Raw genomic sequence first — 72,089 nt, forward strand, 5'->3', positions numbered from 1 at the left:
GCTGAAATTTTAAATTGATTATCAACAAAAGAAAAAATACAGGCCACTGAAGTTTATGCTCTCAAAAGAGACTCAAGTTTAAAGATGAGAAAGAAAACAGATTACACTTGCATTTCTAATAGGCCCTTTCGAGCCATCGCTGCATCATGTCGCCGTAGAAGCCTGGCTTTCGCTTCCGCAAAGAGTTAATTATGTTCTTGATGGTCTTGTCGATGTACCGAACCAGTTGGCTCGAGCCAAGGGGAGAGCCCTGATGGCGCCTGCTATTCCGTTCACGCGTGGATAGTAGCTTGGAGTGCAAGTTTCAAGAGACATGTATCGATCTCCTTTCTTCGAGAGGATAGGAGAGAAGCAATGGTGGCAGTCCAGTCGGGATTTACACGAGATCCCAATAAGAACCCCACTAAGTCGGTCCATACTGTAAAAGAGTAAGGGCACGCGAAGAAGAGATGATCACGCGTTTCGTCCGGCTCACCGCAGAGGAGGCACGGCTGTACGCAACCCCATGCTCTGCTTCTTGCTCCCGTCGAGAGCCTGTCCTGAAATTCCAACCATGTAATGAAAGCGAAACGTGGTACACTCTGTGGGAACCATACTACTTTGCACCAAGCCAGCCGTGGGCTATGAGCCCGAAGCTGCTCCCATGTTGCTTTGCTCGAGAAGACTGGTTTGTAATCCTCATCACCATGACGCCAGAGACGACGATCGTCAGCTGCATCCTCCGTCGGAGCTGGAACAGAGTTGATGCAGGCTATCATCGCCCGTAGGTGATAGCCACGACATTGCCGTATGTTCCATTGTCCACCAGAGGCTGCTTCCGAGACCGTCGGGTAGCGATGTATACCCAAAACTTGTGTACCGGAAGACCCTGAAATGTTGAGAAGCCTTCCCATACAGAGCCAGTTATCGAACCAGAATAATGTAGCCTTACCATTCCCTACCTCAGACCAAAGAAACGATGCAGCTTGGTCCCTTAGCTTCAGCAACTTACGCCAAATCCAGGACCCCGCAGACGTGTCGTTGACGTCCCAAAAACTGTGAAATAGCTTTATAAATATTTAAATATATGATTAAAATTAAAATTGTATACTATTAATGATCTAAATAAATATATATACATATAAAAATGAAAATAAAACCCGCACGGTTGTGCGGGTCGAGATCTAGTAGTTACTATATATAAAGAATTTTTGTACAGTGCTTAAAAAATGTATAAATACGTCGTTCTTAGTCCAAACAAAAAAATTGGGCTTGTAGTTAAGATACAGTTATATATTATAAAAATCATTAAATTTTTAAAATTCAAAAAATAGATTAGCAGTAATTTATTTTTAAAATTATGACATATTTAAAAATATCTAAATCATTTGATTAGTTTTAAATATTTTTGTCATTAACATATACAAACTCTGTGAACCAAACTGATAACTCTACATTCATGTGAATGACGAACGACGATTGTTGTCTGATACATTGTGCTAGATTATCCGCCTTTGTATTCTCCGTCTGAGGTATATAAATGATCTGTGAATTGAAGAAACTTTCTCTCAAGATCTTGATATCTTCCAAATAACTTGTAAACGATAGTCATTCTTTTGGTTTTAAAATCATCTTTACCAATTGAGAATAATTTATTGTAAACATGACTTGAAACTGACGTAAGTTTCTCATACACTCCATCAATACTATTAATTTTGGAACATGACCAGTTGATATATGTTAGATCCAATTTAAAATATAACCACCTTCTAAATATTAATAATAACTGATAATTATGTATTTTATACAAATATTGTAACCACTAATTCAATTTTAAATTCGGGATTCACTTCTCTCTCCCTGGAACTGTCAACTAACTATAATTTCAGAGAGTACTCATATGACTAACAATTTGTGTGAGTATTGATGCAGATAAATATTTAGAATATTTCCAAATATTCCAAATATTTTATTATTTATTTATTTATTATTTAGATATTTATTTTTACTATTTTAGGGTTTTATGGCTTTCTTATATATAGCCGTCTAGGCTTAACTTTGTATTCAATTTATGATGATTTAATAAAAGGAGTTTTCCAGAAGAGGTTTTGATAAACCACTGAGAAGAGTATCCTCAAACCCTAAAGAGGTTTTTATAAACCACTGTGAAGAGTATTCACAAACCCTAAGAGCTTTTAATTAAGCACTGTGAAGAGTATTCACAAACCCTAGATTCGTGTATTCTTGGAATAAACGGATCTAGTTCTATCCCTAGAAGCTTCCGCTACATCAGTTGGTATCGGATAGAAACAAAATGTAGGGATAGAAGCTTCCGCTGCATATTCTAGCTTCCGCTATCCCTAGAAATATTCTAAATATTTATCTGCATCAAGTATAATACAAACAAAAAATTGTATAAGTTTAATCACAAAAACATACATATATGTAGGTTCCGAAACGCGAACGTGGTGATCGATTGCTCAGCGGAGGTTACAGTTGCGAATTTACCAAATTTGGTTAATAAATTGGTTTTCTAAACATAATCCATTTTTCTGGGTTTTGAATATTTGGAATGGAATTTATATACTAGATCTACAAAATTGATGAAGGATCTGAAAGAAAAACGCAATATTGCAGCCTATAATGATAAACTTTTCTATGATGGTCATGGAAATGTTTTTGCAGAAACCTAAAGCTGTCATAAGGAAGACGACTATATATTTACAATAGTGCCATTCATTAAATAAATTATTTAGAAAAACAAAAAAAAAGGTGTTGTAGCAGGTTTTAACACGTCACATGCTGTGAAAATAACAACGCCTCAATGCACTAAGCCAATGTAAATAATCAGTTCTCGCACTGTCAACTGCATTATATATTAGAAAAAATCGGCAAATTTGGGCAAATCGCAAGTTTGAAATTAGGGAGTTGGGCGACCTCAAATTTAAATTAGTGAATTGGGCAAATCGCCTTTCCCAGACTTGTGAATTGTCGGAAGAGGGCGCGCGTGGTTCTTGATATTACGACCGTGCCATTACGCATTTTTGATTTTTTAAATCACAAAAAAGCTACTAAAATAATTAAACAATTAGAAAAACATAAAAATGGGAGAAGATTTTGAAATTTTTATGGATTGGCGATTTTGATCGTCTTGTGATTTGACCAGAATTAACTCTAACCTCTAAACAACTGCAATTGAAAAGCAAACATAAGAATCAGCCTCGACTGTACCCAGATTTGAGACACAATTGAAAACCAAACTTCCGAGACACGAATTGGAGACTGCGACCATATACGACACAAGACGGCCACCTTCGCGAGCAGACTGCAGTAGAGATGGTATCCCCCTCCAGCGTAACGCCGTCGAGGAGGGTGACTCGTAGTCAATCTGCCGGTGATAGAGAACCAAATCCCAAGAAAACTCACCGGGTAAGCAAAACTGCGCCTCGTTATGCAGGTATCTCCTTTCGCTAAGCTTGTCTCTCAAATTCTTAGGGAGAAGTTCTTAAAATTAAAGCGTTGGGCATTCGGCTAGATTTGGTTATTGTATTTCAGAGATGAGCACGGAGTCCGAACAAGAGGAACCTGCATCCACCAAACAAGACGAAGTTGCATCAACCGAACAAGATCCAGCTGCATCCAACGCGCCTGAATTTATTGGGACCACGCAGGATTTCCCGGAAAGACTGTTCGCACGTAATTGCTATCCTGGCAAACCTCGACTGAACATCTATTCAAAGGCGAATATCATTGAATCGTTAGTGAAGTTGCTTAGAGGCTCCCCTGAATTGAAAATATTGCTAGATAGTCAGTTTGGAGCTCTGTTCCACTTACCTGTATCGCGCTGCGAAACTTGTACATTCTCTCCTCAGCCGTCAACTGGTTACGTACCGGTTATATGAGCTCTGGTTCTTGTTTGCAGACAAGCCACTGCGTTTTTCTCTGCATGAGTTCGGAGACATCACGGGTCTTAAATGCGAGCCTGAAAGGGAAAAAATTGTAAACGTTTCAGAATCCAGCGATGCCACACCTGGCCGTATGTGGAAAGAGTTGTTTGGAACTGACGATGAAGACGTGACTGTGGCAGATGTTCTTCGGATGCTTGAACAGCCGAGTCTTCCTGAGTGGAAGCGGTTGCCACTAGCTCTCATTGCGCTTGTAGATGGTCTCCTGGTTTGTGGTCACAAACTACTTCGTTTGACGCCTGCTTACGTCGAGATGCTGGAAGACACATAATCATTTCTTCAATATCCATGGGGGAGAGAGGCATTCGTCAGCACTCTGTCTAGATTAACACCACCTCAACCTTCTGATCCTTCTAAAATGGATAAATCCCTTTCTGTCATGCGCCTTCGTTTGAAACAGCAGTCAACAACGTGTTATGGGTTCCCTCTGGCGCTGCAACTTTTTGCTTTTAAAGTTATCCCCTCATTGCTTGAGAAAATTCATGAACCTAATAAAACGACTACTTTCTTTGAAGAACCTGAAGGATGCGACTCAACAAATCCACTTCTGAATTTTGAAGACATACTTCTCGTGGAAACCCAAACTGAGGTACAATTATGTTGTCTATCGTATTTGCATAACAGGAGTGATGACGCTCAAACTTTGTGTACTTATGAATGTTTATGTTCTTTGTTTGAGGTTATTGTTATGTATTCAATCCCAGATGAAGGTGGGGATCCAGAGTGGAAGAAACAAGTAATCGATCCCCAAATAGATAACTTAGTTCATAAGATGCGGGAAGGGCACGAGTTCAAAGCAACAGACTTTAGAGGAGGTGATTCATCCCTTACACCTCTGAAGCCAGCAGAAAAGTGTGAAGGTGTTGGTGTCCAAAAAAAGTGTCCCAAACCGTCTAGGCGGTTTGGGAAAGCCTCTGATGAACCTGGATGTTCGACTCAGGCGTCTCAGCGTCCTATTCGACCTCGTCGTGGTATTCATAAACAGGCTGAACCGGGAAACTTATCAGATAAGGAGCAAGAGCTGAAAGAGTGGATTCGAGTTGAACTGGAAACCCAGTTGGGTAAATTGCGGAACGAGATTTTTGATTGGTTGCATCCTGTTAGGGGAGGCTCGTTAACGGTTCCGCAAAACACAGCAGACAACAGAGACAACAGTAATGCTGACCCCTACGGGATAGAAGTTCCAAAGAAGCGACGTTCGTACAGTGGTGATGGCAATGTTGAAGCTGAAATATGTGGGTCTTATAGTAAGAAACACAAGAAGAACAACGGCGATGGGTTAAGCGAGAATGAGACGATGAGAATACATGATAATCATAGTGGTGGTCGTACGCCAAATGATCGCTTCTGGGAAAAGGTAATCAATCTGCTCGTACAACTTCTAATGATAAACAATGTAAGGAACCCGGTCAAACTTTGTTGCTTTTAAAATCAACGTGTAGGTAGATTCAATGGCGGGCGAATGCCCCTCTTTCTCGAAGTCGGCAAACATTCCAGAAGTCAATGTGTCAACGCCGATTGGACCAGAAACTGTATCAAAGCCAGCAAAACCGACTTCGATTACTGTTTTGTTTGGTCAGGTATTCAGGTTACTAGTTCAGGTATTCAGGTTATTTTATGAGGTGTACAGGTATACAAATTTATTGGTCACGTATTCAGTTTAGTTAAGGTATTCAAGTTAATTTATGAGGTGTTCAGCTTCAGTAATCAGGTATTCAAATCTGTTTGGTCAGGTATTCAGGTCAGGTATACAGATTTGCTTAGGTGTTCAGCTTAGGTGTTCAGTTTATTTTGGCAGGTGTACATATTAGGTTGATTAGGTGTTCAGGTTCAGGTGTTCAGGTGTTCAGTCTAGTTTGTCAGGTGTACACCCAAGTTGTTAGGTGTACATATTTACATTTAAACTATATCAGATTCTAAATATTTGAATGAGCTATATCTGAATGTTGTCAGGGCGAGGGGGAAGATGAGTCTCCAATTTTAGAGCTAAATTTGTTAGCAGAAGAGGTGGAAAAGGGGACACGGTGTGATAATGTCTATAAAGATCCACAGGAGAACACTTGTAGAATTCTGTCCATTTGGCCTCATCCTAAATCTTACGTCCTTCCGCCGGAGGTGCGATTGTAATGTTCTTTATAGCATATGTCCTTCCATGCGTTTGAACTCGTTTAAATCATGACATTGCAGGATGTTACCGAGGAACAAACTGGTAAAGCGTCACCGACAAATTCTGAAGATTACAAGACACTACCAGAGGATGATCCGATTACTGAATCTCGCACACCAGACGTTGGGATGACGAAGCGGAGTCGATATCTTACTAGGTCATCCAAAAAAACAGAGCTAGAAGGGAAATGTATTCGAATTAGCTCAAAAAAAGATGACCTCCAGACGAAGCGTATTCCGAGACGTTCTATAAAGATTGGAGGAGTGTACACCCCAGACAAGAGATTGAAGACCCTTTTCCAAAGCTGCAAGAAACCCAAATATACTCCCTTAGCAGAGTTGGAGAAAGCGAAAATTCAAGAGTTTCAAAATATTCTCCGCGAAAAACCGGAACAGTAAGTTGTTTGGATTTCTAAATTTCTTGGACGGACTGCAAATGTTTAATAATGAGTTTTTATTTGTTTTCAAATCGCAGAGAACTCGAAATTGTTATTGGGATCCATGTCTCAAATCAGTTCTTCCTGTCGTTGGCGAGGCCAACAAATTGGGTCACTACCGAGGTAATACATTTGAACTTAATCCCTTTTATTCAAGTTACAATACGAATTTCCACCGAATTAATGTTCTAATGGTTTGTAAATATTGTGTCAGCATATTTCTGTGCTAATTAGTATGCTAGTAAGGCGACATGGAAGCAATTATCTGATTGGGAGGTGCAGATTTGTAGACTACTTCAGTATTGCGGGCATCATATCAAAGTTCACAGAGTTCGAGAAGGCCTCAGATAAATTGGGATTCAAGAGGGGAGGGCTAGTGAGTCTCTATTTCACCAGAAAACGCCGCGTCGGAATGACAAGATGGTGTTGTTGGTTAATGTGGACAGGGTGTACGCCCCAATGATGTGGGGAAAAGATCATTGGGTTGGTCTTGTGATCAACTTGACATCCAGACAAGTTGAGATTTTGGACTGCAACATTCCCCATAATCCGTCCGATAATGAGGTGAACAAGCACATGGCTTATCTCCTACGCGCATTGCCTCATGTCGTAGCTGTGTTTTCGCCTCCTACCGATAGTAGTCATCCTGAAGAATACCAAGCATTTTCATGGGTGCGTCCAGACAATATTTACTTCAACGAAAGATCTGGAGACTGTGGACCATGGGCGGTTAAATTTCTGGAAATGCATGCAGCGGGATACTCCTATGAGGATATGGGGCAGATCGATGACAATAAGGTGGACAAATTCCGTCAGAAATACGCGTTGGACACGTATGAAGAATTTATTGGAAACGCAAAAGTTCAAAACGATGGTTAAACATTGTTTTTCTTCTATCTTTTGTTCAAACCTGTTTCTTATGTAACTTGTGCCAGACCTGTTACACTTGTTTCTTAGCTTGCAACTTGAAAATTTCAGACTTGAAAATGCACTTGTTTCTCTGATAATTATTATTTTTTGCATGAGTTTAGGGTTTAGGGTTTAGAGTTTAGGGTTTACGGGTTTAGGGTTTAGGATTTACGCAAGATATATTGGTGTATAATATCAATGCAAGATTTCACCATAGTGTGTTAGTTATTTGTTTTCAATGAAAACAATTTTAGAAGTAGTTGGTGTTTTTACTGTTTCATTTAATAAGTATTAGTGTAAAATTTCAAAATTGGTTCCAATAACTATTTTTCTGAGTGTGTTTGGTACAAATGTGGGAGAGACAATAACTTTCCTATTAACTCATAAGCCTCCTTCGTTGATTTTTTTATATATATATTGGTATACGCGGTCTTAGACCTATTCAATGCTTCTGATAAACATATCCAACAAAAACTCAATAGTATGGCATCTCTAAACATCCTCAATCTTCCAAACGAAATTCTGATAAAAATAATCGAGATGGTTGGAGAGGATTCATTTTACTATCTTGGTGGTTTTTTGCGGGCTGGAAAACGCGGTTATGCACTTTTCCACGAACCCTCCGTCTTAAGGATGTGTGATGTTCAGCCAATGGTGACCTTTGCAACATGTCAAATCTGCACTGGTGGTCAGTTTCGGGAGTTTTTCATCAAGTGCGTAAGAGCTGGCAACACAAACGCCATCTACTATGAAAGGCTTTATGCAGCTCTGATCATAGAAGTTGAGGAGAGTATTAGAATATTGCAACCAAATGTCCCAAATCATGGTTTATCAACCTTAGCAGTCGACATTTTCAACGTATGTATTGGCAATGATAAGGAAGCCAGTAAACTGTTTCAGCTGTTCGCAGCTAATCACTATGAGCTTCGCTCGGATGCGATAGTTGAAATGGGAACTGATCTAGAGTGGCGTTTGATATCATTTGGAGCGCCATACATGAACATATATGGTGCAACTTTCAAATTTCCGGATGATAAGGTAATCAAATCACCAAGGTGCCTTTATGGCCATGATTACACAGTCGATTTTGAAGGTGATTGTAAAAACTGCAGGTTATTTTGGATATGCTGCAACATTTCTCACATTCTGTAGGAGTTTATTATGGTTTCCTTAATGTTATCAATTTCTATGATTCAATGTTATCAATTTCTATGATTCAATGTTATCTATTTTTATCTTTTACTAGTTGAACCGTATTATGTTAGACCGGATTATGTTTAACCGGATTATGTTTAACCGGATTATTTATTTCTATGTCAATGTGGTTTGTTTTCTATCTCAATGTGGTTTGTTATCTATTTCTATGTCAATGTGGTTTGTTTAATTTATTTTACTAGTATTCGTATACAGTAAGTATTCGTATACGTCAAGTATTTGTATACCACAAGTATTCGTATACCGTTAGTATTCGTATACCGTAATTATTCGTAAACCGTAAGTATTCGTATACCTCAAGTATTTGTATACTGATGGTATTCGTATACTGACGGTATTCGTATAACTTAAGTATTCGTATACCTTAAGAGTTCGTATACCGTAGTATTCGTATATAGTTTGTATACCTTAAGTATTCGTATATAGTTCGTATAACTTCGCATTCGTATACTGACGGTATTCATATATCTTCACATTCGTATACTAACGGTATTCGTATATCTTCGAATTCCGGAAGTAATTAGGTTTTCATAATTAGTACACTAATGTTGTTCAGTTTAAAATTAGGAGTTAACCGGAAACAATTTTAAATAAACCGTAAGCAATAATATTTAACATTAATAATAATTAAAAAGTCTTATAATATTACATAAATTAAAGAAAAAAAGAAAAATAACAGAAATAAAAAAAGAAAACATGCATAATATTAGATTGATAAAAGCGGTGGTTCCTAGCTGGAGGCGGAGGAGGAGCTGGAGCCACAGCCGGAGGTCGTGGAGTCAGAGCCGTCTGGGTAGTTGTCCATACGGAACTGCCCTGAACCGAGTGTAGAGTCGCTCGGTTCCGAAGCTTCCTCATCGACGTCCTCATCCTCATCGACGTCGTCTTCGCGGGCAGGTCCTTCACCCTCATCCGCCGCGAACTCCTCGCGGTCATAGCCATAACCCTCATCCTCAGGGTCATGGTTCGCCTCCTTGCGAGCACGTTTGCTCGCGCGGTGAGCGTCGCTCCTGCGGTGGCGTTTGGAAGGAGGTGTTTCCTCTTCCTTCAAGGCCTCCTCCACTTCCTCTGCCTCATCGAAGAGGGCATCCAGTGTGGGGAACACCTCCGTTTCGAGACCATCTCTGATCTCCTCCTTTAAGCCATCCTTGGCGATCTGTATCAACTGCTCCTCGGTCAGTTGACGGATGATAAGGAGTGTAAAGAAGAACCGACGGTATTTTTTAACAGACAAATTTCCTTGGGTTGTATCTTGAACCAATTCTGGAAACGGGAAAGTAAAAGGAATTAAAAGTTGTTTACAGAGAAATGAAGAAGAAAGATATTAAATGTAACAGAGGTGAAGAGTAGTATATATATTACCAAAATAATTAATTATTGGGTAACAGACGCGGGTTCCATTGCAACTCTTCGGTTGAAACAAGGTTACAGGCGAAATAAATTTAATTAATTAAATTTTATTAAATCTCTCGAGAATCTTTATAATCTCACTGATTAGACCATGCGAATTAAAGTAGGAAACTTTCCTGTCGTAGGCAGAGTTTATTTAAATTTATTTTCGTATTAAATCCATAAGTGTACGCGTGCTCGTACACCAACGAAGAGAGAGAGATAAGAATACCTTAAGTTCATACATTAATTAGTATAAATATAGATAAAGATGATGTCTTCTCCGTGTCACAAGGTAGTAATTTCAAACTACAACATTATGAAGCTTACGTAACCGAGGGGGTATAATGATGACTTTCGTACATTTCAAAAGAGGGATGAGTAAATACATTACATTTACACCAATATAGTTGTTTGGGCATTTAATACATTTTAGTAGTGTAATTCATATTGCTGTTTTAGAAAATTCAATTTATGTTTGGGAATGTATTAATTCAAGGGTTTCTTAATTCAAAGATAAACAGTTCAAATTTGATAGGGCCATTATTGGAAATGGATAGGCCCATTATGAGTTAAACAGCCCAAATTTGATAGATAAGTACGAGTTAAACAGCCCAAATTTGATAGATAAGTACATCAAAGATACCACATCAAAATAACATAATAGAAGGCTACTTCGGATTACATAGTAGAAGAGTACTTCAAAGAAATCCATAAAATTACATAACAGAAGGCTACTTAAGATTAAAGCACATGACAATTTCGAGATCCGAGAAATGCTAAGATCAGCGACCCACCATAATTAATTGCTTAAGCTCTTTGATCTCCTCACGCATTTGCTCAAGTTCAAATTGCAGCTCACGACGGAGCGACACCTCCTGAGCATACTGACTTCTCAAGCAATCCAGCTCTTCCTCGAAGGCGGTAAGGCAGTTATGTCGGATGTGCAAACCATCGTTCTACAAGGGAATATATAAATTAGATTACGGGGCTTAAAAGAAAGCATCGTTGTAGAAGGGAACTCCAAAATTACCTTCAAATCTTTGCATACGTAGTAGTTTCTTCCTCTCTCATCAGTTTCCACTGTGATAGCTCCACCGCAGAAACACTTCGTTGGAATTTTGAACGTGGCATCCACAGAATTGAAAAGATAGTCTTACTCCCTTTTATTATGCTTCATATATTCATAGTAAGGATCCGTCATTTTTTGTGGTACGGGTGAGTGTTGTGAAGAGAGATTGTTGAGTGTTGTGAAGATAGATTGTTGAGTGTTGTCAATTGTACTTAAATAGAGTGAGATAGTAACGGCTATATTTTATTTCAAAAGCATTTCTAACGGTAAGTTGTTCCAACGGCTATATTTATTGAACAACGGCCATATTGAGTTTTAAATTAGAAACGTGTTTATTGGTGCATAGAATTTTATTACAAATCCGTAACAAAATAAACATTGCAAATAACCACATCAAGAGTTCATTACACATTACACATCAAACATAACTCATCCGATTTATTACATTATAAAATAAAGATCTACTTGAATATGATCACCAAACCAAGTAAAACTAATATAATAAATATTCCACCAACAAAGTATTCAAAGCCATTGGTAAACCTTGATCTCTGTTCAGCTAACTCACACACTATCTTCTCTAGCCTAACCAGCTTCTGCTCAGTCTCATTCTGGCTCTCCTTAAACTGGTTAAGTTGTGGGTCATAGTCATTCAAGAAGGTTAGATAATCTATCTTTTCAGCCAATTGAAGTGTGTGAGTATCCCTAGCTCTCATCTCCTCCATTACTGCCTCATCCCACCATTTATGAACATGACAGTCTCCATCATTAACGTTATCACACGTATAGTATCTTCTACCTGGATCATTTACAGTGCGAGATGCTGCTAGCTTAGACCGACCACCACAGTAGCATGTATGCGGGAATCCAAATTCAACATCGGGTTGCGGAGGGTACTGAACCATCGCAGCATAATTGTAATCTAGCTCAGCCTGGTCCCGACGAATAAGATCTTCAACCTCACGATCATCTGTATCGCTGGAGTAATTCCCACCAAAGTCCTCTAATTCCGAAGGTTGTGTATAGCTATAATGTCCCATGTTCAGTGTAAAAATGAGAGAAAAGAGAGAATAAAAAAAAGTGAAATATAGGCGAGTGGATGGAGAACAAGCAGTCATACTTAAATAGACTTAGATTGTAATGGCTATATTATTATTGAACCACATTACAACGGCTACAACGGCTACATTGTATTTAAATGTCTTTCTAACGGCTAGATTCGCTTCACAGAAATCGTACACCTCAACGTATAAACAATTAACATCAGATTATGTAAGGTATACGATGTAGTGACGTTGTACACTTCAAGCTACAACGGCTATATTGTATTTAAATGTCTTTTTAACGGCTAGATTGGCTACACAGAACTCGTACACCTCAACGTATAAACAATTAACATCAAATCATGTTAGGTATACGATGTAGAAGAGTTGTACACCTCAAGTTATAAACATGAACACCATATTAAGGATTGACAATAAAACCATACATATCGAATAAATTCAAGAAGAAGCACTGCGTAATCAAGATCTCATAAGGAAACACCTAAACACCATAACATTATGGATGTGTTATGAGGAAACACCTTGTATTTCCAAAAAACAAGAACTCCCTTGTCAACAATACATAAAATTTCCTCAAGATATAACCCATCATGGTAGCGGTTCTTTACAAGACTTTTTGTTGTGACCTGAGGTATGACATCGGCTACATGTGTTTTGTTTCTTCTTCTTCGGCCCCTCCTGTAAAAAACATAACATATTAATTCAGAAAATATCCATTACTACACTCAGAGGAGATTAGGACTCACTGGTATTTCTCCAGCACCTCGTGTACGCTTGGTCGGTGGACGTCCTGGTGGTCTCTTCGTCTTTGGTGGTAACATGATTAGTTCACTAACCTCCGGAGGTATGAAAATATCTTTCGGATCTGGAACCGGGAGTGTAACACCCTTTGTTGTTTCATTCCATGTCTTTTTTAGATAGGCGTCCGCAACAAACTCTGAGTGCTGCAAGTCCCGAAACATAGCCGCAGCAATGGCATGTCGACATGGTATTCCAACTTTCTGGAATTCAAGACATGTGCAAGACCTGGTTTCCAAATTAACAGAACTCCCGAAGCCGTTTGTTTTTAGAGTTACCTCAAATTCAAAAGCAGACAGAGGCATCACAGCGTACGCTCTTGCGTCTTCTAGATTGTTCTCCATCCACTCGTGAACAGCCGGGGGGATCTCACCACTAATTTTCGATATCTTTCGCTGTCTACTCACAAACCAACGACTAACCATGCATCTGATGAACTCAAATAGCGCCATTATCGGGGAATCGCGCGCATGAACTAGTGCTTTGTTGAGAGACTCAGCTATATTCGAGCTCATTAGATTGTACCGCTCACCCTCAAAGTGTGACCTTGTCCAATGTCTTGGATCGATCTTCTCAAGATAATCCCAACAACGCTTTGTCGGTAAGTTTGATCTCCTCGTAAAGTCTGTTAAAGTGGGATACCTTGAATACCTCAGCCGCTTTACCAACCATTTGCTTTTGATTCCTTTTCTTGAATTTTGCGTCCACGTTTCTCTGTAGGTGTACGAGGCAGCACCCATGGTGTGAAAGAGGATACCACTGATCTTTAGCAACACATATTTGAGATGCTCTATCAGACACAATAGATAAATCGGAGCCATCTTCTACAATCTGTGTCAACTTCTCAAAAAACCAACTCCAAGACTCATTTGTTTCATTGTCTACAACAGCAAGTGCTATAGGAAATACCTGAAAATTGGCATCTTGCCACTTGCAGTTAGTAAACACCCTTTGTACTTCCCAAACATATGAGTACCATCCACCACAAGAACCTTCCGTATATGCTTCCACCCGTCAATGCAAGTTTTCAGCGCCATGAACGCGTACTTAAACCTTGTCTTTCCCTTATCATTTATTTCAGTTTCGATATCAGTAATGGACCCAGGATTTGCATACTTTATAACATAGAAATATTTCGGCAGGAGCTTGTAAGAGCTCTCTTATGTTCCTTGTGCAGCAACAGTAGCTAACTCTTTTGCTTTCCAACATTTCCAATATGTGGCCCTAAACAAGAACTCTGTCCGGAGCATCTCTGGTAATTCAGATGCGTGCGGTCCAGCTTGGAGCCTTTCATACTTCGATCTCATTAGTGCAGCTATTACTTTCGATGTCGCATGTTTCTTGTACTGCGCTTTAACATCAGATGTGCAGACATGCTTCAGTTGCGCCTTCCTCACTTGATATGTCGAAGATTCCCTCAATTGCTTAGCCATAACATAAAATTTGCAGTTTTTATCAATGCATTTCGCTACGACGTAGTTAAACGCATGTTTGTGGAACTTGAACCTGAACACCTGCTTTAAGGCATAAATGTGCAAACTGATCTTGGATTCTTGCTTGGATCTAAACAGCTTTCCAACGTACATGTCAGCATCTGCTAGAGTGAAGACAAAAATCCTTATTAAGGGTAAGGTCGGTTTAGCATTCTACAGAGTTTTGATGGACTGCTGAATGCAAGGAATGTTGGGCTAAGTCTATCACCTTTTCACTAAGAGGTGAAAGTATTAATCTGGGCAACTAGATTTTGATCCGCCCTTCGAAGGGCGGGTATATTTTTTGTTTTTAATTTTTTTTAGAAATTTAGTTTTATATTTGTGTTTTTTATTCATATTTTTGTATACATTTAAAAAAATTATTAGTAAGAGGTTTTGATAATTGAATTGAATTTATGATTTTACGTAACCATAGACTTTTTTCCAGTATTTTGAAACTCGATTCGGACCCGCGGTTGAACCGGTAAACCCTGTGTTCCAGTTTGAGTTTTCATCAAAATTATTATTTAATAATCCGATAAAACCATGAAAACCCGTTAAAACCTAGAATCCAACTACCAGTTGAATCACTGGTAGAATCAATATATAATTTTTATTATTTTTTAATTTTTAGTTATATTATTAGAATTTATTTTTATTCTAATTAGGAAGTTAGATTTTTAATTTTTATAATAAAAAAAGATGATATAATTTATGGATTATGAATATATTCACAAAACTAATTGTTTTGATTTAGATTAGTGTATTTTGTTATCGATGATCTATTACAATTTTATGATGGTCCACATTATATATATATATATATATATGTATTTTTGTTATTACAATTTAGTTTTATATTATATATATATATATATATATGTTGTAAAATATAATAAAAAATCCACAAGAAATCTTGCATGCCTGATTGGTATGGAAAAATAATTTACATTATTTTATAGTAAATAAATTTAAGAAATATATTTCCATCAGGCTATATATATATATTTTGTTTTAATAGAATATATATATTCCAAAATATTTAAAATTCATTACGATATATTTTTAAGTTTCCGAAAAATGTAGCTATTATTAAATTACGAAAGAAATTTATTAATATACATTTATTTTAGCCTGTTGGAATATTGGTCCATTTTACACACTTTTATTCGACATATAATCATGTATTGTGTATTGTTTCTTTTATTTTTTGAGTGGCATTCTTGTAATTGTTTCCATTTTCCGAGAGAATATTTTTGATTTCTCTGCCACATTTCAATGCCACCGTATTTTTCTAACTGATCAACTTTTACGTTTTGCGTGTTTCAAAACATTGAGCGATAGAGAATCACTTTCAATATGAAATATTTGAATAACATTTCTTTACACATCAGTTTGATTAATTTAACGCTTAGACAAAAAAAAATTAAAACTGCCATAATATATAACGCAGTTGACAGTGCGAGAACTGATTATTTACATTGGCTTAGTGCATTGAGGCGTTGTTATTTTCACAGCATGTGACGTGTTAAAACCTGCTACAACACTTTTTTTTGTTTTCCTAAATAATTTATTTAATGAATGGCACTATTGTAAATATATAGTCGTCTTCCTTATGACAGCTTTAGGTTTCTGCAAAAATATTTCCATGACCGTCATAGAAAAGTTTATCATTATAGACTGCAATATTGCGTTTTTCTTTCAAATCCTTCATCAATTTTGTAGATCTAGTATATAAATTCCATTCCAAATATTCAAAATCCAGAAAAATGGATTATGTTTAGAAAACCAATTTATTAACCAAATTTGGTAAATTCGCAACTGTAACCTCCGCTGAGCAATCGATCACCACGTTCGCGTTTCGGAACCTACATATATGTATGTTTTTGTGATTAAACAATTTTTTGTTTGTATTATACTCACACAAATTGTTAGTCATATGAGTACTCTCTGAAATTATAGTTAGTTGACAGTTCCAGGGAGAGAGAAGTGAATCCCGAATTTAAAATTGAATTAGTGGTTACAATATTTGTATAAAATACATAATTAGCAGTTATTATTAATATTTAGAAGGTGGTTATATTTTAAACTGGATCTAACCCATATCAACTGGTCATGTTTCAAAATTAATAGTATTGATTTTATAAATAAATAAAAAGTTCAAAAATCCGAAATAGAGTAATGAATAGGATTCTATTTATTATTCTATTTGGAGTTGAAAATAAAGTAGGATTAGAAAATATTTTTTTCTAAAATGATGTTTGATTAGAAAATGAAATAAAGTTGGAAATACAAACATATTAGTATTTTGTAAAATGGCATAAACTCTATAAACTTGACTATATTAAAAACCTTAATTACCAATACATATGATATGATTGGATAATCATATTAGAATAACTTCTTACTCTAGTTTTAGGCTTTGAATGAGAAGTGATTTAAAAGTGGTTCTCAAGTCAAGCGGATCGTCCACTAGTGGTGGGTACGGAGCGGATATCCAGAATTTTAAAGATATCCGTGATCCAATTCGCCATATACGAATAATCAATTTTTTGATCCGATCCAATATGTAATCTTACGGATATCTAGTATTACAGATATCCAGAAAAATCAGTATATTTTACCGGATATCTGATTCAATCTGGTAAAAATAATAAAAATATAATAAAAATATTTTTTTGAAAAGTATTAAAAGAACAGGAAAAATTTAATATAAAATAATAATATTTCATTACAAATTATTTAAAAACTACATAGTTTAAAAAAATTAATGACAAAATAATTAATTTAGTGGATAAATAACTAAAAATATATATAGAGATATACATTATATTAAATTTTATATATACATATATATTCATATGTACATTACGGTTTGGATATCCGTTTATTTAAATGAGTATCTATGATTTGTTTCTTATTTGACGGATATTAAATTCTAGTATTGCGTCGATTTTCTACTATTGCTTCTATTTCTAAATTTACAGATATTCAATTTTTTTGATCGAATCAGAATAAATAACGGATTAAATCAAATTTCACGGATATTTTATCCACCCATATCGTCCACCCCCACAATCTTCCATTCATGATAACTGCAAAATTTCTGGCAGTTCAAAAATTATAATAATAATAAAAGAAATGAACAGCTTGTGTTTCTTTTCTGTACATGAGAATTAAGAACTGCTAGTGGAGGGAGAGACGCTTGGCATTTGGAGTGTTCCAAAAAGCAGTTCTTTTCTTTTTACACTGTTTTGTTTTAAATTTAATTATTCATTTACTTCTATATCTGCGTAATGTTAACATGTGTTCACTCATTTACTTATTTCATTTTATTATATTTTTAATAGTTTAAAGATTTCGACTTAAATGTTCACATACATATAATATAATTGGTACATGTATATTTTAGTTCACAGTATGTTTTATTAATAATTTTTATTTGTATAATAATAGTATATTTTGAATTTTTATCAGAAATAATTGTACTTGAATCTATGTTATGTATATTTTTGAGTAATTGTCTACATATATTAATTTATTTATTTTACTAAGCTTAATAATATAAAGATAAATATTAATAAAATATAAAAGTATATATTTTTAAAGAACTTTTAAAAAATACTAGTTTAATTATGAAATAAATAGTGATATAAGTTTATATAAATATTTTAAATTTGTACAGTAATTTCGACCACTTTTATCCATTTTTAACATTCAAACGTATGTTTTAGACAGCTGGACCCACTTGATCTACTTTCGTACCGCTCAATCCGTTTGATTAACTCCAGATCCGTTCGATCTGTTTGATACACTAGATTCGCAATACTCAATCCACTTTTCTCATTCGAAGCCTTAAAATTACTCTGAATTTCACCTATTATTTACCAATCAGGTGAAATACAACATTTTCATTTTTACTCCATCTACTACTCCTTCGTTCTAAAATAGATGATGTTTTGATACTTTATATTAATTTTAGTTTTATTGAAGAAGGATTGATGAATGATGCTGAATGATGCTTTCATAAATCTTTCGATAATTGGTTGAATTAGTTTATATTTATATTTTTTAATGATTCTTTTTTGCTAAAAGTGTATGTCTTAATTCTTGTGCACTGAGCCAAAATATCAAGTATTTTTAAACAGACGGAGTCTTTCTTTAAATAGTAAAACACATACACTCAGTTTTTCTAGAGTAACATTAGGTGTAACTGTAATACACATATAGTGTTAATATTTTCGCTAGAAGTCTATTACTCTAGTTTCAACTCATAAATTCACCATTCAGGTGGAGAAATAATCATTATTTTATTTCTCTATTTTAATCCCTTATACATATTTTCCAAGTGATTTTGACACATATCATTTTTATAATCATATTGACCAAATAAATGTGACATGGCATGTTAAAATAATGATACAGTTTAAGATTAAATGTGACATGAACGATCACATTTAATGATTATTTACATTTTTGGTAAACTTTTTATAATATAGAAGTAAATTATAATTCATCACTAAAGTAAAATTTTCAAATTTCTTTACAGTTTTTTTAAAAAATGTAATGTTTAACTGTAATATTATTAACTTCTTTTATATAGGGCAAATCTCTAAAATAGCACTTTTTAAGTTTTTGTCACAAAAATAGCACTCAAAAAATAAAATGACCAAAATAGCACATTTCTGTTTTGAAAATTTTAATATTATTTTTTATTTTTAAAAATTTGAACACATTCCTAAAGCCACACCCCTTAACTCTAAACCCTAAGTTTTAGATAAATTAACCCAAGGGTTATAAATGCATATTTACCCTTTAATAAAACTTATTTTAGTCATTTTTCTCCTTGTGATGCTATTTTTGTGACAAAAACTTGATTTGGTGCTATTTTTGTCTTTTTCTCTTTTATATATCTAAAGATTCTAAAAATACTATTTATTTTTACTTTTTGATCATTATAAATATTTATATCAATTTTAATTAATTTTATACAAATTAATTTAATATATTTTATCCAAAATAAATAGATAAAAAGATATATAAGCTTATAATTTATATATATACATATCTATTCTTAAGTATAATTTAAAATTTAAACAAAATTTATTATTATATTTTAATTTATGTTCAATTAAATCCAATGTTTAACCGTAATATTATCAGATTCTTTTACATATATAAATATCCTAAAATAATGTTCATTTGTACTTTTTGATAATTATACAGATTTATATCAATTTTTATTATTTTATACAAATTAATTTAATATATTTTATCCAAAATAAATAGATAAAATGTTTAAAATTATAGTTTCAATATATACATATCTATTCTTAATTATAATTTTAAATATTTTTTATCTTAGTTTATATTCAGTTAAAGTAAAATTTATATTAAAATATAAGTAAAAATAATAAAATAATTCTATTTTTAAATATGTTTTAAATTTAAAATTCTTATTACTGCACATGGTACAAGAAAACAGCTAGTTACTATTTAAATGTAGGTAGAATACCATTTCCATAGTTTATTTTAGAGAAATTCAGTTACTATATTTATTATTCCACTATTACACTATAGCTTTTACTCTAAATTACTCTATTTAGTTACTCTATTTGTTTCAAATGTTATATGTTTTGTTTTTTTCCACACAGATTAATAAAACATATTAAATTTAAGTATTAAATGCATAATTGTCTTGATTATATATTTTCCATGATTTTAAACTCATAAGAATTCATTAAATGCAATTAATTTTCTTGAAATTTACAATTAATCATTATTCGTTGATAACAATGTATTGGAAATATATAAAAATAATAATTTTTGAAACAAATTTTTTTCCTAGAATATGTGTTTTTATGAAACGGAGGGAATATTGTTTTTCTATCTCTCGTCTGTGTTTCCACCATTTTGTTTGCCAATCTTTCCCACTGTTATTTCTACTCTCGTTTACTCTCATTCTACCAATCACAATCTTAGAGCATCTCCAAAAGTACTCTCTATTTTAAAGTTTCTCAAACTCTATATTTGAATTTTTTAGCTAGTCTTCTCCAAATGTAAAACTTCAAAACTAACTTAAGAAAACCATATGGTGGTGGGGTAGTGGTCTTGAGGGAGTAACGACCCCAATACGGACCCGGTTTCAAAATCCTGTGTGGCCACCCGGACTAGCATTAAATTGCAAGAATACGTGGAGCGTCGTGGGTTTCGTGGGACTAGTCGGTTGACTTCGCCGGATCCCTATGGTTATAAAAAAAAACTAACTATAAAACTATTTTTATTTTACACTATGGTCTTTATATTCATGATACTTAATTTAAATTCATTAAATTTTATAATTAAATAGCACATATATAAATATATTGTAGAAATATTAATTAACAAAATGGTACAGTAAAATATATAATTTTACATAGAAATACACAATTAAATATTAAATTACAATTAAAATACTACATTATTCTATTAGACTATTTACGTAATGTTGTTGTTATCTAAATCTAATTTTGAAAAAAAACTTATTTTGAAGTTTTTATTTAATTTTAGCTGTAAAAAATTAAAATTATAAAAACAAATTTGAAATATGTATGAGTTATAAAATTTTGAAGGATTAAAAAGATTAAATGACAACATATTTATATTTAAGAATCATATATATGAAAAATATGAAACTTCAAATTTGAAGTTTTGAGTTGTGATACTATATATTTGAAGTTTTACTTTGAAGTTTCATTTGGAGTTTCATATTTGAAGTTATAGAATATATTTTGGAGATGCTCTTAGTCTAAGTCCGAAAAAACAAAATCTTATATATTTTTTTGACGAACTTCTTAAAATCGTATATTGTTCTCCATTTTCTTTTATAAATTATTATTTTATTCTTATGCTATGTGGACTCTAATTATTTTGAAATTTTAATACGTGAAAACGTCAGGTCACTATCACTCTTCACCAGACGACATGTGTTTCGTTTCCATATGGGAAATGTTAATACTTAATATACATATGTTTATAGATGCGTTCCCCAAAAAAATCGCTTAAAGATATCCGAATATAGACATTTACAACATGTTGAAAAAGAAAAAAAATATTTCACTAACAAATAGTGCAACCAAAAAGAAAAATCGTATTAGTGAATAACGAAACAAAAATATAAATTCAGTCAGTATATATATATAAACTAAGAAATGAAATGATTAGGAAAAAAGAAGTAATGATATGAACAGAAAAAATAATGATATGAACATGTTTATACAAAACAAAGAGACAAAAGATGATGGGGACCAGACGTCGAAAAGTGGGGGCGTAAAATTGACCTTTATTGAGCCACATTTGGATAATGCTCCTTTAATCTCATTTTTCCCGTCTCATTCAATCTACATGTTTGATTAATTACTGTTGGGATACCTAAGAGGTTGACTTGAATGAGAAGAAGCAAGTGAGAGCCCAGCACAATCAGCACCAACTGTATGTCGAAGACATCCTAAATCTCACCGAAGAGTCCCACCTTGAATTTAGTATTCTCAAAATACCAAGGATTGTTTTTACAAAAAAAAAATACCAAGGATTGCCAATGATGTATCTGATAAATTTGCTAAGAAAGGTAGAATGGAAAACGCAAGCTATGTTGTAAAATGGAACTTACCTATGTACTAGCTTTGAAATGAAATAAATAAAATGTTTTCTTTTTGAGAAAAAAATAAGTAAAATGTTGACAAAAAAAAAATTGAAACCGAACCAAATTGCTATTGAACTGATTTATTTTTCCTTTTAAGTCTATGAAGTTTTAAAGAATCTTTACAAGACATGTTTACGAGACTTTGTTATAGAAATTTGTATAACATACTATAAAAATTAGTGGAGGATATATATTGTTCTATCTTTAATACAAACTAGAACTTGATCCGCACATCCGTGCGGATATTTGATTTAACTTATCCTCAACGTAAATTCATAAACCGTTGATTTTATAAAACAATTTCATATATATTTTTATATTTTTAATTTACATATAGAGTAAAATATATTATTTTACAGTATAAATGTTTAATAATATTTTTTTTATTTGTACATAATATTATATTTAAAATTTTGTAACTTGATGCAATTTGATGTATTGTACTATTCATATATTAACCGATTTTTTTATTAATTTATTTAAAAAAGAAGCAACAAACTAAAATTTTAAATTGTTTGCATTAGTTTTCATGAATTATTATTCATTTATGATATTTCATTTTCTTGAAAATTGAATTCTCGAAATTTCTATATTTGACTAAACAAAATAAGGTACTAAATTTAAAATTTATTTTATATAATATATACTATGTATTTTAGTTTGTGTTTTCAATTTCACCACAAAGAAACAACAATTTTTTTAATTAATTAGTTTAAATTTATTTTAAATGCATTGGTAGAATCAGTAAATTAAAAGAAATATAAAATGAATTATTTGATTTATTGTAAATACAATGGCTAAACTTATAAATAAAAAAGTATTTAATCTGGTATCCATGTTTCCAAATAGTTTTCATTTATTCTGCTATTCATGTTTCCAAACTATATCAAAAAGAACTTCAGTTTTAATAATAAAGATTACATTGAGAACATGTGAGTTATGGTATTCTAGTATTGTATACATCGATAATATTTGTAAGGTGTAGACAGTGGCGGAGGCAGAAAATATTTTTATTGGGGTCATAAATATTAAGTGAGTTTAAACTGGGGGCAAAAAAATATTTTAGATTGGGGGCATATGGATTGGACCTTTGTATTTACACTGATTTAAATTTTTTTGTTGGGTTCAACACCCCTACCCTGTTGTACGTGGCTCCGCCACTGCTTCTAGAGCTTCAAATAATTTAGATACTACAAGACATTGTACTCACAATAAATTTCTTTTATCTTTAGATGATTGAATCATATCATTTCTTTATTATCATCTTTATTCTCAACTTCAAATGAGAATATGAGTTTTAACCGGAACTTTTTAGTATTGACCTTACATCAATAGCTCATTGTTTTTCCGAGTCTCAAGGAGACAAGATACGAGTATAAACTCCTTTAATCTCTTTTGTCTGTGGAATATGTATTTTGATTTTTTAAGGTTTTGCTCAACGGCTAGAGTTTCATGCTGATAACATGTTGTGAATCAAAAAAAAAAAGAGAATTGGTTAATTTTATTATTCGATAGTTTTTTTTTCTGAACGAAATTATTCGATAGATAAAAATACACATATATATACTAATATAAGTCAGAGTTTTGGAACTTTCTGGAACATGGGCTTTTGACCTTATGATTGACATCCATATAATTATCTATAACAAATTGAAAGATTTATAGCTGATATAGAGGATTATATAACTACCGTTGAAAAACATGCAGCGTCAAAATTCATAATTCTTCAGCATGCATGGAACATCATTTAAATGCTTAATCAATTCGGAAAATGTCAATTAGATGTTTTGAGGCTTTCTGAGAAGTCTATCAATTTGGAACATCGTTTAACTAAATAAAACAAGTCTATCAAAACTTTTTGAGAAGGAGACCAAGTTTATACATCCAAAAAAGGTAGACCAAGTGTTCGACTTGAAAACATAATAGAAAAGTAAACATGAATTTCTTTTCTTACGACTCATTGATGTAATAATGATGAGAATTATAGAGTACAAATAATTTAATGCGGTTTAATAGCCCATCAAATCAAATAATATTGAAGCGTAATAGTGAGCGACATGAATTGTACAATTTTGGCATTTAGTTTTTTTTGTAAAACGATTTGGCATTTAGTTTTATGGGACAGTAAAGTTTGATATCATTTTCTTGAGTGACATTTCACAGACGTGTATAAGTTGTCGCACGTGTGTTTCTGGAAATTCGAAAGGTAACTATAATATGTCAACCTTACTGATATTTTTAACTCTAAAACCCTTTAATTTCTTTTTTTTTTCCTTTAAATTTCCATTAGATATATAATAACCGAGTACAATTCCGAAGAGACATCATCTCCATTGTCCTTGGAAGGGAAATTTAAATCACTTAGAGCATCCTTATTGGAGTCCTTCCATCAAGTCCCCAATCTTCTTTTTTTTTTTTGGTCATGAAACTGCAAAGGTTGTCCCTTATATAAAGGCTTTTCCTCCATTTTCTTCCTTGGTCCCCTCCCCTTCTCCCTTAAGGGATGTCTTTTAAGACATCCCAATAATGATAGTCTTATATCCCTTACTAATCTTCATATCTTTCATATTCATTAAACCACATACAATTACGAAATTAGCCTCAGAGTAAAAAAAATAAACAAAACAAAATTAATCAAAATTATAAAAAAAACCGACGAGATGTCTATACCGACTGTACATACAACGATTAGTTTGAGGAGATTGCGTTTTGGAAAAAGGAATCCGATCTCGATTGATTGCTACTCCGGCGAACTCCGGCCTCACTCCGATTCAGTCCTTCGTCGTCTTCCGGCGCTGTTTAAGAGTCAATTGTATCCTCCATCCACCATAGGAGGTCAAAGAGGTAAGTTTTAGAGGCTCTCGGTTTTAGGGTTCCAAAGCTCCTCTCTTGAATGAGCTTAGAAATCAGATTGGAATAGATTTAGATGTTGCATCCTGGTATCCGAATCCATTATTAGTTGAATTGAGTAGGAGAATGGCTGTATTGTTCGATTCTAGTGCGCTGAATGTAGATTCAACCTCAAATCAAAACGTGTACAAAAATAGAACTAGAAAAACTAGTATTACTGATGATTATTGTAGAACTAGTAAAACAAGTATAACTTCGAATGTATAATGGGTGGTATTGGCAGGCTACAATGAACCACAACGTCATCATACACTTCAGATGCGAAGGTCGCATGTATTGTTTAGTGTTGAAGCATGCTGCGGAGGAGATAGATCTTTCAATGGTAGAAGCACGCATATGCAAAAAGGTGGGGCTTGATGAATATGTAATGTGAAGTTGAGATTGAGTTACATTCCACTGCTGGTTGGGAGTGACGAGAAATTCGTCATTTGTGATGAGGAGGATCTTCGTGGTTATCTTTTGTCCCTTGATAAAAACAACCGTAGGTGCATTTTGTTGGTGGAGGTCATCAAAAGGTTAGAACTCTCAGAGCAACTATCAAGAGCGGCAAACCAAGTTCAAAACGAAGTTCAAAAGCGGGAAAACGAAATTCTGTAGGTATGAACTATGAGGTGTGCCATTCGAATGATGATGAAACCGGAGATAAAACCATAACTCGATATGGTGGCCACAATCAAGTTGATAAACAACATGAGTAGAGGATTGTGGCGACTGAAGATGGAACCTCCTGTTTTATTGAAAAATTTTACTTTGTTTTATTTGGCTTTGCTTTATTTGTCCTTTAATACCATATAATTTTTTTTGATCAAAAGGCTTAAAATAGATACATTGAAAAATTTTACTTTGTTTTATTTGAACTCCTTTGCTTTATTTGTCATTTAGTACCATATAAATACTAGTTTCTAGAATAAAAAGTACATAAAATAAATACAAATACTAGTTTCTAAAAAAATTAAAATACTAGTTTCTAGAATAAAAAATAAATACATAAAAATAAATACAAATACTAGTTTCAAAAAAAATTAAATACTAGTTTCTAGAATAAAAAATAAATACATAGAAATAAATACAAATACTAAATCCATATTTACTTCGGTTCGATTTGGTTTCTAAAATCAAACAAATAAAAAGAAAAAAAAAGTACAAATACTACTATGGATAACTGTTTTCTGTTTTTGTATTACTAGTATGACTTTCTCTAATCGAATTTTGAAATCAAAATTTTTGAAATTGGAAATCAGAATAGGAAATATTATTTTTAGTAGTCGAAAAATGTTATATTCAACAGGAAAAAAATATATTATACTCTGCAATAAAAAAAACAACCCATCACTCTACATACACTTTCATAGTCATTTTGTGAAATATGTGATCACTCAATATTAGATTCCATTATAAAATATGTTTTCACACTTTTATTATGTAAAACACCAATATTCATCTTTTTAATCTTATATTTTATTGTACAACTAAAAAAGTGCCTTACAATTACATGTAATACTAAAATTATTGAAAATCACCGAAAGTACAACTATTTGGTAATTTTGTACAACTACTATCTTGAGGAGAACTACTTGTATATATTAGGCGGGATTTTGAAAAAAAATCGAAATTTTGGCGGACTTTTATGAGTCAAGGCAGGATTTTCGAGGGGAAATAGATTCCCACTTCCCACTTCCCACTTCTCTCTCTCCTCTCTTCTCTCTCCCTCCTCTCTCCTCTCTCTCTCTTTTCCTCGATTCCTTCCTTCTCCTATCACGAGATCTCCTCCTATCACCTTTCGCAAATGGATCCATGGGTTGAGAATCAGGAAAGGAAGAAGATGAAGAAGATGAAGAAACATTTTGACATGCTTCAGTTTATTTACGATGCTGAACACGGGATTCCACCTTCGTGCCCATGTGGGGGACGAATCGTCGACGAGGTTTCTACTAATCCAACAGATAAGGATTTTCTACCAGGCCGAAGGTACTTCACTTGCAATGAGTACAAGGTAATTTACATTTTCTCTACTTCCTTAACTTATGCAAAATGTCAAACTGAGTGCAACCATGTGAAACTTGCAGAATGATGGGTTTCACTTCCGTCAACCATGGGTTCTCGGAGTTGAGGAAGAGGTTCGCTCCTTAAGGCAGGAGGTGGACAAAATGGCTGAAGAGATGCACAAAATGGCTGAAGAAATTGCTCAGCTTAAGGACCTTCTTACCCGTAATGAGAAGCCTTATGTTGTTTGGATTTGTGTCTTTAGTTTCTGCAATAAGCCTTATGTTTGGATTTGTGGAATTGTGTGATGTTGTGTTAAAGACTATCTCCTAATTAATGTGATGTTGTGTTAAGATTACTGGTTTTCCGTAATAATACCAAAGTTTTCCGTAGTAATATCAAAGTTTTCCGTAGTAATACCAAAGTTTTCCGTAGTAATACCAAAGATTTCCGTAGTAATACCAAAGTTTTCCGTAGTAATACCAAAGATTTCCGTAGTAATACCAAAGTTTTCCGTAGTAATACTAATGTATGTTTCATAATACATAGTTCTCGAACAAAACACTTAAACTTAAAGTACAACACAATAAAGTTTTCCGAAGCATACTTACACAATAAAGTAGCTAAACGCATTAATCCAAATTCATCACTTCAAATTCATCCAACTCTTTTCCTTCCCTTCCCCCTGATGCGATCCGGAGGCATGATCTTCACCTCCTTGATCTGATCCGGTACATTCCAAGAAGACATGTCGGGCACAACACAAAGTGTCCTGTCATACGCCAAAGCCCACAATCCCGTCCAGTAGTATTTTGAGCACAGCTCATGGATATTAAGGCCGTTGCCATCAACATTCGTAGTGAAATAGATGTAAGCTGCTAGTCCGTGCAGGCAAGGAAACTTTTCATAATCCCACACCTTGCAAGTACAAGATTTTTCAACCAAGCTCGCCCAAAACATCTTTCCAGCAGTGTCAGTGATCTCGTACTTAAGCTCATAACTATTAAGCTCCCGTACAGATAGCTTTTGTGCAACAGCCCATAGACCGTGCAAGTAGTTCTCAACCAGAGGCACTAGGCTTGTATCGATTGATCTAGAAACAGCTTCCTTCCGTTGAGTGAACCAATCAGAGAATTTCCTGACGATACAATCCAACATTGGTATTAAGGCCCACGTCGTTGCCTCTTTAAACACGCTCTTCATTGATTCCACACTGTTGATTGTATCGAAGTTGTACCTGTCACGTGAGAAAAAAACCCTTGCCCATTTGTCATTTTCAGTATGTTCCTGCACATACTTGTACACAGCAGGATATCTTTTTTCAAATGAGTGGTAAGCAGAGTTGAAGTCATCCACCGTGTAATATCTGCCCAACTCCATAAATCTATGCCCGACTATAACCTTGTTGACGTTACCAGCATGCCATTTCACCTTTTCCTTCAAATGCCATAAACAATGTCCATAGTGAGCCTCTGGAAACACGCTTCCTATAGCGAAGATCAGGCTCTGATTTCTTTCACTCATGAAAACCAGTTCAGAAGAGTCTTGTATAACACTTTTAAGCATCTCGAAAAACCAAGTCCAACTAGTAAGATTCTCACTATCTAGTACTGCAAACGCAAGTGGATAACTTTGACCATTAGGATTTTGAGCTTCCGCGAAAACTAGAACACCACCATATCTGTTCTTCAGCGATGTCGCATCCACAGCTATCACTTTCCTCATAAATGCAAACCCTTCAATGCAAGCTCCCAAAGCTATGAAGAGGTACTTGAATTTACTTGCATCATCCAATTTCACACAAGTTTTTGTTCCTGGATTCACTTGCTTTAACATGTACAAATAGCTATACATCATCTTGTAGCTCTCTTCCGGACTACCAGGTATACCACTTACGTGATTGCTCATTGTATCCTGCCTAAACAAGAACAAACAAAAGAAACTGACAACAATTATCCCAAGTTATCTACAGTTCTATTAGTTGTCCCGAGTTATACAGTTATACTACAATTATATGAACAAGGTCGATATAAGTCAAATGTTAATCTGCCTATATATTCTCCAATTCTACTGCCTATACATTCTCATCCAACCATTGAAATGCATATACCAATGCATTTCAATTGCAAATCCATTAGAACCTACTTCCAAAAGAAAGCTCAAAGCGGAGACTACAACTTACGGATACGTCAGGTGATTGGTCTAAGCAGACAACAGCGGCGGCGATAGAGAAGCGGCGGAAGAGAAGAGTGAAGGTCGAGCTGAGCTGGGGGAGAGGCGAAGAAGGAGGAATCGTCTTAGCCTCTTATCATAATTTCGCGAGAGAGATAAGGAAGGAGAGGAAGAGAAGAAAAGAGAGAGAAAAGAAGTTGGAAGTTTCAAGCGATTAGAAATCGCATTTAATTTTGAGATTTTAGGTTTTAGTTGGTTTCTCTGATTCATCTCGGTTTACCCATTTAAATCGGATGGGTTATTGAATAGGTGGGTTTCACCCAGGTATTATATGTAAATACCAAGACATTGCTCGGTTTCTTCGTAAATCACTCAATTTTTGATTTTAAAATAAATGTTTAATGAAATAAGATTATAACAAGAATATTGTGGTTTTAAAAAGTTGATTCAAAGGCGTTACAGACGTTTTCTCAATTCCGAAGGATGCAAAAAAAAAATGGGCTTACAGCACAACCACGCCACAAAAGATTAGATACTCCTACTCCTATTACAGAAACTACCACGTTAGAAAAAAGAAAACCTTGTTGCCCTTTAATTTCTTTAATTTGAAAGGTACATTTTCATCCAAAAAAAAAGGAAAGCACACCTAAATATCTTAGATTAGAAATTAAAATTTTGTAAAACTAGCATCTAACTCGAGATAAATATAAACAAAAAAATCTCGAGATAAAATAAAATTTTGAGAAAATAGATCTTTGAAGTGTATCTAATGCTATCGAGAGATAGTGCTCACATCCGGTCACTATTGTTATCAAATGATCTCGAAGGAAAGTCAACAATAGTCGATTCTTTACAACACGATTATTCTTTTTTTTCAGATTCATAAATAGCGATGCGCATTGCTCTTCTCACTTTTTATTTTATCTTTGTTTTGATACTGTTATTTGCCATTCAAATACTATCTGCAATATATGAAAAATAACATTTTCGTAGACTTACTTAACATTTTCGGAGATGCAACAATATACGCCAGATTTGTTCAACAAATTGGTATATTCCCTCTTAATAATATCAAATACGAAATTAGAACATGTTAGATAACATTATTCTGAAATTGTCCATTTCTGGTACTTGTTTTTTGAACTATTCTGATCGATTATACAAGTTACAACCATTTCAAATACATTGTACCCAGGCAATTCTTCACATTTACTATCAATGAATGTATATACTGAAATATATTAAGAAACTAGACTGACTACTTTTTTTTTTTTTTTTGAAACACTACTGACTACTTTTCTATAAATTCTAATTTACTTATAAAAGATTGACTTATTCTTGGGTTCACCCCCTAGAGTGAACCCTAGGTTCACCAACCAATAGGATTGTGTCATTTAAGATTCAAAATTTTTTAAAAAAGGAAACAAAATATTATCGAATTATATTATACTTTCAAAATAAAAATTATACTAATCACAAAAACAAAACTTTTTAATCTTAAAAAAAATATTTTCAAAAAAAAAATTTAACGCTCTCAACAAACATTAAATCTTAGACTTTTGGATAAATCTTAAATTTTAAGATTTATCCAAGAATTTTGGATTTACCCAAGGGTTTAGGGTTTACCCAAGGGTTTAGGGTTTACCCAAGGGTTTAGGGTTTAGGATTAAGATTTAGGGTATAGTTTTTTGTTGATTGTGTTATATATAATTTTTTTAAATCAAAGGTTTACTAAAGGATTTAGGGTTTAACATTTAGAGATTAATGTTTTTTGTGGTATTAATTTTTAAAAAAAAAACAAAAATTTATTTTTTTGTATTTAGTATTATTTTATTTATTTTTACCTTATTTTTATTTTTAAAACGTAATATAATTTGGCAATATTTTGTTTCCTTTTTCAAAAAATGTCAAATTTAAAATAACTAAATCCTATTGGTTGGTAAATCTATAGGTTCACCCTAGGGGATGAACCCAAGAATTAGTCTGAAAGATCTGCTGAAGTTATGATGTTAATAAGTAGCCATTGTCCAGACTATCAATAAAATATGAGTTCATTTAAACTTAAAGCTACTTTTGATTTTTTTTAGTAGGCAATTTTCTGTCTACTACACTTTTGAAGGAAACATTTAGCTCATTACTGTTTTGGCATCTCTCATTTATTGTCTTTTAAATGCTTTCTAGTCATATACCAAATATTTTACTCATTTCGTATAAACACATACTAGATTTTGATCCACGCTTCAGAAGCGCAGATATTATTTTTCATTTTTATGAAAAATATTATTTGTTTGTAATCATTGAATGTAGTTATCTTAGTAAAATTTTATTTATAATAAATGCGACATATTAGAGTGTCTCTGGTAAATTATGTGTTTCTCTGACTTTATTTTATTTTCTTTTCAATCAGTATATTTATTTGGCTTTTTGTTAAAATAAATGATTTTAGAATATAACTGTTTTACATTGATATTTTGTTTAAACAATGTGACATATTTCTATATTAATTAAATGTTTACATTGTAATTTGTATACAATTCAACATATTTGTCTAGTACTTTTTAAAAGAAATGATTTTGAATTCAAATGTATAGTACTTTTATATTGTTTTTTCTTCAGTTCATATAATTTTTTTAAATAAATTTCTTTCAATATAAGCTATATCAAAAATTAGTCAACTAAAGAATCTATAAACAATTATTTACATAGTATTATAACATATTTATATATTAATTCAGTTTATATTTTGACGCGCACGCCTATATGAGTTTGTATTTTTTGTATATAAATTATTTATTACTGTCATATTTAAAATGAAAGTTTATTGATATATTTTTAGGTTGCTACAAACCAACCCGGACCGAAAATAATCCAACTCGAACCTCTTACGACATTTATAATATTCGAATGATATTTATTTAATTTAAAATTTTAGGAGAAAAATATTGTGTATCACGAAAACATATTAGTGGTTTCCTAAAATGTAAGAAGTTTAAATAGATTTGCTGATTTTATTTGGATAGAGATATTTTTTTAATAAAAATACAATCCAAGTTTCTAAATAATTTTTTTAAGTACAATCCAAGTTTCCAAACAAACTTATTCTTTATAAATACTATCTAAGTAACCAAACACTCTCATTTTGTACTTGAGTTTTAATAATATAGATAATAAACGACGTGCACATATTTATTTTTTGTAAACAGACTAAAGATATTTTTAGCTTTTACTTCAATAGTCCCATAATATTTTTTTTAATCGGGAAATAGGAAAAAGAAAACTTTTGGGGACTTGTCTGTCAATGTTTTAAAAGACGTCCAGACTTAAATTTGTAAGATTTTCCTTTTAGATGAAATAATGATAGAATAAAATATTAATTTAACCTACATAATTGAAATGCTTGTTTCCGTTATATGATTGAGATGATATTTTAATAAAGAAAAAATCAAGAGACTGGTGTGATATGTGGAGAAGATGGTTTTGTCTTTCTTCTGTGTCATGAATGGCGAGCAGTCCTTTGTCTGTAAGTTCAAAGAGAGACATATGCCCGACGTCATTCTCAATCCCACTACTAGCATCTCTCTCTCTCTCTCTCTCTCTCTCTCTCTCTCTCTCTCTCTCTCTCTCTCTCTCTCTCTCTCTCTCTCTCTCTCTCTCTCTCTCTCTCTACAGATCCAAAGTGTCTTGTTATCTCTTTCTTTTATTCTTCTTTTCTACAACGCAACGACATCGACATTAATTTAACAACTTAACAAACTTGCAGTCACAATAATAACGAGTTAATTTGAATATTTGTAGACAAATAAAATTGAATATTTACTCTTCCTTCTGTATCATTATAATTTATAAGTGTCATTCTAATCTTTTTTTTGCTACACAAAAATATCATTTTACAATTTCAATACAAATTATACTTACTTTCAGTTGAAAAATAATTGCAAACTATATGATTTTATAAATAATTTTATTTATCTCAAATATTATTGGTTAAAGAAGTGTAATTAATAACAACTTACATATATTACCACCATTTTTTAATCTATATAAAAATGTCAAAGTAACAATTATATATAAACATAGGGAATATAACTCAACACCACCAACAACAGTCAATAGTGTGAACAACTTTATCACATTTACAAAACTAACAATCGGGTGTGTTGGACTAGTCTAGTGGTGCGCTTTTATTTAAAATACTCCATCTATTTCAAAATGTTAAATGTTTTGGTGTTTTTCACACAGAATAATAAAACATATTAAATTTAAGTATTAAATGCATAGTTTTCTGTAATTATCTATTTTATATAATTTTAAACTAATAAAACTTCAGTAAAAGCAATTATTTTTTTGAAATTTACAATTAGTTATTATTATTAGTTCATAAAAATTATATTGAAAATATAAAAATATAACTTTTTGAAACAAATTTTTTTCTTAAAATACGTACATTTATGAAACAGAAAGAATATGTTTTACGCCATAAAGTATTGTAAATAGACGATTATGATCCAGACTCAAATTCATCTTTTCAAGTAAATAAAAAACATTTACAAAACTAGTTATTAAGAGTACTCAAATTCGATAATTCAACTCCATATGGAAGAAGTAAATTTACACCTTAAGTACAATATTATTAACATGCTTTATAAAAAAAATATGGATCCATCCCCCTACTTTTTACAGTAATATTACGATTTACAATCCAGAAAAGAGTTATTTGATTCCACAACAGTTATATAATGTAAATTTTCATAAATTCAGTGAAATTACCCACAACAGTGGCTGTTTAACTAAAAAAAAAAAAGAATCCCCACTGTATATTAAAAGAGAAACATTTAAAAAATTATAACCTCAATTTTATAATAATTAAAAAAGACTTCATGCTTAGATGTCACTCAATTAGATAGTCAATTACATTCAATTGAAAAACAAGTAGGTCTACATTCGATTTTTATATGTTGCTAGATTTGTTGGTCAAACTATATGATATGGTGATATGATATGATATTTACGATAGAAACATTTATGATTGTTCTGCTAAATATAGTTACTATTTTATTTTCTTTTCTTAAGTAAAACCTACGGAATTACCATAAATGACTAATATATATATGACAAATTAATGATTCTAATAATAAAGATTTGATAACAATTTATATCTCCTCCATCATTTTTTGTTTAATTTTATATTATAAAAATAAATTAAGCAATCAAATTAGCTATAAAATTAAAATTTAGATTTTTTCGTATATGTTATATTTTGAATTTTAAAAAAATGACAATAAATGACTAAAACTATTAAATTATTATGTTAAAAAATTAATGATCAATGGTTTAACATTTTTATTATAAAAAGATACACATGATTTTAAAACCATATGAGTAAAAAGTATCATTAATAATAAAAAGTATATATCTATATAGATTAAACTATATGCTGTATAAGATTACATAAATATTTTAATTTCAAAAAATTTCAATGAATTTTCAAGAACATTTATAAATTATAAACTTATTAAAGTTTTCGTATTGAAATTTTTTTTTATCAATGATTTAAATATTTTGTTATTAAAGGATATGAATGATCATAGAACCGTATGATTATAAAATCCCATTTAATAAATAACTATATAAAATATACTATATATAAAATATACTATTCTTAGAAAAACAGGTTGGTCTATCTTAACTTATATTACACTTTTTATTAAAATAAATATCAAATTAATAAATAATGTACAAAAAACAATTTCGCACTTTCCTTAAATAAAAAGTATGAAATTTCCTAATATGATTAACGTAGATATGAAAATTTATTATCATGAATAGAAAATATTTGATAGCAATTTTTGTATCTTAGTTCTTTAAAAAAATTATATTATTAAAAGATATTAAACAATCGATAATATGATTTTGTTTTGGTATATACCATACAAACCGAATGAATGTAATTTTATAAAAACCGTAGGATTTGGATATGCTTTGATTTATAACTAACTAAACTGAAACATGCAAATAAGTATATATTTATAACGACGCATGAATATATATTTGTTACATGAGTTGAACTATAATTATAATTTGTAAATCATTTGAACTATAATTAAGTAACAATTTACTGCACTGAGGTTTCTTATTTTCTTAGTCTTTTTTTATCTTTTTGTTTTATTTTGACAGCAACTAAATTGAAGTAAATATTATAAATTTGATGAACAACAATTAGTTGAAATTCTTTACAACTTTTTATTATTTTTAAACAAATAGAAGTGTTCAATCGAAGACATATTAATTGATGAACATTAAATATGAAAGAATATAAAAACTTTTCTTTCATGGTTCTGTTTTTTTCTTATTTTTTTTTCAAAATTTAGAGTTTTGATATTAATTCTAGATTTGATTATTTTATTAGATGATAGAAAACTTTTTTGTTTTTTATTCTTTTATTTAAATATATAATTTTTTTTTAATAAATGATTTTTTGACAACATGACTCTAAAAATTTGTATAATATATAATATGATCTCAAACTAAATAATTATGTTTTGGGTATAAAATTGAATAAACTGAAAATCGACGGTATATAAACCAAATCGAACGAAGTAAATATAGATTTAGAACAGTAATTATATTTTATTAACCGAAATACCGAAAAAATCGAACCAAACCGAAATCCGATATCCTGATTGAACACCCCCTAATCCAAATGAAACTGAACTATTGCTTCATTTTCTAAAACATAATAAAAAGAACAATTTCACTCCGCACAACAAAATTTAGAGTTTTGATATTAATTCTAGATTTGATTATTTTATTAGATGATAGAAAACTTTTTTGTTTTTTATTCTTTTATTTAAATATATATTTTTTTTTAATAAATGATCTTTTGACAACATGACTCTAAAATTTGTATAATATATAATATGATCTCAAACTAAATAATTATGTTTTGGGTATAAAATTGAATAAACTGAAAACCGACGGTATATAAACCAAATCGAACCGAAGTAAATATAGATTTAGAACAGTAATTATATTTTATTAACCGAAATACCGAAAAAATCGAACCAAACCAAAATCCGATATCCTGATTGAACACCTCCTAGTCCAAATGAAACTGATGTTATAAAATCTATTGTGTGGATGGACCATAACCAAGTACTTAACCAAGTACTATACAAGTCCAACATATACAAGAGGAAGTGCAAGGAGGTTTACATCCGGTCTACATCGGTTCATCTACAAACCGGACCGAGATCAGAAGACTCAGTCAACCTTGGAGTTATCACCATGACCAAGTCTTCTCTATGACATCAATGTAGTCAATGTAATCAATGGGTAGATTTTATTCCTTGTAAAGCATTTGTAAACCCTTGTATCAAACCACTATATATTGTGGTGTTGGCTAATGAGAAATACACACAACTTTCTCACAAATCACTCCCCACATTCTCTTTAGTTTATAACACGTTATCAGCACGATAGTGCTCTCCACCTGAGAAGTCTCTCTCCACCTGAGAAGTCTCTCTCCACCTGAGCTCTCTTTTCCGGCCATCTTTTCCGGCCAGAAAATCTTAAATTCAGGCGTAACTTTAAACCGCCGTATCTCTCAAACCCTGTGGATCCAGACGACGATCCACCTATCAAACTGAAGCCCAAGACGATAGGAATCCGTTGCCGAAGACGGCTTGTCGATCCGATCTCTGACGCGTCATGAATAGCATATACAATCCGCGCTGCCGACTCATGGTTTTTCCGGCCAGCTCCTCCACCTCTCTCTCAACCAGCTCATCTGTGGATCAACTCTCTCTCATGGTGGTCCATTCAGATTCTTGTGGTGTAAAATGGTAAACTAATCTATCCATAAAATCTAAGAACACCATTATATTTGAAAAGAAATCTAAGGATCTATATGAATCCATAATATTAAACTTGTTTCTATGATCCATTGATCCATAAGAAACTTGATTCTGAATTATTTTGAATCCATAAAAGTTATAATTCTCTAAAGGTTCTAAGTATCTCAAAACAGATTAAAATATCTAAAGATCTATATGAATCTTGATTATAAAATTCTTATAAAATAAAATGTGAAATCCTAAATCTCCTTCTTGGTTTGTAAGCCATAAATCGGCTCTACCTGTCTCCTATATGATCCGACCTTAAATCCGGATTTGTCTAAAGGATTGAAACTAATAATCAAACCTTTGTTCATTCGCATCACCAGCTGTTCCAGCAGGTTGTATAAGTCGTTTATCAATACCATCAAAACCCTTAAACCTCTTGCTTGGTTTTTCAACCAGCAAAATCGAAAATCCAAAGATCAAAACCATGAATCCAGTCAACCAAAATAAAATCGAAATTAAATCCCATCATTGCATATCTTTTAATATTGATGTTTGCTTTGTAACTGTTTAAAGTTTTATGATTTTTATAAATGCAAAATCGGATTTTATAAATGCATATTTGATTTTATTAAATGCATATCTTTGACTGAAAATGTTTATAAAATTTTTATAACATATAGTCTTGATTTTAATACGATAGAATAAATATGCATGAAATCATTTGATCATATAGGTTGATAGCTAAATAATTGAACCAACCTTGAATAGATTTCATATCATATTGAATATTGATCACATAAGTTGATAGTTAATCTTGATCTTTTACCATGCTTGAAATTGATGATTAAAATTATATAGTAATCTTGTTGCATACTTGATTGCATAAGTTTAGTAAAAATTTGAATCATCTTGAATCATCTTGAACAAACTTTGAATGCATACTTGCTTTTATTAAAATATAAACCTTCCTTGAAACCAATTGATTGAAAATATAATTGAATTTGGTTTAGACATTTGCTGAAAATTATAAATTTTCTTGTCTTGGTTTACCCGGTAAAGGGGGGAAGGAATCGGTTATTATTTTATGATCTTTGAAAACCAAATATCCTCATGCATTAAGAATCACATTTATATTATTTTGGTCCAATGCTTAGGACAGAACATCCGATTAGTTCTTGAGCCATGCATTTATCATTCGACCATTGTGATTGATTTTCATCCATATTGCTTGATCTCATTTAAAATTATGATTGATCCTTATTCAAAATTCTAAAGGGCTTGGAAACCCTATATGAAATTATATACATATATATAATCAATCCAAATATGAATTATAATTAAAAGGATCACTAGATGCAGTGATCAATTGATCATTATCATACTAGAAATGCTTAAAGCAAATATATTATATGATTTGGGGGAAGCCTTATTAAATCACTATTAAATCATATAAATTAAATCATATAAATTAAGGCTTCTATTGCTTATATAAATTCTTGATGCTTGAAAGCAATGTTAAATATTCAGATGTTGAAAATCATCTTGAAATCTAAATCTTGGTGATTGAATCTAAATTTCTCACTTTTGAGATAGATACAAGGCGATTTTCTTAATCATAAGCAATCACCTTACTGAAAGTCTCAATGATCAATATCTCACTATTGAGAATCCTCTCGACCTTTGGATAAATCTTAAATCCAGAAATGATCACCATAATACGGTGCTATTACCAAAGGTCCTATATGATTTGAGGGACCTAAAGACCCAAGACTATAAGTCTGTGGATGAGTATAACTCGGCTCTATTCATGATAGTCTCATAGTTGAAACTGTGTGGAGAGACTATCACATATGCTGACATGTTAGAGAAGAAATTCTCTACATTCCACAAGCAATGTTTTGCTTCAGCAATAATACCGAGAAAAGGGTTCCTCCACATATGCAAATTTAATCTCTTGTTTGTTGCTTGCTAAGCAAAATAATGAGTTACTCATGAGGAATAGTGAGATGAGGCCTCCTGGATTTTAAGGCATTGCCTAAGGCACATACGGCCACAGAGCCATATGAAAGAGTCAAACCATGGCCATGCGAAAGGCCATGGAAAGATGACAAGGGTGTGCGTGGATATCACCTACAGCATTAGTCGAGGCCGAGACCAAGGTTATCAACCTAGCCGTGGGTATAAGTCCGTGGGAATAAATCCGATTTTAAAAACCCATGCTTCGACCAAATTTGTTTGCCATCAGTGTGGGATGAATAATCATTGGGCCAACCGATGTAAAACTCCCAAACACCTTATTAAACTCTACCAGGAGAGCATAAAGGGATAGAACCCTGTGGCCCATTGGGTCCATCTAGATGGTGCGAATAATTTCGACCATAAGAATGATGATCAGCTTGAATACGAGACTTCATATTGCCTTAAAGAGGCCAATTAGATTTTGACATCATTTTACTTTGTATTTGTTCTCTATTGTGGACCAAGCCACATTACATTATGAGACAAAAAAAAAATATTTTATTCAAGGTCATGGCTAGTCCAACCTCATGATGCCTAAAGGCACGCATCTAAAAATCTCTGATGCATAACATTCCACATAAATCAAAGTAAAATTTATCAAAGTTTCAAAGACATTCATATGAATGGTCTACATATTGAAACTATGGGCAAAGGAAAGAAAGGATTCCTTATGATTTATGAAAATGCCCAAGGCCAAAGGAAAGTCCTAGAGACTATACCTAGTATATCTATAGGCCTTCATTAAGCCAAGATAAATATGATTGTGGGTTAATACTCCAAATCACTTTCCATAGAGTTCAGAGAAGCCTTTAACATATGGCACGACATGCTCGGCCATCCAGGCTCTATTATGATGCATAATATACTCTTGAACTCAACTGGACATTCCTTGAAAGAAAGGAAAAATGGTCCGACCAAGGCATTGTCTAAAAGGCATTATATTCACCCTATAAGACCCATTGAATTAAGAAGAAAATATGGTTTCCAACAATGGGCAAAAGCGAATAAGATTACCTAAATTAAAATCGCCTAAATGGTCGAGACTACATTATCTATTGATCTAGAGATCAATATGATATTAGGCAAATAGCCAGGGCAATCATAATCATGTTTGATTGACCCACGAAAATTATCACTTAGATGGCATTACCATACTTAGCCATCTGAATTATGATGCAAAGATTTAAAAAGGCACAAAAGTTATCCCATAAGATCTCACGTTTGTGCAATTTATATCTATGCACAAGGGAATTTATTGTCCCAAGCACCACGAATTAGAGTATGTTCATGAGGGGGAGTGAGGACAAATCCCATGATACATGACCATACTAAAATCCGTGAAACATGGTCCACAACCATATTACATATTGGTTGAATTTATGATATTATGACCATTACCTATAAGGTTCAAAATCTAAAAGTCCATATGCTTGGGGACATCATGAGTTATAAAAGATTAACTTGCATCAGGTCATTGATATTATATTAGGCCATATAAGTGATAATAAATATTCCCACCTCAGACTAATACGGGTCATGAGTCCAGACATATATCATATTAAGATATTATGAATTAAGATATTATGAATGAATCCACCACAAATATATGTGCCATCTAAAGATCATATGATCTTAGAATCTCATAAGGAGGATTGGGAATATATGTTGGATATATATTATGAATATACTTTCTCCATAAATTTAAAAGAAACCTTGAGCCAAAATGGGTGATTTAATCATAGGCCAAGGAACAAGGATTACATAGAGTTTATGAATCCCAATATCCAACATTTGAAAGGAGAAGTAGTAAGCTGGTAAAGAATGGTATCAACCATCATTGTCTTGGCAAAGATCCTCGGACTAGAAAAGATTTATAGATGTCCATATGCTACAATGATAGCAAAATAAAATGCCAGACACATTGACCCGAGAAAGAATGACTATGTCATCCCAGCTTAGCACCACACGGTTTTGATGCCTTAAAGACACAACCAAGTTGCTACAGAGTCTAATATAAGACCGAATATATGTTCCAAAAGGAACCTCGGAAATTAAAGAAAGGTGCAAAAAGAAACCGAGGTCATAGACTTTCCAGACAAGGCCGAAATGGCTATGCCGTCAGTATCAACACTTGGGGTTCGGGACGCCGGACCTCATGGTACTGAAGGCACTGATAATGATGAGATCTCAATAAATTATTTGATGTCTGGAAGGAAACCATATATATATAAATGTGTCGACACAATACATTCATAAGAAAAGCGCGAATATGTAGCACATGAATAATGAATCGAGGATCATGAACCCACGCAAGAGTACTCATAATAATGAATAAAGAAAGAAACGTGGGGTTTCTAAAAGTGACAGATAAAGGCGTATTGAATTGGCCATGAATATGTAAACGCCATATGATGCCCAGTGAATAGATAAATCCTGAAAGAAGGATAAAATCGTGAGACAGACCAAAGGAGGTCTATATAATCCAAAGTGGTGGATAATACTACATATGTCACTACATATAATGTCTGGAAGAAATTCAAAAGATGTAGTATGTTATATATGACTCACTGGATGATGATAATATTATTGGTACCTAAAAGGTTTACCAAAATATACTGAGCTCAGAATCATAAGATGAGAAAAGAAGTTCTCATGAACAGCATTTTCCTAAAGCTGTCAATGGACTGAATTAAATTGCTACATGTAAGCAAATGAAAAGGTTCTATAAGAACAATTCAAATCAGTCCATAGAGGAATTTTTAAATTTCTTGTGATATACTAACCAGCCTAAGATAGGTTAAATAGTTATTCATCAAACCTTAGAAAGGTTATAGACCATCACCACAAATTAGCCAAATTTTGGTAATACTTATGGTTGGTCAAAATTCTCAGCATGAACCAACCAAGCTGTGGTATGAATGAATAAGCTATCATAAAGATAAGCTATAAGATCAAAGTTCATCTTTGAACAAAAAGGTGTAGGACCGCATTATGCGTCCATATGCGACCCAACGGGTCCGACCATATTATAAGATTTGGTCCATGATAAAGCTGTAGATCATGGATGTCATTAGACATAAATTTGAGGATCAATTAGATCAATTCTATGTCATGACCGTGTCCGGCCTAGATCAGTCCAATCGTCCATATATATATATATATGTGTACGAATTGCCGGCACACAAAGATTGACAATGTCTCAGATCAATCATAGATCATCTATGGACATATGTAAATAAGGATCATGATCTAACCGACATGACCTATGTTTAAAGTTGTTTATGGCAAATAATATTATACTCATAAAGCTAGGGCATATCCATAAGTCCTAGAGAGCTAAGTAGCTCATACTTGATATAATGATGATCCATATTATACAAAGGATCTAAAGTACTAGCCAGCCAATATTATGGAAAGGCATATAAGAGTGATTTGGTCAAGGACCATAATCAAAACGACCAGAGTATAAAATAGTACATTTTATCTAAAGTACTAAAGTGGTCGATATCAAAGTGGTACATTTTCTAAAGTACCATCATGATTCTAAGAGACATGATATGTCCGAACAATACAAGATTGTTCAAGTAAAGAATCCATGAACATCTATTCAGCAAGTGATGTTCAAATCAAGGGGAGTAGTATGTGTTGTACTCTTTTTCCTTAACTATGGTTTTATCCCAATGAGTTTTCCTAGTAAGGTTTTAATGAGGCAACATTAAGCATATTATGAACTCATATGGTTATGGCATCCAAGGGGGAGTGTTATAAAATCTATTGTGTGGATGGACCATAACCAAATACTTAACCAAGTACTATACAAGTCCAACATATACAAGAGGAAGTGCAAGGAGGTTTACATCCGGTCTACATCGGTTCATCTACAAACCGGACCGAGATCAGAAGACTCAGTCAACCTTGGAGTTATCACCATGACCAAGTCTTCTCTATGACATCAATGTAGTCAATGTAATTAATGTGTAGATTTTATTCCTTGTAAAGCATTTGTAAACCCTTGTATCAAACCATTATATATTGTGGTGTTGGCTAATGAGAAATACACACAACTTTTTCACAAATCACTCTCCACATTCTCTTTAGTTTATAACAACTGAACTATTGTTTCATTTTCTAAAACATAATAAAAAGAACAATTTCACTCCGCACAAGACTAGGATCTTATCCTAATTTTTTTTTTTTTTGAACTTAAAAGGATTAAACCCGGGTCAATGCTGACACATGGCTAACCCCCGGGTGGAGGTACAGCCCACGGATAGACCCTTTCCTGAACATTCAAATGAGCCGAAAGCAATAGCTCATATCCGTGTGGCCGGTAGGTTCTGAACCCGGGTTCGCTTTATTGGGTTTTTTAAATCCCTCAAACGTCACTAAGCCACCACCACCGGTTAAAACAAAAGCATAGGAGCTGGTTTAGAGTTGGTACGTATCAACTCTGCATATGATTACCAGACCAGATAATTTCGTTTTTTTTGCTCAAGTTATGGATATCTATATTTTTCAGATCAAACCGAAAAATCTATCGGATGGAATCAAATTTTATGAATATTTTATCCACTTCTAATTACACTCACCGTAAAAATCAAGATTCTTCTACCAACAGTCACCGTAAAAATCACACGATTCGCTGATTCTTATAGAATTGAGTTGACCGCTCTAGATGACACATAACTAATGATATAACCGTAGAAGCTTGTAAGATGAAGAGATCACACTGATGTTACATTTTCTTGAAAAAGGGTTAATGATAAATGTTTTTAACTAAGAAACCTTGTGAAGAATACAAACAAACAAAAAGACACGTTGAGTAGTTTCCTGTTTCTAATTAGTCACTGAAAATCAGAGGAAGATGAAGATGTAAGATCAGGATCTTCAAACGGAAACCTTCTCCGAGCTGCTGCTGCCGCATCCATGCTTATCATCTCCGCCGGCTGCTCTCTACCACCATCAGAATCCTCGTTTATGTAATCTTCATCTTCATCATCAACATTCATTTTCGTGTCCATGTCTTCTTCTTCTTCTTCGTATTCATCATCACTATGTAAGCTAAACTCACCTCTACCTACTAATTTACTCGTTTCCCCAAAGTCATCAACTGGAGCCATGACATCATCATCATCATAATGAAACGATCTCCCCGAGCTGCTAGCTTCCCCCTCATCTTCAGGCGTTTCGACCCAATCGTGAAGAGCGGTTTTGGCAACTTCCTTACCTCGACGTCCTACTACTACTACCTCATTGGATATACCGAGCGTTCCTTTCGTCGGTCTTGTTCTGGTGCCGCCGCTGCGTCGTCCCTTCTTCCTACCCCCACGTGGTTGAGCTCTAGGCCTCAGCATCGGTTCGCCATTTGAGTTTGTTGCACCTCGCGGTGGTTTACCAGAAGCCGGGGATGGTTTCTTGCCACGCTGGGAACGAGGCCGGCCACGTCCTCGTTGTGGTCGACCTCTACCTAAACCAGGCTCCGTGTCTTCTTGAGCGTATGCAACTTGCACCGGAGTAGCCTCGATTACGTCTTGTTCTTCTTGAACATTCCTCACAAAATTCGTCTCCAAACCCTTAAAAAGAAGAAAGCTCTATTTAAGTGTGTATGAACAATCATAACATAAGAATCAGCAATCAGTAGTATATAAACTTACGACAAAATCTTCAGATTCTTTGTCCTTTTGGGGATCCTTGTTTTGATCAGGTGTGTAAGCAATGGAGCTGTCGAGTTCACAAAGTCTCAAAGCTACACCTCCTGTGGTCTTCGGTATCCACGGTAGTACTTTAACATCTCTCACGAGACCTTCTGATAAGTCCAAGAGTTCACAAGTTGTTTCAAAGTTTGAAGACAGGAAGTCTCTCTTTACCGCCACCTCCAACATCGTCAGAACCTGACAACAAGGCGAAGGGATCAGAACTGATCCGAAAGATCAATTCAATTGCACAATTTGGGATAACATTGAAAAAAACCTGATGAAGTTCTTCAGGGGAACTTGATGACAACAGCTTCAGACCCCAAGCTTTTCTAAGACTCTCTGTCCAATGAGTTTGAAGTCCTTCAGGGGGAAGAGAAGCCTGTGTTCATGGTAGAAGAAGTTAGAATACATATTCATAACTCACTTATCTGATGATGACAAGACTAGAATATAACTCACTTCAACAAGTGCTAACTGAATCTTGAGTAGTCTTATCCTGAGAGGAGACAGGTTCGAGCCACGTATTATAAATCCAGCGTCTCTTCCGAGTCGAGCCACTTGATCAGCAAAACACAACTCACTAACATCTAAACCACTACTCATCATCTGACCACAACCAGGGCAGCAGACATCTCCTGCAAAGTGTAACTCCGCACAGCTTCTGCAAATGTGGAAAAGCGGCGTGCTCTTCTTAGCACCGTGCTTAAACGCGGATAACGCACCAGGATGAAGCACATTATCCCACATCCATCTCTCAAAACTCTGGAACCGTTGCAACACTCCGCTTCTGTTACCATCCCCTAGCTCTATCTTAAACGTTGAGGAGATCTCCGCAGTATCAGAATCCAAGTCTACGCCAGTAGAAATGGAACACAGCTCCGTATCCACATTCCTCCTCACTGCTTCTTTAAAAGAAGCTTCGATCTTAAGCAACATGAAATGCAGATGTGATTCGCGTACACCACGTACATCTAGTGACTTCACCAAACAGTCAAAACCCTGAAAAAGAAACCATCAAACAAATGTTTCCACATTTTCAAGAAAAGAGGCTCTTTGTCAAATATTTTACCTCTTCGGAATCAATGAGTCTCCACCGACCATCCTGAAGCTCAACGAATATCCTACCAGAACCAGGATCGTTCCTAGAAGCGGATGCCGAGAACCGCCAGTAACGGTTGCGTCTTCGATCTTGACCTAGCGGAAGTGACCTATATACATATAGCTCTTCAGCTTTATATCCAACATACGCTTTTAACTCTGCACGGAGCCTTTCTCGGTCCGCTGTGTAACTCTGCTGCTGCTGCTGCTGATACTGCAAAGTCTCCGTTCCAGATATATTCTCTTGCAACTGCAACGGGTCCTGCGAGGAGATTGGTGTCGCATCCGCAGATGGGCTTTCTTGAATCCCAAGCTTCGGTGTTGGGTACGAAAGGTAATTCGCACGGATCAAAGACTCTTCTTTCCATCGTTTGTCGAGTTGTACTTCACTCCACATTTGTTTCTTTAACGCACTCGCAACTTCCAAACGTTCCTGCACGCAACACAGAGAATGAATGATCTCCTCATTATTATATGGTAAGAGACTGAAGCGAATGCAAAGTTTTTGAGACTTACCTCAAGGGAGATTCGGATTGTGTTGCCTTCTATTGCAATACCAATCAGAGCAACAAGTGCATTTAAACGCTCCTCGATGCTGAGATTCGAATAGTCTCCTTCTACTAGTCCTTGCACCCATTGTTCCCCATCGTCTGCTACTGCATCCTCTAGAGATTGGTCTGGTAAGATGTCATCTATTTTCTCAGCTTTTGTATCCTCCGGGAGAGAGGTAGTCGGTTCGGTTTCCAGCTTCCCATTTTCCAACGAGGGTTCCACACCACCGGTTAACTTTCCTATCTCCAGAGCATCAGGATCTTCCTTTTTGAGGTTCAAATCAACCTCTGGATCATCTCCAACATCGCTTTCGGAATCCTCTTCTCTCTCAGCTTCTTCATCAACATCGGTAACACCGCTTTTGAACATGCGTATTCTCTCCCTAGCTTCAGCGAATATAGTCTCAGCATCACCTGCGTCTTTTCTATATGAAGGACGCACACAGTACGTAGAAGGAGCTACCCTCTCAAACAGTTTTGTATCTCGAGACAAAGCAGCAGCAACCGAGGCTTCAGGTGTCCTGCTCGTAGTTAGATCCCTCAATCCTGATTTCTATGATCAAAAAAAGAAAAGTGAGAATGAAACGAAAGCTGATTAAGGGAAAGCAATCTTTAGACCATCTCTTACCTGAATCTTCTCTGCAACCTCGAGAATAGTCAAACCTTTTTCACCCTCAATAGAAAGGACATGAAAGGCAGCGAATTTAACTGTGCCTGGGGTCAAACGATGACGTGAACGTCGGGGATTAGAAAGACCCCTTTCTTGCATCTTGGCAAAAGCATTCTCAGCTGCTGCTCCAATCCTTAAGTTGAATATCACGTTCTCAGAGTTGTTGGCCTACACTTGAAAGTAAATAAGGTAAACAGAAGCCACAAAAATACATTAGAAAAAAAAACTGACAAATATAGATTTTCCCACCTCGTTTTCATCGTGAACAGATATGGTTTTAATGTCCTGTTTCTTAAGTTCGGGTCCCAACCCGGCAGAGAGAGCGAGTTGCCTCAAGATCTCAGGCCAAGTGAAAACATTCAAGTTTTTCCTCCAGCTGCGTATGTCAAAACCCCACGCATATGCCTAAAAATTCAAAAATTGCATCATACAACATTAGGTGAAATATTTACAAATGTTATAAAAAATAGGGCAAACTTACACCCTCTACGACATGAGGATGACCCCCTCCGGGATTAGCTGCAGCGTTTTGGTTTGCTCCAACGCCGACTGAGAGTGTTCTTGCAACTCCTTCAATATCTTTGATTATAGTCTTCAAAAGAACAATGTGTATCTCTCCCATGAGTCGTGGGTCCTACATGACACAACATGAGAAAAGCAATCATGTTAAGTGATCTAACGCAGAGACACAAGAAAGAGAGAGAGAGAGAGAGAGAGAAACACTTACATGGTCATGGAATGCTTGAGTAAACTCATCCAGAGTAAATGGCCAAAGGCCAAGAACATCAGCGAAATTGATTAAGAATCTCCACACCTATATATTGTTTTCAACCAAATCAAAACATTGGTTTACTGATACATTAATAAGAAAAAAAAACTCACCATAAGAAGATTTGCAATATTCTCATCAGAACCATTCCATGGTTTCACAGCAAAGGGCTTTTTCAAATTTACAGATGTTGGGGGAAATGTCACCTGCTTATCTGAAAGTATATATAATCCCATCCATCAGATGCATATAAGAAACAGTTCTTCTCAGAAACAGCTTTAATAGACTGAATGTAAATGATATATAATTAAATAACTAACTTATAAAGTCACCTCTATATGCATCGAGGTTCTGCAGAGTTTCAAAGTCGAGTGCGAGCATTGAAGGCAATCCTTGGGCTAACGCAGCGACCTCCATGAGTTCTAAGCGTTCGTCTTCAATAAGTTCCATTGATTCCTTAGCAATCTTACGAGCCATTGCCCTCTCGTTAGCAGCTTTCAGCCTTGCAACCTCTTTCACCCTACGCATCTCTTCTTTTTGTCGCATCTTCTCAGCCTGATTCACATATTACGAGGGGTTCAAAATGATTAAAATTAATTAACATTTCACCCCAAAGTTCAAAAGATACTTAAAAGCTAGCACATTACCCTGATAGTTTCTTTTTTCAAGAACTTCTCTCTTCGCTGCATCTCCTTCATCTGCTCTTTGTGGTACCTCTCTTCCTCTCTCTGCCTTTCACGTAAAAGCCGTTCTTCCTCTTTACGTCTTTCACGGTCTTGCCTCTCCATTTCTTTCCTTATTTGCTCCTCTCTCTACACAACCAAACTGACACACTCAGCAACAAAGAAAAAAAAACATTTAATAAAGTAATGTGCTTTAGCTTAAATGGAACAAAGACCTTTCGTCTCAGCATATCTTGTCTCTCAAGCTCTTTTCGGATCCTCTTCTCATGAGCCTCCACTTCCCGAGATATTCTTGCTTCTTCACTCTGTAATTAAAAAGAAGATTGAGGGTAGAAGTACCTAGCAGTTAAGCATAGGACACAAAAAGATTCACGCACCTTGCGTTTTCTCTCGAGTTGCAGGAGGACATCATCACCATCATCATCATCACCATCCTCATCCTCATCATTATCATTACCAAGTTCTCTCTCGGATTTCACAAAAGGATCCTCGTTTCCATGTAGGGCAGGATCCACGTAGCTTTTCTGGTACGTCGAGTCGTATTCACCCAAATGATGCGAAGAGACGTGTCCTGGTTTCACTTGATGAGCTGAGAGGTTTAAATTTGGTATCATCTGTGGTGGACTTTTATAGTCATCCCGATGATGTCCACCAGATACAGAAGAAGCCCTGATAACCACGGAAGAAGCATCAAGTGGAACTCCGTAATGATGATGAGACGCTGGAGAAGCTCTTTCGGAATGATCAGTCCTTGAAGATGGTTGCTCAGGAAGGAACTGATACTCACGAATAGTCCTCACAGAATCCTATAAAATGATAGAAATCACCAAATTATTAAGTTGGTCTCAAAACATAAATTGATGAGACAACACAAGTAAAGAAAAGACGTTACTTTAACAGGCTTTACATATAAGTTGGTCTCATAAGCCGGCCTAGTCGCTGCCTTTCGATGGCTTGGCATCTCTGCAAAAAAAAATATAAAATAAATTCAATTTTGCTTATTGAACAACATATAGATGATGATAAGAAGCATATACCTATAGGGGTCCCAAAAGCACCAGGAGGCAAAGGATCAAACTCCATTCCAAGAATGGGTCCGTCGTCTCTCAGACGCTCTCCCAATTGAGCTTCCACGTAACCGATGGCTCTAACCTCAGAAGGAGACGGTTCATTAAACCTCCTAACCACCGTTACACCACCACCACCGGTTCTTCTGGAATCAATCTCATGAGGAAACGAGTTGTGCTCATTTCCCGCCACCAAATCAGCGGCATTGACGGCGGGGGCGGCGGCGGTGGCCTGTTTGGAGGACTCAGCGGCCGAGGGTGTGGTGGACTCTTTACGCTGGCGTTTGGTCGGAGTTGAAGATTTCCTGTCTTTAAGACGGCGGTGACAGAACCACATCTGTAGCTGTCTGTCGGAGAGATTCAGCTGAACTGAGAGATCCGCTCTGAGCGCTTCCGAAGGGTACGGCTCAGCTGAAACAATTACAGTCAAAATTAAGACAACAACAATGGAGTAAGAATTAAAAATTAAAAAAAAAAAGACAAAAGACAAAACCTTTGTATGTGTTTTCAAGAACTTCAAGCTGAGCAGCTGTTTTCATTTTACGTTTACTCTTACTCTCAGTAGCAGCACCACCACCTTCTGGTGTTTTGTTCTTGTCTGCTTCAGACACATCTTCCATTTCTACACAATTACCCCCAAATCTTAAGACAAAAAAAAAAGTCGAAACCCTAGAATTACAAAAAGCTCATGGATTGATTTTGGGGGAAAAGAAAAAATCAAAACTTACTTAGGTCAGAAAGATCAAAACAGAAGCTTGAGAAGAGGAGGAGAAGACTGGTGGTGATTGAAGATGTGAGATTAAACGAAAAGGATTGTTCTTTTCTTTCTTTGAGGAGATGATGAACAAACACCGTTGGATTGTTTTGGTTTGACGAAAAGGAGAAGAAGAAGTAAAGAAGAATAAAAATCAACTCAAAAAGAAAACAAAACCAAAAAAAAAAAACTTTCTCTCTCTCTTTCTCTACGGTTTCTACTACTACTACTCGGAATGTGATTGGGGATTTTACAAATAAAAATCATAAACATTAAACATTGAGCAATATCGACAAGATCATTAATATAACCGAGAATCATTTTTCTTTTCTTTTTGTTTTAGAGGAAAAAAATGTGTAAATATATTAAAAGAATTTAAAAAAGGAGAAGAAGAAATCACGAAGAAGAACAGCAAGCGAACGAACAACACCCACAGTGCTTGTCTGACTTTTCATTTCCACAATAATAATCACCCAATTTTTTTTGCTTTTCTTTTTCATTGTTTTTTCTTCCGTAATTTTTTTTAAAGATAAAACAAAATCGATAATGAATTGATGGACTGAAGAAAGAAAAAAAGAAGGAGAGGGGGGGGTTTATAAATATTAATTAAAAGTTTGAGTGAATTGTCAGATGCTTTTTTTCTCTTTGTTGGGGTTTTCGGGGAAATCGAGGGGAGTTTGATTTCAGGAATCGCGTTTTCTCTCTCTTTCAATTGTTTCTCTCTCGTTCATTTAAATAATCAAAATATTATCTTCTTTGGACCTTTTTGTCGCTTGTGTTTTGGATCTGTGACTCGCCCATTCTTCTGTAATCTGCATTATCATAAAGCCCGTTATAGAGACCACAAATAAACTTATAAATCGTTCGACCCAAATGAAGCCCGTTTAATATACTGACCCATATGTTTTCTTTTATTGTTATAGCTTTAGCCTTTAGGAAAATTTATGAAAATGGTCATTCAAAGCCTAAGTATTTTAAATTGGGCCAAATAAACCACAAAGTTCTATCAACTCCATAAAAACCTTGAAGTTTAAGTTGACATGACAATCTTTTTTTAATAACCACGTATATCATGACTGCCACCGAGGTGGATTCAGACTAGCGATGAGTGTTCATAGAGATTACGTTATCGGTCGGAGTACGCTTCAGCCACCGGATGTTAAATTTTGCCCCTAGTGGCCAGCGGGATTCGAAATCGGGTCCGTATTGGGCTCAAACCTCTCTAATGTCAAATAATCTTCAAGGGCACTTCACTATCTACGCAAAACCATTTTTAATCAAAGAAGAGTAAGATGTCGACCAGAAAATGGTGAGCTTGCAAGCTCTAAAAAATTGTTGGAAGAATCTACCGGAAAAAAAAAGTGATCAGTGTAGATATGATAAAACCAACAGAACCAAAGGGTAGTGACCTTTTCTCTAACACTGTGTTTGCTATGGATATGTTTATACTAACACAATGCTCGAGCAATATGGCAATTTTCAACTCTAAAGGTCAACGTAAATAACAGTGATGTTAAATGAAGTAAAAGCATTATTTTATTCTTTAGGCTTGAGTTTAAACTATATATCCTCAGTATTTTTTTACATATGCCAACAACAAAAATGTGAGATAATAGCCTTTTTACTACATTTTTGATTCACTCACTACTCATAATCTTGTCATTGAAGCTGTTTATACTTCTCTCAAAGAAGTTGAGCTTCATTGGACTGATATTATATCATATTGGAAGGCAAGTTTTTTTTACTCGTTTGTTTGATTCATGATACTTGGATTCTTGTTAATTCATAAGTATTGATGTATTCAGGTTGATGCATTGTGTAAGATTGGTACAAGACAAGTGAAACCTGAAAAGACTGTGACTTTGATAAGGGAATCAGTTGAATAACTCATTGCTAAGTGCAAATAAATTGTAGATAGATTCATAACTAAGAATCAAATCTATTTTTTGAGAACAATCCAATATTGAATTCATATCCACTAAAAAAAGCTATGCATTCTTCTAAGTTTGCCACAATTTATTCAAATTATCTCAGACAATGTCACCAATGCATTCTTCTCAGTTTGCCACAATTCTTCTTCAATTACTAAACCATATTCATTTCGCAAATCTAAATCATCTCATATTCTCAAATATTTCCTCACAGTCATCTTCTTCATTACTACCTAGTCGAGTATCTAACTCATATATATTTTGACCTTCTTCATAAGACTCATTGTTTTCACCATTATATCCGTCAATGGTAAGACAAAATAAAAGAAGAAGCGAAGCATGAGAACAAAACAATGATATAAAAAATAAAAATAAAATAAATATCGCATATTTGAAAAGTAAATTAAGAATGATATAAGATCTGAAAGGCATTGATCACTTTGACTCAGACATCAATTTAGACGACGGTGCATTCGTTTTCTGATTAATGGTTTCCTTTGAAATTTTAATTTTTTCGTCTCCATTCGCTCCGGTGAATAGGGAGTTTTGATATTATATTGTATGGTATCTACCTACCTTAAAATAAAAGCTTTTAAGAAATCTCATGTACTGTTAGTACATATATGGTTCTTCAGTTATGTGTTTCTTTGATGTGTCTCGTAAAGTGTTGACTAATAAGATACATAAAATTTGATACACTATTATAGGTTTTATTAGCTATGCCTGAAACTACAAACAAAAACCTAATTTTAACAAATCAAGAAAATCACAATGAACCAAAGAACGACGAAGAAAGTAAATTTCTTACAGTAGAAGTAAAGAGAAAACTCTCTGGCAGATCACCTACTTAATGATGTAGATCATAATCCCAAATTCTCTCTTTTCGTAGCTTCTGTGTGAAATATAGGATTAAGAATTTATTACGGTATCTACATTTTATTTTAGAAAAATAGGCTAATGATTTTTTATTTTAAGTTAACGTCATTGTTCACAATGATATTTTAGGGTTGAAATTAGCCCGATCAACTTGAACTTCAAGGTTTTTCAGAGCTAAAAAATCGTTGGGGTTTTTTGACCAATTTAAAATACTTAGGATTTTAATCACCTTTTCCTTAGGAAATTAGGAGTCTGAAACTCAAAAGTTTCTTGAGCCAATGAGGTAAATACACAAAAATGAAAATTAGCAGAAATGGAAAATGTTTTTCTTGAAAGCCTGTCAAAAAAATAAAAAGGAAAATGTGTTTCTTCTTTGTAGCACAAAAAGGACAGAATTTACAACGATAAACTTTTTGATTCAATTTTAGAGAAAACAGAATAACTTAGCTATAACATACTTATATATTGTGTAAGTATACATAGTTCTTCGGTAAACAAAAAAAATGCAAACCCATTTCTAGATGATTTTCATATATTTGATGCGAAATTTGTATTATTGTTTGAGTTATTATTATTAAAATTAATATAAAGTTTAAATAGCTGGCTATATCAAAAGAATTATTGAAAATCGGAAGTGTAACCATATACTAAAATGGGTGTAGATATTATTATGTGGTGTTGCATGTGTTTGTTTATATATCCATATCCAGCTAACTCTAATAAGGAAAAGGAATAAGATGTAGTAGCCATATAACAAAGTGTATATAAATTCCGTGAAGATGTAGCATGATAAGTATATTGAATTGTTAATATTCTAAGATTACTCATGAAAGTTACTAACATTACTTAAATTATGAAATTATACTGTTACTTAAAATATTTGAATCTTCAGCAATCTTATTCTCTTCTTCCTCACTAATCAATGCCACCAAGTTCATCATTTTCTCATCATCATCTTCATCTTCTGATTCAATATCGCTAAAAATCAGTAGCGATCGTTCACCCTTTTTGATCAAATTTGGACAATCAGCTTTGAAAGGACCGAAACCTTTGCACTCACCACACTTGAGTTCCTTGTGTTTAGCAAGTGGGCATTCAGATCTAATATGTCCATAACCCTCACATTCGTGACATTGCAGATGTCTTTTTCTAGTCGACTGATTTTCATCATCTCTTGTGTTTCTAAAACCATATCATTCTCTGTCATTCTTGGTTTGAGTCTGTATTTTGTTGATAGCCTTGACATCTTCCCTGTCCTTTTTCAATCCTTCTTAACGCCTTTTTAAAATTGCGCGCTAGCAAACCCATACCATCCTCCAGCTTCTGATTTAAGGTATCATGTAGCACTTCTGATTTAAGGTATCATGTAGCACATGTATCTTATCCTCCTCCTTTTCAGCAGCAAAGGCAAGTCATTTTCCTTTCTTAGTTTGCTCTCCACCTGATTCCATTTCTTCTGCTTCAAGAATTCCCACCAGCTGTGAAAATTTCATGTCATCAGTGTTCATGCCAGCTTTCAGTAGAGGTTTGTAGTTAGCAAATTTTTCTGGAAGGCAACGGATCATTTTCTTCACCAATTTATTGTCTTTGTACTCCTTCCCAAATGCAGTGGCCTCATGAGCAATTGCACTCAGCTTGGATCTAAAGACTGTTATCGACTCATCCTCAGACATTCTCAGATTTTCAAATTGAGCAGCCAAATGATCAAGTCTAGTTCTTTTGACAGTAGAAGTTCCCTTGTAGTAGTCTACCAAAGTATCCCATGGATCCTTTGCTGAAGAACAGCCTTGAACTAGTTTAAATTGTTCTGGATCAATTGCATTGAAGATTTAAGAGATGGCTTTGGAGTTATGTTTAGATTCCAACTTATCGCTTTCAGTCCAAGTTTCCTTAGGTTTTGGAATATACTCGCCATCCTTCGTCTTGACACTCGGTTCTGTCCATCCTGTTTCTACAGCAGTCCACACATCTTCTTCACTACCTTTCAGCTTCTGCTTCATTCGCACTTTCCAATGTCCGAAGTTGTTCTCATCAAGCATGAGAGTTCTCTGAACAGCAGAAGCTCCTTTGATGAATCTATGCTCAGCTCAGGATCTCTACCTGTTATAGTTTGGTGAATCTAGATAGGTTCCCGCTCTGATACCAAATGAAAAACCTTGAGCACAAATGTATAACACAATAACTTCAAACAAATACTTTATTAGAAGTTCTTTAAACAAATTACACATAATCTGTTTAATCAGGTTTACTTGACTTTACAACGTGTGAATCAACACTGAACAACTTTTAACCCTCGAGAACTAGATAGACCTAATCTCTCTCTCTCTCGCAGACTAAAACACTTTTTCTCTCAAAAACCGTAACCTGATCAAGACTTAGACTCGCCTATTATATACCTAGACGATCTGATTTTGTTACACGATAACTATCAATCTAATATTCTACTCCCTAGAATATCTCGACTTGATGTTTATCCTTGCATAAATCAATCCTTCAAGGCCACGTCATCCCTCAGTTTTTTGAATGACTCCCGCCAAACTTTCAGACTTGATCAACATGGTTTTGGTTGAACACTTCAGCAGTTTTCAAGTCTCAACAAATTTTCTTTATATAGAGAGACAAAAATTCTAATCAGGTTAAATATTTTTGATACAGAAGACTTTTAAGACAAGACTTCCCAAGAAGTTTAACCCTAAAGTGTTTAATATACACAAAACTAACTAAATAACTAACTAACTAAATAACAACTTTTAAAATCAAACAACTAACTAAATATACACAAAACTAGATTGATAAAGTGTTTAGTACATACAAAACTAAATACATATAGGTCAATTAAAAAAATATAAGATTTCAAAATCTAACGCTAAAAATACCAGCAATACTATAACATATGTTACCAAACTCTGAATTAAAGTCTATCATGACTCTATCTACATTCACTCATCTATGTTAAAAATAATTTAATTTTAGTAAAAGTAAATTTCTATCATTTAGAAATGTTTATTAATACATGATTTCAATTTTTTCGCTTTGAAAATATTTTTATAAAAATTTATAAATTATTTTAAGATCTAATACATGAGAAGATTTTCCCTCGCAGACTTCCGGAAGACTTCGACTTAGGCGGAAAACCTAAATTCTTCTAAAATTTAAGCGGGAATCCCAAATTCTACTAAAATTTAGGCGGGATATGTCAAAAGACTTCTATGAAGTCTTATGTGTGTCTTCCAGACCCTATAATCAGATAACAAAGCAAAAAAAAATAACACTTCATTAAACTCAAAAGATACTTAGAAAGTGTTTAAAGGAAGGAGGTTATTGGTACAAGAATTTTTCGTGGAACTTGATGATCGTAAAAGTTCAGAAAATTTTAAAATTTAAGAAGATTTATCAAATATTTGTATATAGATTTTCATTAACTGTTATTGAGTTTTATAGAATTTCATTAATTGTCGCTATTTTTATAAAGTAAGAAATTAATGGTGGTAGGACAAATGGAAAGAGAATAAAAATAATATGTAATATATGATACTAATGTTGGATTAAAACTTTCTTCAACTATTTTGTTCATGAAAATTTGAATGATTTTGTTCTCGAAAATTTTATAAGAAATCCAAGATTTATGAGTTTTCAAGACTTCCACGTACCTTTTTGTTTCATAATAGAACACATGTTAATGACATATGTACTTTTTGTCAACACTTCTCGTATAGTTTTATAACTTTGATTAACAATTAAAAAATATATGCTCTTTTTGTTGGATTGATATTTTATGTTCGATCAGTTTTCATATAGTTTTGTAGTTATTTTGTTGTGTGTTTGTATGTGGTGTTTTTACTACATAGATTTTGAAAATCTTATGGATATATCCATAAGATTTTCAAAATTGAGTCTCATGAGTAAAAAAATAGAAAATTTACATCTCAATAACAATAGATTTTAATAGTGTTGTTAAATCAATGATATGTAAATTTTTCAATAATGAAGAATTTTGAATGGAATTTAAAGATCCACAGCCCAATAACAATAGATTCTACTAAGATTTTAAATTTTTTTAAGCCAATAACAATTAAATCTATAAATTTTACAACTCCTCGAGAATTCTTATACCAATAAACTCCCTTAAATCAAGTTATTAGATAGTCATTAAAAACATATAGGTCAAATTAAAAAAAACAATAAATTTTCAAAATCTAACCCTAAAAATACCAACAATACTATAACATATGTTACCAAACTCTGAACCATGGACTATCATGACTTAATCCACATTCATTCACATATGTTGAAAATAATTTAATATTAATAAAATTAAATTTACATCATTTAGAAATATTTATTATTACATGATTTCATTGTTTTCCCCATCAAAATAATTTTTATAAGAATTTAAATAAGATTTACTGAAACGAAAAGACTTACAAAGAAGTTTTCTGGAAGATGACTTCTTTGTAAGTCTTCTTGAAGAAGATTTCTTTATAAGTCTTCTCATGGAAGATTATAATGGTAAAATTCAATATATTTTTTGTTTTGTCATAAGGAAATTGTTGTAATTTCACTACACTTTTAGGTTATTTTTGCATTTAATTGAATTTGAGATACACTTTTATATTCAAAATCAAATTTTGAGTTATTTTTGAACAATTTATCCTATAAAACCTTTCTGTTTGCAATACCTGAAATATGTTTCAGCGAGATCATACAAAGCCATTCTCGCCCTCATAGTCATTCTTTTGAGGCATACCTAGCACAAGTTCAAATAAAAAATATGCGTAGCATAACCAATATTTTGAGCTAAAAATGGAAATCTCACACTAAGGAAAAAATATATTCTTTCATCAGTGATGAAATTTGAGCATTTCATTTCTGATATTTTGTTCAATAAGATGGAACCATAAAAAAGCAAAAAAATCAACTAAAATAATGTGGATTGTGAAAGTTGCATATACATTGACTTATCAAATTTGATCATAACTTCTTTAGATTGATGTAGATTTTCATCAATTAGGCTTACCAAAAGAGTTTTCATTAAAGAGGCAAATTTGCCTTATAGATATATAAAAAGTAATAAAGAAATATGTTTTAGATTTAAACTTATTATAAAAATAGATTTTTCAATTTTTAAAGAAAATTCTTTTTGAAATGTGAAAATAAATTTTATTTTCAATTTTTAAAATTTTTTAATATTTATAAATATAATTATATATCCAAAAATGATAAAACAATATAATAATTATATAAAAAATGTAAGGATATATAAAATGTAATAAATTATAAGTTATGACATATATTTGGATTCAAGGTGTAATGAATTAAAAGAGTTATCACATTGATTTTGAAAATCACATGGATACATATGATATTTTGAAAGTTGATTCTTATGAGTAAAAATGAATATAATTCATCTCCCAATAAAAATTGATTTGTTTAGAATTGGAAAATCAACAATAACAAGACTTTTTGAATAACAAGCGATTTAAATGGATTTTGAAAATTCTTAAATCATTTTTTTGTTGACTACCCATCTAAACTAGATCAAGTGGTCTTAAATCAATAACAATGGATTCTATTAATATTTTTGAAATCCAAAAACCAATAATAATGGATTCTCAAAATTTACAAAGTTCATAAAAATCTTATTACCAATAACCCCCCTAAGTATCAAGACAAAAGAGAGACATACCAAACAAGAATGCTGCTCTCCTAAAATAATGATAAAAGCGTTACTCTGGAAGAGATAAGTAGAAATGTCTGTGCATAAATTATAAATACATTCTATATATAGTATATAGAACGTGGGCATAAATTATAATCCACATAGCACATTTAAAGATCATTCTACTCAAATATGACCCAAAAAAATATCATTCTACTCAAATATGTTTGTAGACATGTTACTGCACTATAGTCTATACTCTAATTAGAGTGTCAAACATAACTAATATATAGAAAAGGAAAATAATGAACACTTGTTGATTGTTGAAAAACAATAAAAGCATCTCTGATTTGACACAAAAAGAAACATGTAGGGCAGATAAATTCGTTGTCAATTCTTCGTTGCCGTTAAATTTTCATTTTTCATTTAAGACAAAGTATAGGACCAACGACCAAACTTTAGCTTTTGGGACTGACATGCATATCTTACACCTTTTTCGAAATTATAATTAATTCACATATAAGTTAAATAGTGTACTAATTAGTTAATATATAGATCTTTTCGAATGTTTTCGTTATATTACATGATGTTATCACTCAAGTTTCTTATCTTAGATTTGCAGTAAACTCAAAGTTCTTTTTATAGAAGATTTTATTATCTTTGTGTAACTAAATTTTTATATATAGACTAGATGTTTGCCCGCTATTTCGCGGATGATAATACTATACGAAAAGTACATGTTTAAAAAGTTCTAATTTTTGAATAAAATTGGAAATATTAAAATTTCAGTATTTAATAGTTTGATAATCAAAATTTTCAGTCTTTATTTTTAGAAGAGCTGTGAAATGTAAGATAGTTCAACAACATAAATATAAGTCACTAAAATTATTTTTCTTAAATTCAACTATTATTACAATTTTGAAATTTCATCAAAAAGTATTATTACAATTGGTTCAAGTAATTGGTTGTAAATTACTTTTTAGTTTATTTTAATACGTGAAAAAACAAAAACACTTTAGCCATAAAAGGTGCATTTTGTGTAGTTCCAAGAAGATGGTTAGAGGTTTCTATAGCTCTGACATTTTTATTGATGATTTGTTTCATTTATGTTTCTTTCATTTTTTATTGTTTTCAATTTATTTTAAATTAATAAAAAAGAATAATTGTTTTATGTGTTTATTTCATAAGATTTGGCAAAAAAAAGTTTCAGATATGTCTAAAATCTTAAATTTGTTTATATATATATGAATTAGGTATTAAACAGTATTTTAAATTTAAAGTTCACAGATAATTGATTGTAAAACTAATTTTTATTTAAGCACTGAAAAAATAAATAAAAATATAAAATATCAACTGTTTAAATTGTAAGTTTGAGAATCAAAAATTTATGTATCTATTTTAAAAGAGCTTTGAAATTTAAGATAGTTCAACAACACAAATATAAGTCACTAGAAATATTTTTATTAAATGCAAATATTATTACAATTGGTTCAAGTAATTGGTTGTAAATTGTCTTTTAATTTAGTTTAACACATGAAAAACGAAAACATTTTAGCCCAAAAATTTTTTTGTGTAGTTCCAAGAAGATGGTTAAAGGTTTATATAGCTCTGCATCTTCGTTGATGATTTGTTTTACTTTTGTTTTTTTCATTTGATTTATTGTTTTAATTTATTTTAAATTTTAGAAAATAAATAAATTGTTTTATATGCTTCTTTCAAAATATTTAGCAAAACAAAAGTTTCAGATATGACTAAAAACTCAATTTTATTTTTATATATGAATTAGGTATTAAACAGTATTTAAATCTAAAGTTTACAGCTAACTGATTGTAAAACTAATTTTTATTTTAGAACTGAAAAAATAAATAAAAATCTAAAGTATCAACTATTTAAATTGTAAGTTTAATAATCAAAAATTTCAGTATCTTTTTTAGAAAAATTGTGAAATTTAAGATAACTCAACAACATAAATATAAGTCACTAAATATATTTTTACTAAATGTAAATATTATTACGATTGGTTCATGTAATTTTTTATAAATTTTATTTTAGTTTATTTTAACAAATGAAAAAAAAAACACTTTAATCCCATTTTTCTTTGTGTAGTTCCAAGAAGATGGTTAGAGACTTCTATAATTCTTGCATCTTCGTTGATAATTTTTTTTATTTATGTTTCTTTCATTTTTTATTTTAAATTTAACAAAAATATTAATTATTTTATGTGTTTCTTTAAAATATTTGGCAAAAAAAATTCGAATATGACTTAAAAATCAATTTTATTTTTATATATGAATTAGGTATTAAACAGTATTCTTAAATCACTTAAATAGTGTATATGTAAGACAAAATCTCTTAAATAATTTATATTTTAAGATATAAATAAATAGTGTGTTATAATTTTATATGATTCGAATGATTTACTTTTTTAAGCATAATAACTATAAGTCACTTAAATTACTTCTATTTTAATGGATAGATAATAAGTGTGAAATAAATCATTAAAAATATGTATTTATACAATTATAATTAGATATAGAAACATTTACCATTTTGCATCTAAATTAGATGTGCTCAAGATTTATATAAATAGAATTTATAAAAGTCATAAATGATTTAGAAACTCTAATAAAATGATTTTGTAGGCCAGAATTAAAGTCTTTATAGATGATTTATAAATCAAGTGTGGGTTTTAACAAACATAAAATGCAGTAAACTCAAAGTTCTTTTATAAATCTTTATAAATGATTTATAAGTTAAATAATGTACTAATTTGTTAATATAAAGATCTTTTCGAATGTTTTCGTTATATTACATGATGTTATCACTCAAGTTTCTTATCTTAGATTTGCAGTAAACTCAAAGTTCTTTTTATAGAAGATTTTATTATCTTTGTATAAGTAAACTTTTATATATAGATAGATGACTGAATCTTATTTTCTTGAGAGCAAAAGGAAGATAAGATAAAAGGTGGAAAAAGCCTAAGCTAGGAATATCAAGCTTTTCTCCTTTTCTTTCTACCCTTTTCCTCCACTATAAAGTATATTTTTTGCCATTGATTAAAAAAAAAGTATATTTTTTTGCCTTTGAGTTAGGGTTAAGATTTAAATAATTGAGCTTCAAAAGTCTCCACCTTTCATTGTCCCCACCACTTGTCCACTCTATCTATGCTTTATAATTTTGTATATCCTTGCATACAAGAAGAAAATCAAGACCTTTCAACTCTTTAATGGAGAATATGCATGGATCTTCACTTTATCTTCTACACCGAATATGCTATTAAATCAAATATTTTCAGAATTCCTTTATTCCTTGACCCAATACATATGTGAATCACTCTTCCACCGATAGTACGTACTTAATATATTTATGTTTCTTTTTTAGTGACGATATTAAGACTTTATAAATCGTAACTCGTAAGCCTTTACATCACCTTTCTTTCTATAATCAACCATAGACCATGCTCCATGAATTCTACAAAAGAAAAACTAAAGAAGGTAAAGACTGTATACTATAGCTTCAGTTCAATAAATTGTGACTGTTCAGAGAATATAAGAGTTATCATCTATCTTATTAAAGCTGAAGTACAAATTCGGTGTGTTTGGATACTTGGATAAGAGTATTAAAAAAATTTGGTGTGTTTGGAAACATGGATTGTAGTCTTTTAAAAAAAATTTGTTTGGAAACAAGGATAGTAGTATTAAATAGAAATAAATAATGGGCTTAAGTTATTAAGTCCATTATAAAAGAATGTTGTTAATATATATAAGAAAAATATAATACAAAGCCCAATTTGAAATACCAATTCAAATTATGGTTTTTATATTTCATATTAAATTTTTAAAATATAATATATATAATTATTTATATGATAATACATATTAAATACTATTAATTATATCATTACTTATATGATGGTACATATAAAATACGATTAATTATATGATGAAATTATACGATATATAATAATGACTAAGGATGGGTTTTCAGACATCCATACGGGTTTGGCTCTGATCAGTTTGCGTTTCTGGTTTTCGAGGTCAAATATTTCAGTCCTATTAGGATGTTTCTAAATTTTTGTTTGAGTTTGATTCGAATCTTTACGGGTTTGGTTTGGGTTCGGATAACATATTTAAATTATTTTTAAAGTTTTAAATCACTATATATTTAAAATTTCTCAAAATCTATAAATAAAGTAATATATTACTTATAAATTTAAATAACATATGTCAGAATACCTAAGATTAACATATCATTTGGTTTGATTTAAAAATTTGGATACAAAATCAATAATTATTTTAAGTATTTTTGGTGATTTGAATATACTTTAACTATTTCAGATATTTGTTTTTGACTATCTATATATATTTTCAAGTATTTTAAACCAATTTAAAGGTATCATTCTTGATGTTTTATATACATTAAATTCAAAAATAATTAATATATAAATATATAAATCTATTTTTAGATAAATTCAGGTACATGAATACTTCGGTTCGGATCCGATTCGGTTCTCTAACTAACAAAATTTTGAATAATTCGAATATTTAATCAATTTATGTTCAGGTTTGGTACTATATTTACGGATTGGTATCAGTTCTGTTTCTCAGATTCATTTTGCCAAACCCTAATAATTACATGAAAAACAAATATCATCATATTTTTAAAAATATACATCCGCGGAGGTGCAGAGATCAAAGTATAATCATTTATTTTAACAACAAGCCAAATAAATATGTTGATTGAAGAGCGAATAAAACAAAATTAGAGAAATACATAGTTTATCAGAGACACTCTATGTGTCGAATTTATTATAAAAAAAAAAATTTATTAAAATAAATAAATTCAATAATTACAAACAAATAATATATTTTATAAAAGTGAAAAATAATACCCGCGCTTTCGAAGCGCGGGTCAAAATCTGGTTAGGGGGTATTTACAATGCTGATACTTTTAGCTAAACAATATTAGTTTAAGGTTAACTATATATTAAAGTAGAAGTAATTAATAATTAAAAGTAAGTTGCATCTTATTATAGATATAGACCAATCGAGATATAATCAAGATTCTGAATGTCTAGTGTCCTACATCCAAAAGACCATTTCTTGGAAGCTTGCGATGAATATATACATATACATTACTTCATTATTTATATTAATCTCTTAAAATAATATCACATATGAAATCACATTTTTCATAAACTTTTTCTTTTGGAAAACACATTTCATAAACTTAAATCTTGAATTACTTTAAGAAAACAACACCATTAGTTTTCGCACGAAATGGTGGAAATTACAAGATTCCTTGTCCTTTTCGTTATTTATCCATAAACCCCGAAACTTTTAGTTAAACGTTTCAAATCCACCCATTGATAGACGATGGATGGCACAACGTTTGTACACCAACCCCAAGGAAATCTCGAGTTTGCCCTCCTCCACCACCTTCTCCTCCACCATCAACTTTTCTACGTTTCCAGGGGTAATTCTGTAGTTCATCCATCGCAGACGCAACCGTAACGTCGTTTCTAACGTTCTCAATCTCCTGATCATGACTATTGCTCACTACTCCAATGTTGTTGTTAGTTCCGAACAAAGCAAAGAACTTTTCACTGCCGTCATAACTAGTCGTGGTCTGGTCGGAGGACTTTAGCGGGAAACTCTTTAGAAACGCCGATGGGTTAGTGCTCGTTGGCGTCGTTGAACTGGCGCCAATTTCAGCCGCTTTTTGTAGCAACGCAGTGGCGGACAAATTCACGTTTGCGTTTGGGCTTTGTGTCTGGTCACTGCTGAACAAAGAAGGGACAGAGAGAGTAGCAGTAGTGGTCGAGCTGGCGTTTGCGGTCTGTGTAACGAGGCCATCGTGATTATTATTAATGCACCCGGACGCAGCCTTAGCGTTTCCGAAAACCCACTCGTAGTCTTGCGGTTGCGTTTGAGACGTTGGGATGTCTTGTCCCATCCATAGGGAGAGGGAGGAAGAGGATGATGGAGGTGGCGGTAGAAAATGGTGATGGTGGTTTTGATTTGTTGGCGCTTGCGGTACAAATGGTTGAAGCTGTGGGTTGAGTGTTCCCATGAGATATTGATAGTTCAGATTCATTCCTACGGCTCCACCGGCGGATAAACCGTTAAGATGAGATGCTGCGTTTATTTTGGCGGTTTCTTCAGCTAAGGCATCGCAAAATGCTCTATGGGTGATGAAGCTGTCTCGCCTGTCTCAGCCAAAAATCACCATAAAGTCTTAATAACGATTTGAATTTATCGAAGTGCTCAAAATCAATTAGCTCATATAAGGAAAACAAATAATTCTCATGTTTAATTTGTGGAGCAGACATAATTAGAGAAACTACTCATATACATAAAAAAAAGACCGGCAATGTGTTTAATTGTGCGAATTAAGTAATATGAAACAAAAAAAGCTAAAGATAGTGTTATTTGTTCCCTTTTGTCACAATGAAAACATTTCCCGAGCAAGAAACTTTACTCTACTTCAAGAAGACTAACAAACACACAGAAAATGACAAAACATAGTTATAAAACTGAAATACTGAATCAACCTATATATATTAACAAAAGAAATAATGTTGACACTATAAAGCTACTATAGTAAAGTTTTCGAACATGATCAGTACAATCGACAACGCATATATATATATATATATATGTATGTACGTAATATATATATGTACCTGGAGAAAATGGTGCCACAGTCGCAACGGTACTCTCTAGTACCACAAGTCTTAGAATGAGCTTTATAATCAGAATGAACAGCGTATCTCTTGGCACATTTCTCGCACGTCCACTTCTTTTCGCCGTGTTTCCTACAGAAATGTTTTTTGATACCGGTGAGATCGCCCAGAGCTCTAGCAGGGTCATGGTGGACACAAGTCTTCTCCGGGCAAACATAGACACGTTTCCTCACTTCTTTACTTGTCCTCTGCTTTAGTTTCCATGGAAGATTATGTCCTCGACGATGAAGCTGTAAGTTCTGGTCTCTTTGGAAACCTTTACCACAGACCTCGCAGAGGAACCGATTCGTAGCCATCAAGGTCTTGGGAGATAAAGCTATTACTTCAGCTTCCGGATCTATGTAGATCATTAAGATTTTTTTTTTGGTTTCCATTAGGTCAAATCGGAAATACAATATATGTCTGGATCGGATCATGAGTTGTAGTCAAATTTGTAATATTCCTTTTTGTGCTTTTCTTTGTGGGGTATTATATTAATATAAGGGATTTTACATACATATTCTATTGGAATCTATTTTCTTAGAAAATAACTCTACAGATCATAGAAATTTAAATTTAAATCTACAAAGCCTGGTCTTCTAAACAGTAAATTAGCATCAAAATATCCAGTGATCAAATATATAGCTCATGCAAAAATAGTTTTGATATATATCAAGATCCATAACTAAACAACCTAAGAAAATTAACAAGGGGAAACCTTAAAAAGATTCTAGGGTTTTCTTTATATGTGATGATCAAGCTTATAGATTTAATATAAAGAACTACCAGGATTTCCAGGGAGATTTCTCTTCTTCTTAACAAGAGGAGGATTGATGAGAGATTCATCATGATCCAGAGTAGATGAGCTCGGAGCAAATGCTGATCCGCTAGAAACAGTCTTAAGAACTTCACCTGTCATGTCTTCTTCTGAGTTCTTGACTTATTGTAAGAGAGATTAAAAAGTAAGTTTTTATATATAGCTGAGAGAGAGAGAGAAGGGGGGGGGGGGGGAGGATAAGAAATCAGCAAGTTAACTATGAATGAGAAGAAAAATAACAAAGACAAAGATATATTGGGTTCTCCACTTGTATATCTGTCCTTTGTCTTAACCTATACCACTGTATATATATGCTCATATATATATATATATATACGTGTGTGGTTATATGACCACCTTGATCTGTTAAACTGTGCAGCCATTTTATTAAAATAACTTGTTATTTCCTTTTTCTTTTTCAAATTATAATAAGAGGGTATGAGGTGGATGGCGGTGGAAAAATCATACGCTGAAAGTGATAGCATCAGAGCCAATAAAAATTGTATAATACAAAAGATGCAAGATAAAAAAATACCATGCCTTGAATATACTAAAGCTCTATTGGAAAGAGTTCCTAAAATGAGTTTCTAATTAATATAATAATTGAAGATACTTAAATTATTAGTCAAAATTTCAGTTAAATTACTTAAGCGAAACACATATTTTAATATTTTCAAAAAAATTCAATTGAAAAAAAAATCTTTTTATTTTCATTTTTATATTAGGTTAAGATACCATATGTAGAATTCTAAAAAAAAAACTCTAATATCAATTACCGTAATTTTACTATCAATTATTTAAATATATTATATTAGACAATTTGTTAATTATTTTTGTTATTTTAGTTTAATAATTCACAATTCTAATTAAACGATAGTAATCTGATGGTAAAAAAGAATTTGGGATAAAACGTAAATCCGTATTGGATTCAAGTCCGGCTAAAAACTAGGTTATCATTTACTAGCCAAACAAAAATAAAATATGCTTTAGACTTTTGTTAGAAATGTGGAGTCGAACTAATCGTTGATATTGTTCTCTTTGGAAGATTAATCGGACCTTGGCCTAGATATCTCCAGATTGAACAAAAGAATTTATACATCCTTATGTTTGTGGAGTTGTTATTGTAGGTAATCAACAGAATAATTTTAAAAGGTCTTCCCGGATATGGAAAGTTATGAATCAACTATTTCTAAATAATTATGAGTTAGATATTTAATGCTGTAGGATGCATAAATAGGTAACTAATAGAAACGATTTTACCATTAAATATTTGAATTTTGATGTGGTAGTGCGTTATATGACACATAGAAAGTTAGGATTTCCGCCTTTTCTATTTGGAATGATGATCCCATTATTTTGTGTTGCCCTTTCTTCTCCATTTTTCTGTGTTTTGCACTATATTAACTACTTACTTTTGTTCCCACATGGTCTTGGTTATTTGTGTCATTTTTCATTTCTAAAATATTTTTTAAGAATTATGTTAATATATATATATATTAATACTTTTGTTCCCACATGGTCTTGGTTATTTGTGTCATTTTTCATTTCTAAAATATTTTTTAAGAATTATGTTAATATATATATATATATATTTAATCACGAACAACTAAATAATAGATATGTTATATTTATGTTCTCATTTTCGAAGAACTAAGATGATAAATATTTAGATTTATTAATGTTATAAAAACATTTCCAATCCCATTCTATTTTTCTTTTAAAATAGGATAAAATAGAATTTAGAATTAAAAAAGACTTTAATTCTACTCTATTTTTCATTCTATAATGAAGTGAAAGATAAATTTACTCTATAAATGGAATAATCTATTTTTATTTACTCATGATTCCATTACGAAGAAATATAGTATTTGAGCATTTTTCTCTATATTATATTTTATTTATTTCGGAGGGAAAAAAGTATTCTCTCTTTATCATTTTAAATGGTTTTTAAGGATTTCTATTTTGTTTTAAAATAAGTAATGTTCTATTTTTTTCTAGAAAAAAATTAATGCTATTTAAAATTTGTAACCAATTACAAAATATTGTATCTTTATTTTTATTGGTTGAACTAATTTTATTTAATGCTACAGATAAACGACAAAATTTTATATTTTTTTAATATTTCGAAAGAACTTTAAAATCTACTTAAAATGATACATATAGAGTATAACTTTACATCGGGATACTCTAAGTAACTTGACTTTGAGTTAACCTTTTTAAAAGCTTTTGTGTGATATAATGACCTTTAAATTAGGCATGGACATTTTAATTTAGACCCGAATATCCGGACTGGAACCGACCTAAAAATATCCGAACTATAACCGACCCAAAAATTCATAAGTACCTATTAGATCCAAAAAATTTCTACCCGAAAGAACTGGAACCGAAAAGAACCGACCCGAATAGACCCGGACCCGAAAAGAACCAACCCGAATAGATTCGATCCAATAAGAACCAATTCATACCGGCTTAAAAATATGAATATCCAAAACTATGTTTTGTTGTGTTCTATTTTTTATTTTTTATTTTATGATTTAGTTGAAATAATTTTTTGTTAACAATCTTTTTTATTATTTTGTAACATTTTCAAGTAATATGAATCTTTAAATGTAAAATTTAGAATTTAAAAATTTTTAATTTTAATTTTTAAAGTTCATTTTAAGTTGTTTTGTAAAATTTTAGATATACATGACATATTTTTGACTAAATTTAATGGAGTTTGCGTATTTTTTTGTCTTTTTAGATCCTAAATACCCAAACACGGTCAGGATCCAAAAAATAATGGATATTTTACAAGTATTTTTAGTTATAGACCCGAACCGACCATGATCCAAGATAAACTGATTCAAACCCGAACCAAAATTTAGAAGTACTTATTGGATCCAAATGTTTAGGATCCGAAAGATCCGGACTGGAAAAGAACCGGCCCGAACTCGACGACTGGAAAGGAACCGGCCCGAACTCGACCCGAAGATCCGAAAGTCCAAGCCTACTTTAAATTACTATTTCATTCTCACCTTTTATTAATTGTTGCATGAGTTGTTGGAAACACACAGTTATCTTTTTCACACTAAAAACTTCATTACCATTGCAAGAACTTATACAGGGGTGGGATGCATTTTTGAGATACTTTAAGCCAGCAGGTACAACACCTCTGTAGTACAAAAGCTAGCGGAACATAGAACTATCATTCCCTAGAGACTAAACAAACATACCTTAAAAACATAAGACAACTGGACACTTAGAGAACTTCAAGCAACAGAGTTAAGATCACAAAACAAGACACCCTATCAGAGATTTCATCAAGATCAGAAAGAGTTGAAAGAGAAGCATAGCAACTGAAGCTGGATTATTGAAGATGGCCACCAACAGAACTCCTTCTATTGCTCTGGAACATACCACGAGCCACTAGTTTAAACGCAGTGAACCATCCAAGGGAGACGAAGCAACAACTTTAGCATTCGAACACCCACAACGAGAAGCAAGAAAGAAAAAAGCTCCTTTTACTTTAGAATGAACCGGAGACTCCGTAACCACAAGGGAACTAGAGAAGGTTCACTGAAGGATCTATTCCGAAGCTAGCAAACCAAGGAAAAGCAAACTCTCCAACCAAGATGAAATCACCACTAGAAGCAAGCTACTGAGAAACACCAGAAGTCCAGAGACGAACTAAGCCATCAATCTGAGAAAAGGAAGTACCTTGAACTAAGTTGAAGGATCCCTTCCCTCGATGATGATGGAGACACTGAAATCCGAGCCATGATCTAGAAACCAACACGGCAAGGCCAAGGTGGAATAGAAACGCGACCACTGAGAAACCGTTCATCACTTTTGATCTGAAACCCTAGATATAACTCTGTTTTATGAAGCAATCAAGCCAAAATAAACACAGATCTACACAAAATACACATAAATTAAAAATTAAAAGCAAACCGGACCGACGCCGTGGCTGGGAGAACCAACGTCGTCGGCCGGAAACTAAATCTAGCGGTGTTTGAGTTAGAGAGAAGAGAGACTCTTTGGAAGAGAGAGAAGAGAAACCCCGTTGACGAAGTTCTGAAACACACAGTTATCTAAATCACTCCCTTTAAACATATCTCTTTTTCGAAGGTTAGTATTAAAATTCAAATGTTAATATAGGGAACAATAACACTATTCAAAGTTTTGCTTATTTTATGATCTGTAAAATTTCGTTTTTTTCTAACAATGATTTGTGAATTATAATACGAAAACCATAAGCTGAATAGTGATGTCCACTTGAGAACAACAACTTAGACCATGTGCATCGCGGGGTCTTTAGGGAGATTTTTAGGTGTGGACCTAGCAAAAAAGGAAAAAACCGGTAAGAAAAACTATGAAATAAGGATCGACTTCTTTTGGGTTTTTGTACTTTTCGCTAATCCCACTGACACGTGGCGGCCCGCGATTAGTTTCTTTTTAATTTTTTTCAGACAAAAGGACAAAAAAAAAATCTAAACCCCTAATGGGGTTCCAGCGATGCACATGCCCTTAGCAAGTATTGTAGAGACAGATCGGTAACTGTATGGAACCCGATCACTGTGTTCCTTTCCATATATATTGAGTTGATGAGTGCTTGAGTGATAACAATGGCTAGAAGATCACTGGTAGTGGATTATGTCTCACAGTCATTAGTTTTTTAATTTTATTTTTAACCTGAAAATATAACCAATTTATAAAAACATCAAGACTAATCTCTAAGAAAAATCCTCAGAAGATTTTTGGTAATGAATTACATGTCTCACATTCATTAGTTTTTTTAAATTCACCTGAAAATATAACAAATATATAAAAGCATCCAGACTAATCTCAAAAAAGAATTCTGAAAATTTTAGGGGTTAATTTACCTACTAACCAATTCTTTAAGAGTATCAAAAATATGACTATGATTTTGATATAACGTAATCAGTAACATTTAATTTTTTTATCTGTTTTGCATATACCCTTAATTAATGTTTCTAAGTAACATGTCACAGAGAGGTATAATGGATAACGTCGTCGACGATCGCGTATATAGACATAATAATAATTATATCTGGTGGATAAAAATGAATAAATAGTATAAATAAAAATGGAATAAGATAAATGTAATGCAGTAGAAAAATGGAATAAATTCATTCTATTGTTACTTGACAAAATTATTATGGAATAATTTGCTTTATATTGTTTATTTTTTTTTCTAGAATTGATGGAACGAGCATTTCATTACATTCACGGTAACTGGTAATTTTTTATGGTACTAGAAGAATTGATCATTTCAAAGCATTTCATTCCAAAATTAAGTAATCTAGTTGCAGTCAATATATCCACTGTTCACTTAAAACCACAAAAGAACGCCGGCGTAGCTCATTTATTAGGGATGGATATGACAATGTTTTTTAGCAATATAACATGAGAAATTTTTTGTAAGATGAAAAAAATATGCAAACACAAATTCACAGAGCATGAAGATAAATGATGTAGAGGTCATCGATGATAGTATTTATAATGAAGAAAACAATAGTATGATATTTGAAATAGTACCAAATAAAATGTCTATTTATTTTATATATATATTGTATTATATTTACATATTTGAATAAATAGGTTGGGTGCTGAGTGCAAAGTAGCATTTTACTATATATAATTAATAAAATTCAAACTATAGTTTTAAAATAATATAACACACGTGTCCCAAGCATCAAATATAATGAAACAAAATACA

General features: G+C 32.7%; 6 protein-coding genes across 9 annotated transcripts; 1 reads left to right on the plus strand and 5 right to left on the minus strand.

The window, feature by feature from the left end:
• Window positions 1-272: 272 nt before the first annotated feature.
• LOC108832735 (uncharacterized) lies at window positions 273-893 on the minus strand. Its single transcript, XM_018606186.1, has one exon. The coding sequence runs from the start codon at window positions 891-893 to the stop codon at window positions 273-275; it is 621 nt and encodes a 206-aa protein (XP_018461688.1).
• A 12,028-nt stretch (window positions 894-12,921) lies between these two features.
• On the minus strand, window positions 12,922-13,815 carry LOC130511153 (uncharacterized). Its single transcript, XM_057008022.1, has one exon. It carries the CDS (start codon window positions 13,813-13,815, stop codon window positions 12,922-12,924), a length of 894 nt encoding a protein of 297 aa, XP_056864002.1.
• Window positions 13,816-26,774: 12,959 nt separating this feature from the next.
• Window positions 26,775-27,348, plus strand: LOC130511154 (uncharacterized). Its single transcript, XM_057008023.1, has 2 exons — window positions 26,775-27,050; window positions 27,124-27,348. The coding sequence occupies exons 1-2, from the start codon at window positions 26,844-26,846 to the stop codon at window positions 27,346-27,348; spliced, it is 432 nt and encodes a 143-aa protein (XP_056864003.1). The 5' UTR covers window positions 26,775-26,843.
• Window positions 27,349-27,697: 349 nt separating this feature from the next.
• LOC130511155 (protein FAR-RED ELONGATED HYPOCOTYL 3-like) lies at window positions 27,698-29,272 on the minus strand. Its single transcript, XM_057008024.1, has 2 exons — window positions 29,223-29,272; window positions 27,698-28,954 (listed from the first exon to the last, which is right to left on the minus strand). The coding sequence occupies exon 2, from the start codon at window positions 28,946-28,948 to the stop codon at window positions 27,698-27,700; it is 1,251 nt and encodes a 416-aa protein (XP_056864004.1). The 5' UTR covers window positions 28,949-28,954; window positions 29,223-29,272.
• Window positions 29,273-43,762: 14,490 nt separating this feature from the next.
• Window positions 43,763-51,042, minus strand: LOC108854434 (homeobox-DDT domain protein RLT2). 4 transcript variants are annotated; one of them, XM_057009719.1, is made up of 20 exons: window positions 50,335-51,042; window positions 50,100-50,228; window positions 49,852-50,017; window positions 49,577-49,803; window positions 49,432-49,502; window positions 48,917-49,345; window positions 48,755-48,844; window positions 48,504-48,668; window positions 48,189-48,411; window positions 47,970-48,070; window positions 47,815-47,901; window positions 47,569-47,721; window positions 47,337-47,492; window positions 47,046-47,255; window positions 46,383-46,970; window positions 45,838-46,299; window positions 45,228-45,767; window positions 45,043-45,147; window positions 44,727-44,963; window positions 43,763-44,645 (listed from the first exon to the last, which is right to left on the minus strand). In XM_057009719.1, exons 2-20 carry the CDS (start codon window positions 50,224-50,226, stop codon window positions 43,917-43,919), a joined length of 4,866 nt encoding a protein of 1,621 aa, XP_056865699.1. In that variant the 5' UTR covers window positions 50,227-50,228; window positions 50,335-51,042; the 3' UTR covers window positions 43,763-43,916. The 4 variants fall into 4 exon arrangements, with proteins under 4 accessions (XP_056865699.1, XP_018483497.2, XP_018483496.2 ...); XM_018627995.2 differs by having other exon boundaries at window positions 49,447-49,502; window positions 49,577-50,017; XM_018627994.2 differs by having other exon boundaries at window positions 49,577-50,017.
• A 12,894-nt stretch (window positions 51,043-63,936) lies between these two features.
• LOC108849836 (zinc finger protein NUTCRACKER) lies at window positions 63,937-66,587 on the minus strand. The gene is made up of 3 exons (XM_018623444.2): window positions 66,337-66,587; window positions 65,512-65,908; window positions 63,937-65,034 (listed from the first exon to the last, which is right to left on the minus strand). The coding sequence occupies exons 1-3, from the start codon at window positions 66,467-66,469 to the stop codon at window positions 64,179-64,181; spliced, it is 1,386 nt and encodes a 461-aa protein (XP_018478946.2). The 5' UTR covers window positions 66,470-66,587; the 3' UTR covers window positions 63,937-64,178.
• Between the last annotated feature and the right edge of the window lie 5,502 nt (window positions 66,588-72,089).

This window comes from Raphanus sativus, chromosome 4 (assembly GCF_000801105.2).
Source record: "Raphanus sativus cultivar WK10039 chromosome 4, ASM80110v3, whole genome shotgun sequence".
In the NCBI taxonomy this organism is placed as follows: Eukaryota; Viridiplantae; Streptophyta; class Magnoliopsida; order Brassicales; family Brassicaceae; genus Raphanus; species Raphanus sativus.

Bases quoted from the DNA above. Each gene is read 5' to 3' on its own strand.
- LOC108832735 (XM_018606186.1), bottom strand. From the start codon at position 893: ATGGGAAGGCTTCTCAACATTTCAGGGTCTTCCGGTACACAAGTTTTG.
- LOC130511153 (XM_057008022.1), bottom strand. From the start codon at position 13,815: ATGGCTCCGATTTATCTATTGTGTCTGATAGAGCATCTCAAATATGTG.
- LOC130511154 (XM_057008023.1), top strand. From the start codon at position 26,844: ATGGATCCATGGGTTGAGAATCAGGAAAGGAAGAAGATGAAGAAGATG. The intron at 27,051-27,123 runs GTAATTTACATT...TGAAACTTGCAG, and splicing joins TCACTTGCAATGAGTACAAG to AATGATGGGTTTCACTTCCG.
- LOC130511155 (XM_057008024.1), bottom strand. From the start codon at position 28,948: ATGAGCAATCACGTAAGTGGTATACCTGGTAGTCCGGAAGAGAGCTAC.
- LOC108854434 (XM_018627994.2), bottom strand. From the start codon at position 50,226: ATGGAAGATGTGTCTGAAGCAGACAAGAACAAAACACCAGAAGGTGGT. The intron at 47,902-47,969 runs GTGAGTTTTTTT...AACAATATATAG, and splicing joins ATATTGCAAATCTTCTTATG to GTGTGGAGATTCTTAATCAA. The intron at 45,148-45,227 runs GTGAGTTATATT...CCATGAACACAG, and splicing joins TTCAGTTAGCACTTGTTGAA to GCTTCTCTTCCCCCTGAAGG.
- LOC108849836 (XM_018623444.2), bottom strand. From the start codon at position 66,469: ATGACAGGTGAAGTTCTTAAGACTGTTTCTAGCGGATCAGCATTTGCT. The intron at 65,909-66,336 runs GTAGTTCTTTAT...TGATCTACATAG, and splicing joins AAATCTCCCTGGAAATCCTG to ATCCGGAAGCTGAAGTAATA. The intron at 65,035-65,511 runs GTACATATATAT...TGGCTGAGACAG, and splicing joins TGTGGCACCATTTTCTCCAG to GCGAGACAGCTTCATCACCC.